Source organism: Dipodomys merriami, unplaced genomic scaffold (genome assembly GCF_024711535.1).
Source record: "Dipodomys merriami isolate MVZ:Mamm:240054 unplaced genomic scaffold, mDipMer1.0.p SCAF_6, whole genome shotgun sequence".
Taxonomy (NCBI): Eukaryota; Metazoa; Chordata; class Mammalia; order Rodentia; family Heteromyidae; genus Dipodomys; species Dipodomys merriami.
This window is the reverse complement of record NW_027206179.1, coordinates 3,807,070-3,872,831: the sequence shown is the minus strand read 5'-3', so window position 1 is coordinate 3,872,831 and position 65,762 is coordinate 3,807,070. Positions and strand designations below refer to the sequence as shown.

General features: G+C 40.7%; 1 protein-coding gene, 1 non-coding gene and 1 pseudogene across 2 annotated transcripts; all 3 read right to left on the bottom strand.

Annotated features, from left to right (window-relative positions):
- Positions 1–13,173: 13,173 nt before the first annotated feature.
- Positions 13,174–13,250, bottom strand: LOC138814346 (small nucleolar RNA SNORD35; annotated as a pseudogene).
- Positions 13,251–17,391: 4,141 nt separating this feature from the next.
- On the bottom strand, positions 17,392–55,067 carry LOC138813656 (vomeronasal type-2 receptor 116-like). The gene is made up of 7 exons (XM_070002053.1): positions 55,062–55,067; positions 29,148–29,311; positions 24,165–24,453; positions 22,968–23,777; positions 21,763–21,990; positions 20,670–20,793; positions 17,392–18,311 (listed from the first exon to the last, which is right to left on the bottom strand). Exons 1-7 carry the CDS (start codon positions 55,065–55,067, stop codon positions 17,392–17,394), a joined length of 2,541 nt encoding a protein of 846 aa, XP_069858154.1.
- Positions 33,307–33,392, bottom strand: LOC138814351 (small nucleolar RNA SNORD35). Its single transcript, XR_011367939.1, has one exon. It is a non-coding gene; the product is annotated as a small nucleolar RNA SNORD35 (small nucleolar RNA).
- Positions 55,068–65,762: the final 10,695 nt, after the last annotated feature.

The following is a 65,762-nucleotide window of genomic DNA, read 5'->3' as shown; positions in this document are numbered from 1 at the left end:
CTGGACAGGAGTGGAGCCTGGCATAGACTCAAGCCCCAGGCATCCCCCAGGAGTTGGTGGAGAACTGGATTCCCTAAAAAAGACAATCTGGTCAGACTTAACCCATTGTTCTCTGAGAAAGAGACATTCCAGTGGACTGCTGCTCACCACAGTGACCCAGGGCCAAGGGGCAGGATGCCTGCCCTGTGCCCTGACAAGTCCCACCTGGGAGAGCATCTGTCCTGCCTCCAGGCCAGTTCAGGCCTGCCATTGTATACAACAACTCTTGTTTCCTCCTCTAACAAGCAGCTCAGTATCCAACCACCATGGGAACCCAGTCCGAGAGGCACAATGGAGAGGAAGCTGCCGAAGCAAGCGTTTGGAAAGGAGCAGAGATCACAGCAGGCAAAGCAGCCATGAAGATGTGTCTGCAAGGAGTCCTTAGCTGGGTTCAGCAAAGAGAAGCCAGCGCAGGTGGGTGGAGCACTTCCATAAAGCTGCCTGTGGTGGATAGATGGCTTCTAATTTGACATGGACAACAAAATAAGGGACTGCAAGTTCAATGAATAGTCTCTGGCCAGAGAAACAAGGTCAAACACTTAAGTTTCTTCACTTCCAGTGGTTCCTGGTATTTCCAGCTGAGTGGACATCTTTCTGTGGCCAGTGGGTGCCACGCCACCTTCTGCGGAGTCTGCGTGAGAGATCGCGGTGGACAAAGAGCTTCAAGGAAGCATGCCCCCAGGAAGGGGGTGTTGGTTCAAGGCTTCCCATACACTTGACTGCACCTTTATAGCCTCTACCTTTATTCTTACTATATTCTTCTTGTCTGTACATTCGTTGCCTTTATTCTCGTTTTGGCTATTTTTCTATTGATCCGTGAACAGAGCATGTTGTATTTTTCCAGTCCAATAGAGATGGCTTCTCTAAGTAATAAAGACTAAGGCCAAAGATTAAATGTGGGCAATCCCCCAATCAATCTATCATCTGATGTGACGTTGCCTCCAGATACTCCTACAACTTCACAAGCGGTTTTGCAGCTCATGTATAGTAAATATAGAGACTTAAAATTTCTAGATATGTCTAACAGACAAAATCAATGAACTAAACTAAGTTAGAAAGAGTTATCCCAGTAGTTTAGAGAGTTCTAAAAAGAAGGGACCTCTGATTATAAAAGAAAAAGAAAAATTCTCCCAACAGTTATGATTAAGTTTAGTCCAACTTACATTATAGGGAATAGATGGTGTTTTCACACAAAATATAAAGTTAATGACATATTTCCTGAACCAACCAAGAACCATTTCCTTATACAGGAGCTTATAAAGATGAAATTAGTTGGATAAAATTAAAAAGAGTATAATGTAAGTACAGCCCTGTCTTAGGTTTGTTAATTATTAAACATAAAAAAGGCTGAATAGATGACGTATTCTATTAAACAATATGCTAGACTTGTTTTGCACCACTTAGCTTAAACAGTTGGTGGGATAGTCATTAATTTTCATGTAATTCATCAATGCTTTGCCTTTAAAAAATTGATTACGTGCTTAAATAAACAAAGAATCTATGTCACAATCACACACTGTATAAAAATGTTAATTCTCCTCAATAAAGATACACTCAGATGCAACTCTTTTGAGTCTGTGTCTGTTTGTCACTTCGCCGATTCCTTTGCCCACCTATCCCGAGATCCCTGTCCCGTCGGTCCCAGTGCTCCGGCCAAGCTGGTCCGTCGCAGAAGTGACACAAGGTCACAGCGTAGGTTCCTGGTCCCCACAGAGCTCAACCTGGTGGCTGGTTCTGTGATCTGGATCCATATTTTTATCAGGAAGGGATTGGCAAAAGTAAGTTGGAGTGAGGTGGTATCTCAATGTTGTTATGATTTGCATTTCTTTTATGATTAGGGAAGATGAGCATTTCTTCATGTGTCTATTGACCATCCTTTTTAGAATGGCTATAATCAAGAACTGTAATAACAACGGATGCTGGAGGGGATGTGGACAGAAGGGAACCTTACTGCATTGTTGGTGGGAGTGTAAACTTGTTCAACCACTTTGGAAAGTAGTATGGAGGTTCCTCAAAAGACTCCACATAGAGCTCCCTTATGACCCAGCAATCCCACTTTTGGGCATTTACCCAAAGAATCACCAACAAGACCACACTAAAGCTACCAGCCCAACTATGTTTATTGCAGCATTTGTAGAGCATATGGTAGCAAAGATGGCGCTGAGAGGGAATTGAGTGGGCAGAGACCGATTTGCTTTATGTTTAGTTTGTAACCAACCCATGGAAGCTTAGGTGCATGATAGAGTTTGACCTTTAAAGCGATTGGTTCCTTTTCCTCTCATGCCATGCCACCCACTCTTTTTTGCTTTAAAAAAGGCTTGCTGTGTGCTAATAAATGAGTTTTCCTGCTTGATTTGACTCCCTGTTGCGTCTGATTATCTCCCAGGCTAAGGTAAGCTGGGGAAGGGGCAAGCAGCCACACTTACCTTTCCTCTGACCCTGTTCACCTTTCGTGGGATGGATGAAGACCCGACATCTGGTGCCCAATCTGGGGCACGAAAGGAAAAGATACTGGCTGAGGCTAAGTGATCTCTCAGGGTAAGTGAAATCCTTTTATGGGTAATGCTATCTCATAGAAGAAAGAGGAGGCAACATTAGGCCTAGAGGGAGTAAAGGAGGATTTGGGAAGTGAGAAGAAAAAGGAATGGGTCAAATTTGACCAATAATGCACTGAAACATGCACACTGAAAGTCAAAACGAGGGTGAAAGTTACCCCCTCTGACTCAGGTGCCCCTGACCATCCTAGGCCCCCTCCCTATTCCCCCAATTGGGGGAGAGGTATGGCATCCTACGTGACCTGCGAGAGGGACCTGAAAGACCTGGACCCCTACCGACCCTCCATGGAGGGTCAAAGGCTGGAGAATTAACTTACTCAGAGGCCTACCCTATAAAGGAAGGGTCACCAGGGAGCCCGAACCCTGGGCCACAGGATTGGCTTCCCCAAGCATATCCAGTCAATATGGCACCAAGAGCCAACATACCCTTGGAATGGAATCCGTGGGAAGCTAAGGATCACAAAGAGCTCCATAACACAGTGGCTGAGGATGGCCCAAACTCTCCTTGGGCCCAGACCCTATTACAGGACATTGCTTATCACCCATGTGTCCCTAAGAACTGGCTGGATGTGGCCAAAGCTGTCCTTACCAATTCTCAGTTTATTAAATGGTGTGCTTTCTTTAAGGAGGAATGCAGAGTGTGGGCAGAGAATAACTGTCAGGCTGAACCCAGGATACCTATTACTTATGCCATGATAACAGGGATGGGGGAAGGATAACTCCACTGGCATCCAACAGGCCGCAATACCTGGCCTGTACCATGACCAAGTGAGGCAGGCTAGATTTGCTGCATGGTACAAACTGGATGATGGGCCTACTGAGTATCCCATAGCAGGAGTGAGACAAAAATCGGGTGAGCCTCTAGCTGAGTTTGTAGACCGAGTCCAACAGAGTATTAACCATGAGCTGCCAGCAGGGAACCTCTGAGATCAGTTTGTAAAGCTGCTGGTCTGGAAAGGGATGAATGCAGACCACCGCATTGCCTGCACAAGATTGATAGAGAGTTCCCTGAGCAGATGGGTGGTGGCCTCCCAGGATGTGGGAACACAACAGCACCAGTCCCAATCATTAACTTTAGCTTTACAGGCGCAGACATCTCCAATGACTGAAGCTATTACCCAGGCGCTGGCAGCCCAGGGCCAAGGAACCCCAAGACCTGTTTTAAATGCAGGTAGGAGGGGCACTTTAAGAGGGACTATTTACAACAATCCCTCCCGAAAGGCGCTGGGAGGCCAAACCAGCCCCTACACCCTGCCCCAGGTGCAGGAAGGGATACCATTGGAAAAAGGATTGTCGATCCAAGTTTGATTTAAATGAGAAGCCTTTAAACTAGGGGAGGGGCATCCACCAGCCCCGTTAACTCAAGGAGAAACACCTCTGCTGTGAGGTCCAGACAGCCTCGTGGCAGAATGACCCAGGCCCATTGGACCATACCCCTGGTGGAAGGACTCTGCCCTAAAATGAGTATTCTCATAGGCAGAAAGAGGTTTCACTGCTTAATTGACACAGGGGCAGATCGAACCATACTCAGGAAGGAGGAAATGCCCTTGAACTGGAAGCTTGCACCTGGGCCCCAGATATTGGGGGTAGGGGGCAACTCCCAGTCCAAAGAGATGGTTGCCCTTATGAAATGGACTAGCCCAGATGGAGAGGAAGGAAAGATATGCCCTTTAGTGGCAAAACACCTCGCTGCCAATTTACTAGGGCAAGACATGCCGTGGTAACTACAGACGATCGATCATCCTGTGATGATATCCTGGATAGGGAAGGAGCACAAAGGCTTAAACAGGATGTAGAGTGAGTTAAGGAAAAGGATTGTTTTAACTTTCATAATTACAGAGAAGAACATAGGGGACCTGCTCAGGTGCACCCCCAATCCTAAAGGCCACTGCTGCCCGAGTACCTCTCATCTTGTGGAAGCCAGGAACCCCTATTTGGGTGGAGCAGTGACCATTGACCAAACCTAAACTTGTAGCCCTCCACCTTTTGGTGAAGGAACAGATAAACCTTGGGTACTTAGGTCCTTCTATGAGTCCTTGACACACACCCGTATTTGTTATTCAAAAAGTCTCTAGGTCTTGGTGTTTGCCTCAAAATCTAAGTAAGGTAAATGAAAGGATGGAGCTAGTAGGAACGCACCTAAGAGGCATGCCCTGACTCCTGCTATATCTTCAGAATATACCTTGGTTGTGATTGATATTAAAGATTTTTTTCTATCCCACTGCATCCAGATGACTGTGAGAAGTTTGCTTTCTCCATCCCTTCTCTTAATTTTTCCCAGCCTGATCGAAGGTTTGAGTGGATGGTGCTGCCACAGGGAATGGCAAATAGCCCAGCCTTTTGCCAACAATAGTTGGTCACACTTTTACGGCCTGTGCTGGGTTCAGATATCTCCCTTGCCTATGCCTACATGGATGATATAATTCTGGGGCACCAAGACCTGAGCCACCTGGAGGGCCTTCTGGCCCAAGTTCTCGCAATATTAAAAAAGGGGGGTTTTACCATAGCCCTCAATAAAATTCAAAAGGTACCTCCTTTTAAGGTGCTCAGGTCCCACCTTACATTGACTCAGGCCAGCCCCCTTAAGTCTTTGCTGGATATTCCAGCCTCTCTAACCTTAACCCAACTTCAGAGTCTTTTAGGGGAAATGAGTTGGCTGTTACCATGGGTTCCTGTCCCTAAAGATATTCTTGTGCCCTTATTTACCCTACTAAAAGACAGGATGCCCCAAGAAGTTATTACAATTACAGACAGCCATCGGGCAATATTTTTGCAGTTCCAAAAAGCCCTGGATGAAGTTTCCTTGAGGAGATATTCTATTTTTGAGCCCATTTCCCTTTGGTTGCTTGTAGGTGTCACATTAATTTCTGCAGTTTTAACTCAAAGTGGGGAGCCATTAGAGTGGGTTCGCACTCCCCTGGGGGGCACACCTTGGGTGTAGTCTCAGGCCGACCAACTTGCAGATGCTATTGTCAAGGGAAGGACCCAAGCCCAAAGGCATTATGGCCTTGATCCTCACTCCATTGTCTTTCTTTTTCAGATGGCAGACATTGAGGGGCTCACGCAAGCCAATGCTCGTCTTGCTCTCTCCTTGGAGGGGTTTCTAGGCCAAATTGCCTGCCATTATGAGCCATCCAAATGGACCGTCATGTTATGGTGACTTCCCCTCAAAATGCCATTTTTATTTTCTCGTACACCTACTCCTGGCGCCCTCTATGGTTTTACTGATGGAAGTAAAACAGGCTCTGCAAATGCAGCCTTTGAGGACCACCAAAAGACCCCGAGTAAACAAAGATTTCAACCTTGTCAAGGGTCAGCACAATATAAAGAAATGCTGGCCATAATTATGGCCCTTCAGGACATTCAAAAACCCTTTAATTTGTATTCTGATAGCCTATATATGATTAACTTGCTCCCTCTTTCCCCAGGCACATATTAAGCTGGATGAATACCCTATTTCCCTCTTTATGGTTACCCTTAAGGGCCTATGAGAAGGGCGGATAGCCCCTATTCATATTCAACATTTGAGAGGGCATTCAAAACTTCCTGAGTTTTTATGCCTAGGCAATAATTGGGCAGACCAGTTAGCTACTGTCCCAGAAGCAAGAGGCTAACTGTTTGCATGACTTAACCCACATTAATTGGAGAGGTCTTCAGCATAGATTTCCTGAGATTCCTGTAAAGGACCTCAAAAGAATAGTACATACCTGTAAAACATGCTAGCTCTTCTTAAAAGTACCCCTGTTACAACCCCAGGGGTAAATTCCAGAGGCCTTAAACCTAATGTCCTCTGGCAAATGGATGTTACTCATTTCTAGCTTTTGGTAAGTTTAAATATATCTTTGTCTCTATAGATACCTACTCAGGAGCATGCTGGGCCACAGCAAAAGAACTAAATATTCACAAGCACATTTTCTTCAATCCTTTGCCACCTTGGTTCTACCAGCACAAGTTAAAACTGATAATGGACACTGTTTTGTTAGTAAAGCAATGTCAGTGTTTTTTGACAAATGGCATATTAATCATACTACAGGAATTCCCTATTGCCACGCTGACCCCAGTAGAGTCTGCTTAGCATGGGAAACCATCTATCAGACCATGATAGGGGCTTCGAGACCTATCTCTGAGTTTTGGGACTTCACCGAAGTCTACCGCAGAGAATGGGGCTTTACAGAAACCTATCTCCAAGTTTTGGGACTTCACCGAAGTCTACCTCGGAGAATAGGGCTTCTAAGAGGCCTACTCCTGGGAAAAGGCTGGCAAAACCCCTGGAAAAGATGTGTTTCTGCCTATCTTTTCCTCATAAGAGTGCCTATTAATCTTTTACTGTTTCTACTGCTCATTGTACTTACTCATTGTCAACATTCCCTTATTCAAAGCTCTTTCTTAAGAGTGTTGATGACTCCAATATCTGATGAGTGTCTTAAAAATATGACTAACTCACCAGAGTTAAGTGCTACCCTGAAACCCCTCTTATGGAGGCTAGTAGACAAGCCATAAGCAAATATAAAAGTATTGGGGGTTTCACAAAGTCACTCCAGCAGAAGGAATTGTAAGAAATTTACAAGAAGCTGTAGGCTCAGCTAGAACAGAAAGAATGTATGGCAATTGCTGAGATAACTACTTAGGAGAAAGAACTTCCTGTTACTCTCTTTCATTTACTAAGAGACTTGCTAGATCTAGGCCTCCCTGACCTTACTATTAAAGAAGAAACAGGAAAGATCTTAATGGGACAGTTAAGGCCTCTATAGAAAAAAGTAGTGTTAATTGGTGACAATCATTGAAACCAATTGTATTTCTTAAAAATAGAGGTAAAGCCGGAAACAAGTGCCTATCAGGCGACCAGCTGGTGACCGCCCTGCAGCAAGATTATGTAACCTTTTGCCCTTTCTTATGGAGACTTTTTGCTATAAAAGTTTGTTATCCTCTGCATTAAATCGCACTCAGCACTCAGCACTCAGCATCCACTCCTAATGTGTGTGAGTTGTCTGTTTGCCATCTCCCCATCCTATTCCAGGTTCCTCCCTAGGTATCCTCCGTCGTCCCGACAGAACCCGGTCCGCGGCACCCTATAATCCCCAAGGCCAAGCAATTATAGAAAGAAATCACCAATGTCTTAAGGAGCAATTATTAAAACAAAAAAGGGGAGTTCACCCCCACATACAGTTACAGATAGCTTTGTGTACCATTAACATTTTAAATTTTTCAAAAGGGGCAACTGAATCCAGATTTCAGAAGCACTGGAGACCACTAAACCCTAAGCTCCAAGTGAAAGTCAGGTAGAAGGATCCCCTGACACAACAATGGAGAGGACCTGATCCCGTAGTTACTATGGGCCGGGGATTTGGATGTGTTTTTTCCCATAGGGGAGACAGTACCCATTTGGATTCCTGCGAGGAACCTTAAGTTTTTACCCATTTCTTCCATACAGGAGGATGCCCAAGGATAAACTAAGGAACCAGGAAAGAAAAATGGCAATGGTGGCTGAGGCTTGTGTTTAAAAGAGGAAAAACCAGAAAGATGACTATTAACCATCCCCAAGGGCAACAGGACTTGAGAAGCTCTTGTGTTCTCTAACAATTGCAGATGGTGATAATCCAGCTGTTGGCTGTCCTGATCCTCCCAGTCCCGGCAATAGCCTTACAGAATCAGCATCAACCTCAACAGGTGACCTGGGCAGTGATCAGTGCTGGCAATGCAGAAATTATCAAATAACTTGTCTTTAGATCTTTTCAACCCCACAGGCAAATAGCCTGATTAGAACAAGCCCCACCTCTGGACTCTGAAGTGGCAAAGACTGCTATCCCATCCCTGACTAATGTTAAAGGACTGCTAATGACATTTCTTGGCCTGGTAATGCTTTTGCTGATGGTTTTTCTATGCCTTCTTGCATTTTACATGCACTGCAAAACTCTTATGAGCTTAGCCAGCCAGTTCCATAAGATCAAGTGCCAAGTGAATGAATTTTCCCCCAGAGGAATTGCAGCCAGAGATTGGTAAGAAGTTGTCAGTCTGACTAACCTAAGACAGGGCCTTCAACTTAGCTCTGAAGAAGTTCCCAAGGATGGGGAAGGCAGACAAGGTGATCCACCCAACCTAAGACAGGTGGGTTTGCTTCTTTAAACAAAGATAGGGGAGATGTTCAGAGCCATTGGGAACTGACAGTAAAGCTCAAACATCATCTTGACCGCTGTGCTTGCTTAAAGGCATGTACAAGAAACTGGCTTACTTAAAATACACCAGGTGCCTGGGATTGCTTTGCTATGTTTGCAGAGTTTGTTTTAAATTTTCCTTGTTTTTCTGGACTATAGTAGAATGGCATGAGTGTGGGGGCCCACGAGGATGCACGGTGCTGCGTGTGTGGAACTCCCAATACCCAGGCTTCTCCCATGTTCTGAAGAGGACAATCTTACGATATACTGACTTTTATATATGCCCAGGAATTAATCAAACCGCTTCAGACATTTCTAACTGTGGTGGGACTGATGTTTATTACTGTGCTAGGTGGGGATATGAGGTAACTGGAACAGGTTCTTGGATCATGCACAAGGGCCCTCCCTATCCTTTTCTGGTGAATCTTGTCCCCCAGACTTGCCTCAAACCCCCTGCATGGCCAATGCTATTCTTACCAATGTAATCCTGTTAAAATAATCTTTACGGAGGAGGGGAAAAGGATAACTAACTTTGAGGTGAGTCTGCCATTAAAACAAAAAAGGGGGAATCTGTAGGGCACATATGCAGCAAAGATGGCACTGAGAGGGACTTAAGTGGACAGAGCCCGATTTGCTTTACATTCAGTGTGTAACCAGCCCATGGAAGCTTGGTGCATGATAGGGTGTGACCTTTATAGTGATTGGTTCCTTTTTCTCCCCTGCCATGCCACCCACTCTTTTTCTCTTTAAAAAGGGCTTGCTCTGTGTTAAGAAATGAGTTTTCCTGCTTGATTTGACTCCCGGCTTCGTCTGATTGCCTCCCCAGCTAAGTGAGGCTGGGGAATGGGGAAGTGGTTGCACTTACCTTTCCTAGGACCCAGTCCATCTTTTGTGGGACGGACGAAGACCCAACAAGCATTATTTACCATAGTTAAAATATGGAACCAACCCAGATGCCCCTCAGTAGATGAATAGATAATGAAAATGTAGTATATATACACAATGGAATTCTATGCCTACATCAGAAAGAATGGCATTACCCCATTTGTTAGGAAATAGAAAGACTTGGAAAAAATTATATTAAATGAAGTAAACAAGGCCCAAAGAAACATAGGTACCACAGTTTCCCTTGTTTGCAATAACTAGAAAATGTCTGAGACAAGCAGAAGAGGTTGGATAAGTTAATGTTAGGTGAAATGAACCCCAAGATAAATATTCAAATGTTTTTTCTTTCATGTGATTGTTTCTAACATATTTATAAGATGATTTTTCTTTGTTGCTTTGTATGTCATTCCCCCACAGTATAACCCCAGCATTCACTGGATATTGGTATAATTTGGGGGGGGAAGGGAAAAAACAAATCATTTTAATAGGGATATTGTTGGACCCCTTTCAACAATGAGATGTACAACTCATTATGTCAAAACACGAACTTTACAACTTTGGTGGGGGAGGGGGGCGGGTTGGTAGGGGGGATGATGGGAAGGAATAGGAAGGGGAAACAAAGAGGAGGTAACAATGCTTGATAAGAAATGTACTCATTATCTTGCCCATGTAATTGTAATCCCTCTGTACAGTATTTTCACAATATAAATAAATAAATAAATAAATAAATAAATAAATAAATAAATAAATAAATAAATAAATAAATAAATAAGTTGGAAAAGTAAGGATGCAAATGCTACTTGGTGTTGGTAGTCAGAAAGATCTTGCAAGAGGGTCAGTGCTGGGGCCAAGCCTAACATGGCTTTTATCCTGTTCCTTGCCTCTATTACACTATTTCTATTAAGTTTGCCCAGAACAGCCCCTCCTCACTTCCTCTTCACCTGCTTTAAACCAGTAGTCACCTGTCAATCACTTGACTGTGAGTCAGCAAAGGAACCCACATCTGAGGTCACTTCCTCATCCATAGAGGTAACTTCCTGAACTGCCCTTGTCACACATCCCTAGTACAGAGAGAGGTTCCCAGGCTCTGAGGTCACTTCCACATCCACGTGGTCCTCCCTCAATGAAAGTTCCCTTCTCTCTTTCTCTTTTTCTTTCTCCTCTATCTTTTCAATATGCCTCCATTTCCTGTGGGTGGGTAGTTTGCTTTATATTTCCTGAACCTTGGGTCATGTTTCTTTTCTGGAGAACCTTACAATTTCTACTTTATTGTCATTGATATCTACTCTATTACTCTAAGCCTTTTTCTCTCTATATTTCAAAAATGAGAGAAGGGATTGGGAAGGTGACTCAGTGGTATAGTGCTGACCTTACATGCATGAGGACCTGGGTTCCATCCCTCCGCACCACATAAGCAGAAAAAAAGCTGGAAGAGGTGATGTGGCTCAAGGGTTAGAGTGCTACCGTAAATTGAAGAGCTGAGGGACAGTGCCCAGGCCAAAATTCAGGCCCCACAACCGACCAAGAAATGAGAGAAATAATGGGGATCTGTGTTGGGTGATAATACATCTATCTATCTGGCTGCCTGGCTGTATTGTAAATACGATGTACAGATGAGTTACCACAGTAATCATATGTAAACATAGACATAACAAAAACCCATACTAATATGTGTGTGTAATGTGCATGTAATATTATATCTTTTGTCATATTATGTTACCAATAGTGTTATAATATTCCTTTTGACCACATCCTCACAGCATCTGTAAGGATTTATTTGATAACTTCACTCTTCCTTTACATTTTTTTATTTCCTTACTGAGATTTTTTTTTGTCAGTTATGGGGCTGTAATATCTCAGTTGCTATTAAGAAAGGGCAAAATCTCTTGGTAAAGAAAACCCTCAGATGAAGACTGACTACTGGTCAGTCTTTGCTTCTCCATCCATTCTACAAAGCAAAAGAATATCTCTCCCTCATTAAAGATGGCAGCTTTGAAGAAGTCGGCCTACAATTTTGAGGCTTATCACCAGCTGCACTGGGATGTTATATTAGCCAGGAGTTTATAATAAAAATAATTTTTAATTGTGTCAATTGCATTAATAGTGTTAATCATGGTGGCCAAGTCAAAATTATGCTTTGCCTGTGCTCCTGTGACTCAAGGCTATATTTTTGCTATGTTTTGCTTCTGTAACCTTGCTTGCATGCCTCAGTAACAGAGCCTTAAGACCACCAATTAAAGACCACCACTAAGTGGTCCCACAATGGGCAGCCAATTGCAAGTTATTACATATGATATTTACCATAAAGAACAAATGAATTTAAAGGACCTTTACTGTCTTTCTCCCATACTATTTTTTTAGCTCCATTGTCAAATATTAGGTGGATATGTGTCTGTAGGTTCTGGTCCTCAGTTCTATTCCATTGGTCCTGTTCTTGTGCCAGTACCAAGCTGTTTTGACTACTATGGCTTTGTAATAGAGTTTGAAATTTGGTATTGATATTCCTCCAGTGCTAACCTTTCTGCTAAGGATTGTTTTTCCTATTTGGGTTCTTTTATTGTTCCATTTGAATTTTGGCATTGCTTCTTCTATTTCATTGAAGAATGAGATTGGGATATTGATAGGTATTACATTGAATTTGGAGATAGCCTTTGGAAATATTGCCATTTTCATGATATTAATCCTCCCATTTCAGGAGCAGGGGAGGTTTTTCCACTTGCTTAGTTCTGCTTTAATTTCCTTTTTCAGGTTTTTAAAGTGATCCTTATAGAGGTCCTTCACTTCTTCAGTTAACTCCTAAGTATTTTATTATTTGTGTTGCTATTACAAATGGAGTTTCTTTTCACATTGGAAAGCAGTAGGTTGCCAGATCCTACTGGGAAGGTACACAGAGATATCCCAGTCTGGTTGGTCTATGAGCCCACTCACCACCTGTTAGAGTAAGAGTGGGGCTTCTGCCTCTGGGAGCTTACCCCTACCAGGCCAACCAAACTAGGGCACAGTCCTCATGGTGTGCATCAGAATGTTCCCCAGACATGACAACCAGTGTGTCCCAGCTGCTCAGCTCCTGGGCATGCTTTGGCCCCTCTGGGGGAAGATGAGTTTCAGGGTCCTGCTCTGGAAGGGGAAGGATACTACCAGCAGCCCTTGAGGCATGGGACAATGAGCATCATCAAGAAGGAGATCAGGACCTTGAGCAAGAGGGGCTACGCGTGGCTCTGGAACACAGCAAGGCCTTGCCCTTGACTGGGCCGAGGTTCAACAGCACCAATATAGGACAGATCCTGACCAGCAGACCCAGGGATCACAGGTGGGATCCAGAGCCTATTCCTGCTATTCCAGGCCCTCTCTGGGTTGGGGTGTCACACCTGCCACGTGTGGGCAACTCTTTTCTTCTGCTCACACATATTGGGTTGTTTTTCATTTAATGATTATGTGACTTTAAAATATTGGGCGTTTCTCTGTCTCTCTGTCTCTGTCTCTCTGTCTCTGTCTCTGTCTCTGTCTCTGTCTCTCTCTCTCTCTTTGTCTTCCCCTTTTATCTCCTGGTATCTGATGAGCCTTTGGCACTGCCCACAGAGGCATCCAAAGATCATCATGAGAAAAGACATCACTTGCATATTTAAAAATGAATTTAAATACAGGATTGATATTTTCAGAGTCGGGTGGTAGGAAGAAAAGGGAATTAAAAAATCAACTTATGTTTTCAATTTAGAAAAAACATGTGTGTGTGTGTGTGAGAGTGTGTGTGAGAGTGTGTGTGTGTGTGTGCGTGTGTGTGTGTGTGTGTGTGTGTACACCAGCCCTGGAAATCAGGGCCCCAAGCTTCCTTTCTTGGCTTTCTTATTCACAAATGGCATTTTACCATTTGAGAAATACCTCCAGTCCCATATTTTTACTTGTATGTTAGAGATGGAGTCTCATAGACTTTTCTGTCCAGGCTAGTTTTGAACTATGATCCTCAGATCTCAGCCTTCTAAAAGAGCCTCTGCTGTCTGACTTGAAAAAGAAATTATGTGTACAATATTGAAACTAAGAGTGAATTTACTAATGGATTTCCACAAGAATGTGAAACTTTGATACATATTACTCAATGTTTTAGTCAGTATTTTAAAACAGTAACACTTTTTTCATTATTGAGATTAAGTAATTACATAAATTTCACAGTATTGTGGCATAGTGATACTTGGCTAAATTCACTAACACATTTTAATCTTCACAATGCATCTTGTCATTTTCTTGATCTACAAAGCTTATGAACTCTACAGATTTTCACAAAAAACTGCTTCTTCCAAATTGAGTGATATGAACATTTCTTTCCTTTTGCTTATTATCAGCTGTTTCCTCTTTCTCTCTTATTTCCTCCCTCTCATCACCACTCTTGAGTTGCTTAGTTCCCTTTCATCAATGATCAGTGCTGGTGACGGGCCCTCTGCCTATTATTCACCCATTTTCCTATAGTTCTTTGCCCTCCTCCTAGCTTCTCTCAGATGTGCATGTGTACACACCATATATGGGGTCCAGAATATAGAGTCATCTAGAAATTATATGACAAGAAGAGGTTCTTTGTTTCTTGGGTCTTGTTTACGTTGTCATATCTCATTGTACAACACTAACACTTTTTTGATATGTAATTTAGTTCAATCAAGAATAAACACCACTGGATCTTATAACAAAAGCAGAAAATAAAGCAGTGGAAGAAAGGACACATTATATTTTTCCAGCATAGCCAAAGAGGTCCCCCCAAAATCTAGTGTGGCTATTATTATCTTTTCTCTTCTTCTTGCATTTCTATTTGGGAGTCATTAGAGATTTGGTACAATATGATGCACAAATTGACTAATTGTGAGCTCTGGGCATATGGAAGTCAATGATGAGTCCATCCTTTCCCCCCTTCACTTGAGCATCTCCAGGACAAGTGTGGGTTCCATGCTTGTATCTTCAGGGACAGAGGCCAGCTCCTGGTCTGTCAGTCCTGAGGATGGAGGCTCAGGGTTTTGGGACACTAAGCTTGAAAAGGTCTTTGGTTCTTGACCCCTTGGTTGTGTCTAAAGACAGAAGCAGCTCTACCCAGTAAGTACTAATGTATTTGATAAGTGAAGAGTCTTGGAAATATCACCTCTTAATCATAAATACCAACATCATTGTTTTGGGTAGCCAGATGTTATGACAGAGCACTAAAACTTATTTTACCACTTGTGTGACCATCACAGTTCACCAAGATTTATACATTCTTAGCTGTGTTTGGTTATAAGAATGGGTAATCATTTTTTTTCTTTCTACTTATAAAATACTGGCTCAGTTTTCTCTTGAGGTCTTCCCCAACTAAAATACTTGCATTACTCTAAACTCTTTCTGAGTACTGAAAAGACACTATCACAATGATAGTAAAGGTCTGGACCTCAGTTATCAAAAAAAGCATTAATGATACTATGTGAAGATTTCTATTTTGCCCAGCTATGACCTGTGTTGCTCTTTTTATTCCATATGCTTCATCTTTCTCTCCTTCACAGGGAATATACATTTTTGCCACCTAAAGAAATGAATGTGGGCTGGGATGTTGCCTCAGTAGTAGAAGACTTGCCCTGCATGCCTGAGGCCCTGGGTTAGATTAATCAGCACCACATAAGCAAAAAGAAAAAAGCTGGAAGTTGTGCTGTGGCTCTAGTGGTAGAGCGCTAGCCTTGAGCTGAAGAGCTGAGGGACAGAGCCCTGGCCCAGAGTTCAGGCCCCACAACAGGATCCCCCCCCCCCCCCCGCAAAAAAAAGAAATGAACGTAAGATTGTGTTCTTATGGGGGGGTTGGTGCTGGTTCTGATAGTTAAACTCAAGGTCTGAGTGTTGTTTCTGAGCATTGTTTTTGTGTAAAGCTAGTGCTCTACCACTTGAACCACAGATACACTTCTGGCTTTGTTGGTTCCTGGCATATAAAACACTCAGGAACTTTACTGCTCCAGGCTGACTTGGAACCATGCTCCTCACATCTCAGCTTTCTAAGGAACTAAGTTTACATGCCTGAGGCACTGGTGCTCAGCTAAGTGTGAGTGATTTTAATGTAACTTGTAAGTGTTTAGACATAAACTGTTACCAGTGTGTTTGCACTGGGCTTGCTGCTTATGGACAAAAGACATGAGATCAGAATAATTCTGGTAAGTTGTCCTCTTTGACAAGGTAAACATGCATTTTATTTCACTGAGAGCCCAGGAACAAGTCCCTTGTACCTTAGCCTCTTTCCTTAGAAATTACTCAATAGTTATTTTTTTTACTATTAGAGTATGATGAATGTATAAGGGCAACTATCTATTTATTATTAGCACAAAGTGGTAAGTTTACACTTCATACAGGACAAAAGTGATTGGATCTGAAGTTTCCTTGTTCTTATTTCTCTAGTGGACAACAGATATGTCTTCATAATGCTTGATGTAGACATTTCACATAGTAGTGTAACACTCGTTTCTCTTGTGTAGTTAGGCTGTTGTGGTTCTCGTTAAAGCTTATGGTAGTAAAATTCATCAGTACCCCTGTGTTGTATACATACTAATCCAGCAATGGCATTCAATACAAAAGCAGATGCTTACAGAACAGTGAGCACTCTCTTCTTTGAGTCACTGTAAATGGAATGATCTGTTTGGATTTCACTGGCTGTCTCTGGGCAGATGCTTTTATGTTTTCCAGCAATGGCCCAGCAGAATTACAGACACTGCTGTGTGTGTCTCTGTGATGCACGCGTCCGTGACATCACTCCATAGACCCACAGTTACAGCATTAAATGACATCAAGATCTCTGGACTCAGCAAAATGAGTTTGCTTGTCCTTTGGAGTCCTGACTATATAATGCAGTGGTGGCCTGACAATATTCCCAATTCAAGCTCCTTAACCCTTCTCATTTCTTAAGGGACTCTTCTGAATCATTCCTGTTCTCATAGAATTTTAAAGAACATTGAGAGATATGGAGTCTGAGCATATCTAATGGTTTTGTCCTCTCTTTGAGGAGCTTTTTCTCTTCTTATATATGATTCAGTTTCTCCACCCATTAACATTGAGGATTCTTAGAGACTGGGATGACAAGGCGCTGCTTGGCACCTGTACTTTGGCTTTCAATAAGAAATAATGACCAATAAGCAAACTATTGCTCCAGGTGCTCACTTGGACAGCTCTAGTTTGTTGATGCACTCACATTTCTTCTCTTAAAAATACATTTAAAGACTCCTCAGGGAAACTGAAACATATTAACATCCTGCTCTAAAATTCTTAATGAAGGAAGAGAGAGAAGGAGAGATTTTCTGAAGAAATGCATGCAGTAATATAGCAAAATAGAAAATATGTGAACAGAAATACACAGCTAGGCCAGAGAATAGACTCGAGGTACCATAATGAAAGCATGGAAACATTTCACAGCAGAATGTTCAGATACTAGTAGCCTTATGAATATAGTGATATGCAAGCAGCAATATAGCATAGGTATGAAGAATAATTGAGACAGGAAAGAGAAAGGAAGAAGCATAGTAGATAATGTACTCATTCAGAAGTATAATAGCATAAAGGACACATTACACTGGAGGAAACATAAAATATCCAAATTAGAATGAAAATTTAGGAAGTCTTGTAGGGAATTTAACATGACTCTAATATAACCAGAGGAATGAATAAGAGTAACTATTGTGCAAAGAAATCCTCAAATTAAACTAAGATGTGACTGTCAAATTGGTACAGATTGCTCTCAGAGCTTCTAAACATTGTAGGCAACAGTTATGTTCATCTTAATGTTTGTTTCTTCCAGACTGTGATCTCGCCCTGAACCTGGACAGAGAATTTCTCTCAGGTCTTATCAAGATGATGTAGCACTTGGGGGCAAAAATGCAGCCCAGGAGACCTCCACTGGAGGCCAAGATGGAGAAGACCTCCACAGCAACCATGACCTTCCCCTTGGTGCTGTGGTAGACAGGCAGGAAGGTGAGCCACACACTGAAGAACACCAGCATGCTGAAGGTCAGGAATTTGGCCTCATTGAAGGTGTCAGGCAGATTTCTGGCCAGAAAAGACACTATGAAGCTGGCCAGGGCTATGGAGCCCAGGTATCCCAGGACACAGTAGAAGGCAGTGATGGAGCCCATGTTGCACAGGATGATGACATGGCCATGTTCAGAATGTACATCTCTGTCCACAAATGGAGGAGAGATTCCCAGCCAGAAGCCACAGAGAGTCACCTGGATGAGGGTGCAGATGGGGATGATGAGTTTAGGAGCCCTGGACACCAACCACTGCCTCATGCTTCTCCCTGGGGCCGTAAGCGTGAAGGCCAGAACCACAGTGATTGTCTTGGCCAAGACCGTAGAGACAGCCATGGTGAAGACCACTGCAAATGTGGTATGCTGGAGGATGCAGGTGGCTGTGTGGGGACGGCCAAGGAAAAGCAAGGAGCAGAGGAAACAGCAGGTTAGGGAGATGAGCAGGATGTAACTGAGGGCGCGGTTATTGGCCTTGACAATGGGGGTGTCTTGGTGCTTGATAAACACCCCAAGAACAGCAGCTGTGAGTGCAGAGCAGCAGAGAGCTGTGCAGGCCAGAGTCTTGCCCAAGGGGTCTTCATAAGCCAGGAAATTCTCAGTTTTCAAGAGGCAGGTGTTTCTCTCGGTGTTGGCCAACTGATAATCTGGACACCTCACACACTGCTCCATGTCTGGTGAGGAGTGAGAATCGCTGTAAATCTGGGTTCCATATTTCTCTTTCCTCTCATCCCCCTTCATTCAAATAGCAAATTTCCCCTGATTCACGAGGTGACCTGTATTGAGTTCAATACCAAGTAGAGTAACTCTCTATATTAAAAAACTTTCAGGTGAATTCTCTTTCTCACATTTTGTTCTTTCCTTCCTCCATTTCTCTTTTTTTCTGTTTATCTCCTTCCTTCCTCTGTTCCTTCCTTCTTGCCTTATATCCTTTTTTTCTCTCTCTCTTGCCTTTCCTCCCTGCCTCCTTCCTTTCTTTCTTTCTTCCTTCCTTCTTTGCTTCTGTTTTTTCTTCCTTCTTTCCTTCCTTCCTTCCTTTCTGTCTTTCCTCCAGTGCTTGAACTTTGGCCCTGGGAATTTTTTTAGAGTTTTCATGCCAAAACTACCACTCTACGACTTGAATTACAGCTTGAATTACAGTTTTTTTGGTGCTTAATTGTGGAAAAACATTTTATTAAGTTTCCTGTCCATCATTGCATCTAAGCCCCATCCTAAAATCTCAACTGCCTGAGTCACTTGGATTATAGGGTAATATATAATTACCTAGCCTTATGTGCTGCATTCTTGACAGGTCATATCACTCTGGCTCTCTGCTATTCATTCAAGAAATAATGGAGAATATAGAATTACCCTAATCATTTCAGTTTTACTAAGAGGTTCTAATCAAAACTTCAATCTAATTCTTATACCAAGCACAAATTTCCTGAGTATTTATCTATGTCAAGAACAATTTTCCTCCACTGATATGATAGGGTCTGGAAAAGATCAGCTGGATGAGGGAGAAAAGAAATGAAATAGACATGGTAAACTACTTCTAAATCTTTTATATTTAAAGAATTGCTAGTCAATCTAGTGCCAGTGTCAGACATAGAGTTATCATAACTAAGTCCCTTGTATTATTAGTGTTTGCTAAATAGAAAATCAAATTTAGTTAGAAAAGAGCAGCAATGGGCACTCAGAAATGAAAGGCTGTGTTAGATCCAAAATTCCATGATGATTTGCACATCATTTCAAAGATCAACAACTGGTCCTTGATATTTTCTATTTTTTTGTTTCTTTTTGCAGTATTTTACTTTTATTTTCTCCTTTTCTCCTTTTTTTTTTTAATAAATATGTATTTTTATTGGAAGATACTGTACAGAGGGGTTACATTTACATGAGCAAGTTAATGAGTACATTTCTTTTTTTTTTTTTTTTTTTTTTTTTTTTTTGTCGGTCGTGGGGCTTGAACTCTGGGCCTGGGCGCTGTCCCTCAGCTCTTCAGCTCAAGGCGAGCGCTCTACCACTTGAGCTACAGCGCCACTTCCGGTTTTCTGGTGGTTTATTGGAGATAGGAGTCTCACGGTCTCTCCTGCCCGGGCTGGCTTTGAACCGCGATCCTCAGATCTCAGCCTCCTGAGTAGCTAGGATTACAGGCGTGAGCCACCAGCGCCCGGCAATGAGTACATTTCTTATGGAGCATTATTACCCGCTCCTTTTCTCTTTATATGTTTTTCATTGAAAAAATACTGTACAGAGGAGTTACTGTAAAGTAATGAGTAAGATAATGAGTACATATCCTATCAACATTGTTTCCTCCTCTTTTGTTTTTTTCCTAACATCCCTTCTTTCCCCACCTCCCCAAGTACTCCCTAACCCCAACCCTCTACCCCAAGTCAAAGTTGTAAAGTTCATTTTCAACATAGTGTCTTGTACATCTCATTTTTACAATGGGTCAACCTATATCCCTATTTAAGTAGTTTGTTTTTTCCTTCCCCTCCCCAAACTAGAAAAATGTGTATACAAGATGCAGGGAACCAGAATCCAATACTGTGAAAACATGGGTTATACCATGGGGGAGGAACAAACCACAGAAATAAAAATATCATATAGAACATTATAAATACATTAATAAAAGAAAGAAAAAATCACTTGTGTCCCTATCTTGGGGTTCATTTGACTTAACATCTTATATGTTCATATGTACATAGCTTTTTCCTTTTCTGCTTTTCCTGGACATGTACTAGTTCTTTCAAATAAGGGAAACCATTAGTGTATATTTTCTTTAAATACAAAAAATGTGACTGAGGAGAAGGGTATAGGGGTATTCTCAACATGAATCCTGTAATAGACGAGAACATACAATCATATATATAATGGAGGGGCAGTGGGTTGTTTCTTCTAAGGAGAAATATGGTTAACAGTAGACATGGAATTCTGCGTGAAGGGGAATATGTGTTCCTGGCATGCTACTATAGATCACTTTACTGGCTTGCATGGACTGAAGGTTAGAAAGGATGGATGGGGAATTTCTCTATAACTCACAGACTCACCTATCCCCTTAGAAATCTCATTCTCTGAGCAAGGAGTGCAGTCAAAGCAACAGGTAGCATTTCCCTCCAGAGAGGTCTTCCTGAATCCAGGACCACAGCTCTCAGTGCAGACAGACTGAGGAGTCTGAGAACATTCAGATGAAGGTTAGGGGCTCTTCATCCTTTTATATGACATCCCAGACATTCAGGAAAAGATCTTCAAAACACATAATCTTTATATACATAAAGCCAATGAATTGATTGAGCCTTCTTACAGTTTTATCTAACTGAACCAGGAGAACCTGTGGGTCTTTAACACCCAGCCCCTCAAGCCATCAGGAAGTCATGGAGCCTTTAAGAGGTGGATGTTAATTCTAGAAAATTAGGAAATGGGAGTTCAATCCTGCATCCCATTCTTGAATTCAGGTGATGATGTGTTTTCTCTCTTATTCATCTGTGAAAATCACTCAGGGAAACCTCAAACCCACACTCTAAAGTGTAGCTAATTTCTCAGAAGGTGCTGCTTTACCCAGTGCCATTCACATCTCTCTTGGTTTCCCAGTTACAATGAGGTGGCTGAACTTCGCTGGCAGATGCTTCTTTCATTACATCCTGTCTCAACACAGACTTAAAAGCTATAATATACCCAACCATGGTCTGAAATCTCCAGGCAGAAGCAAAACAAGCCCTTTTGCCTTCTCATTTGATTCCCTCAGATATTTGGTCACAGTGCTGGAATGATGATTCACAGGTATAATTCACCTTTTATGATATAAAATATGCAAACATAGAACATCACAATGGTAATGAAATGTTCCTCTATTCCCTCCATGAATCTGTTAGTAAGAAACTTCCAGAAAGAGGAAGTTGTGAAATGTACAACACTGAGACATAGTTTTGATAAACAAGGTTAAATGCAGGATAACCTTATGGCATATTTATATCTAGATCATGATATTATAGCTAGAAATGACCAACTCTGGTGTAGAAATAAGGATGTCGTGACATTATCTACAAGCATTGTGCATATAACCTGACTTAGGGAATTACAACAACTTCATAATAAACATATATTTTTTTAAAAGGATAGAGACAAAAATGCAAAATAACCCACCTTTGTTATTCCTATGGGCCACTCTATCAGATTTTCAAACAAAATCAGTTGTTGATCATGTGATCTAGATGGAGAAAACTTGCCAACTTTCACCCTTTGTCCCAGACCTTCTGGAAAATTCCAAAAGCTCATAATGTCATACTCTGCCTCTGATTTCCTTTCCTCATTCAAAACCACTTGGTCTCCAACAGGATTGGTAAATTTGATCTTCTTCAAAAAGTGATGCAGCTAAAAGGGACATATTACAGTAGCGTGAAGTGCTTCCCAGAGTTCTCACAAAATCTGAGCACAATGGATGCACACATATTAGCCTTAATACTCACCACATGATTCATACACACCACAGGAATCCAACCAAATGAAGCAACTGCAGGCCCACAGTGGACTAAAGTGTTACAAAGGTCTAAAACCTGGGTATCCAGGATGGGATGTAGAAACTCAATTTCAAGGCAATCAAACTCCAACCACATCCAACCAAATAATGAATTATCATATGACAGACCTCAACTGCTTCAATAAAGTGCATTACAATCCCTTAATTTATGATTGATATCAGTGAACCAGTCTAAAAATAGGTAAATAATAAACTAAGTAGAATCATAGAATATTTATGACAACTCTGAAAGATTAACTTAAGCAAGACTTAGTTCATTTTGTGTGTGTGTGTGTGTGTGTGTGTGTGTGTGTGTGTGTGTGTGTGTGTGTGTGTGTGTGTATCCTGTCCTGTGGCTCCATCTCAGGCCCTACGCACTCAATTTGAGGTGTTTTTTTTCAAAGAAATCATTCTATCCCTTGAGCTACAGCTCCACCTCTGGCTTTTTGGGGGTTAACTGTAGTCAGGAGTGAGCCATAGGTGTGAGCCACTTGTGTCCAGACAATCTTAGGTTTCAAGAACTAGTCACCCTTGACCTGTTATTTTAAAATGTTACAAGGAAAATTTGGATATATGCTATCGAAAAGAGGACAGCTTTTTTCCACACATAATGAGGATGGGGATAGAAGACACAGCACTATCTTATCACAGATGCAGCATTATTCAAGAATATTGTCTTCACAGCTCTACAGTCATTTCATAGAGAGCATACAGGTCCAGTGTCTCTTGTATTTTCCAAAATGGAGCCAGGCGACCTAGTTCCATCTGCTATGAAATCTTCTATAGAAAGTCTGCATGCCTACAGAAGGTCACCCAAAAGCAAAGCCATTACCTGTGAAGAGAGAAATGCCCTTGGTTGGGCATTGTGCACTGGTGGCTCTTCCATGAGATAAAGAATCATCTGGTGAAGGGCATGGGCCACAGCATACACAGCGTTGTAGATGTTGTAACTCTCGTCTGACATGGTCATATCAAAAATGTGCCTCAGCAACCAATCCAGTGTGGCATTGTATGAACAGTGCCCCAAGTCTCTGCAGTCAGACTTAATCAGTAGGCAATAAACAGATTGAATCCATGACCTGGGAAGGGAATTATCTCCTGAGTTCTTCGACAATGTCTCTGTTAGAATAAAATTGGTGAACCCAGCAGTATTTCTATGATGATGAGAGAAAATGAGTGGTGCATGGAAGGAGTCGATCAGAAAATATCTTTTACCAATGGTCACGTCATCATACGGTGAGTTCATGATCCAGACTTTCCCTGTAATTAAAAAGTCCCTTAATTTAAGCATAAAGCATAGTAGAAATTTACTGTCCCCATAAATGATAATCACATTGGTTGATGATTCCAGTAGCTGGCGATGCATCCATAGATCATTTGTGAAATCTGAAAAGGCATTGTAAGTGATCATGTTCTCAAAGGCCAAACAGACTCCATTCTTGTCCATCTCTTCTCTCAATTCTGAGAGGAACCACACACCATAGTCCTCTTCGGTGATGAACAGTCCCACCCACGTCCAGCTGAAATGAAGCATCAAGGAGACTATGGCCAGGGCTAGAGCTGAGTCCTTGGCAGCCATCTGATAGACAGTACCGAACTTTCCATGGTCACTCAGAATTGGATCAAAAGATCCATAGGTGAACTACAGGGAAACAATGAACACAACACCAGGAAGAGGATGGTCATAGGCAAATCTCAGTCCTGATGTGAACCAAACAAAAACTGGCAGAGGTGGGTGCAAAAGTTTGTTTATCCCATTTGCAAAGTCATCTCCCATGTTCCAAGCTCATTGTAGACCTGTAAGGATAAGGCTCAGAACTTTGGATCATCCTTTGGACTCTTACAACCTCTCCTTTTACTTATTTATTTTTGTAGCAAAGAAAATGTTTATGTCTCACCCTCTTCTGGAGTCTTTTCTCTGTGAGATCATGCATTTGGAAGGGTTTGTGATAACTCCTCTTCTTCAGACTGTCGAGGACAGAGTCAAAATGGACATGGCTTCACATCTGCCCATCCCTCCCAGCCTCACCTGTGGAAGTTTGTAGAGGTCCAGCAGTGTCCCAATTGGGACAGATGTGCTTGAGGTTCCTGTGAGTACTGCTAAAGCTTTGCTGTCTCTTCTGCAGGTGTAATTAGGGCTGTTTCTATTCTTCCCAGACAGCCATATGAGTGCATCCTCTAATAGATCAGTATCTTTGTAATGTGCACTATAGATCTCAAACCCCATAGTCATGTTGGGTAGCAGATGAGCATTCTTGTTGATCTCCTCCACTGCAAGCACCAGGTTGAAAAGCAATTGGTATTTCTTTATGTTGATTCTGAAAAGAGGCCAGATATATTTGGGTAGGTATACAAGTATTAAAAATGATTAACTGCAAACCTTCTGACTTTCTTGAATCTAATGCCTATCTAATCAAATACACACAGTAGTATGTGTAGATCCTATCTTCCAACAGGATGGCATTTGAATTTGGATTCTTAGATAAGTTCTCAGTATTAGGAGAGCTCCTGAACAGGACTTGATCAGCATACAGGAGATTACTATTCTTTTGAGATTACAAAGGGGGGGGGGTTGATGAGCAAGCTGGCTTTTCCACTCTGCCATATATGGATATATGAAAAACACTGTTGTTTGCTGGGACATAGGAGCATGCCCAGCTCACATCCCAAATCTTTGAGTACCTTGAATTACCTGTGCATATGAAGAACACTTAAGAAATAGAATTCAAATTGTGAGCATATTGTCCACCTGAGTTTAGCCAATACAAGCAGAGAGACAGGGCCTGCTGTGTTAGGAATAAATACAAAAGCAGGCTGCCTTGTGTCTATGCTCACTTGCTAAACTTTTGCTAATGGTGCACAATTCTGCAAAGAAGTACATCTTGCCTTGTGAGGAAATTAAAGAAGACAAAGAAATTAAATTCATGTTATGTGGTAGAGGACCACTAAGCTGACTCAGAGAATGTCATTATTCAAGGGGATTCCCCAGAAACAAAGCAACATGGCAGCTGAGGAAGCTAGAGCATGAAGATTGCTTCATCCAACAAAGAACAGATGAGAGTCACGAGCTTAAACCAGAGGATACTTGTCTAGTAGGACAAAACAACAGAAAAGAATATATGAGAAATGGTGGAAGACACTGTCACCATTTTCTCCACATCATCAGTGTTAATACCTCAGTATGGACAGAAACCCCCTGACATTGAAGGGAGGGAGAGAGTTCAAGTTAAATCTCAGCATCATCCCCATATACTGAGACCAGTGCTGGGGAAGTGCTTATAGGCTCTACTCTTGGGTCCAGACCTTTAGATTTTGCCTCTGGAACTGATTTATGACAGAGAAGAAAGACATTGCCATAACTTCCCTCCTCCAATCTTGTGAACAACAGAAGGTAGGGAAAAACCTCCTAGTGAACAGGGCATAAGAGTGGGTCAGGGTTTTTTCTTAGAACCCTGTGTCAAGCATGTCATGGTTGGACCAATAATCCAGAATAAACTAGAGGCACTGTTTGAACCCCAATCCTCAGATCTCAGCCTCCTAAGTATCTAGGATTTCAGGCATTAGCCACCAGTGCCCAGCTTGTGGCCCCCATTACAAAGCATTCAATGCTTCTCTGGCACAGCACAATTCTCCATCCCACTAGTTGGTAGGACCGGGAAGGAAGATGGTGACATTGTCCTAGAGCTTAGTGTGGCCCAAGTGATAGCACTAGAACTGTGCCATGACCCCATAGCCAGGCCAGCCTCTGGCAGAGCTCTGTAATCACCTCAGTACCTGGGAAAGTCATCTACCACCAGACAATCTGAATTCTATTCTAGCTATCACTAATTGGGTATGGTTGTGGCCATCTTGGCCCATGAACCCATCTCTACCACACACAAACTGGGTGAATCTTAGTGCTCACCCAGCACTGCTCTGGTCTTGATTGCAATGGACTGAGGATGTGGTAATGAGGCAGAGTAGACTAGGGAAAATGAGGCCTGGTTAATTCATGACAGGAATTCAAAAACTCAAGCTTAAAGCTTGTCCATCTATTTCTCTTAATATTAAGGGAATGAAATCATTTAGAGGAAAATGTATTAGCATAGATTGAGAAAAAATGAGGTATGGTAAGCTCACAGCAAATAGAGAGCTATTAATTCATCTACATCCCTTAAGATTTAGTGACTAAAATCATTGAGCAGAAAATGAAGCCAGATAAATTGCAGAAAATGAGTCCTGGTGAAGGCAATTCAGAAACATGATTTGGAAAAACAGAGGCACAATCTTTGCTTCAAAGAGAGACAACAAGATGTATTTCTTCCTAAGAATGCATTTCTCCTCATAGGAATTAACAGTCGTCTGGCAGCATGTATGCCTTCCCCAAAAAATGCTCCCCCAAAACATAAGCACCGTCCTACTCAAGATATAGACAACAGCATGCCTTCCTCACTGCAAGGGTAATCATTTGTTTTATGGAAGGATGCCTTCTTATCTGAAAAGAATGTCCAAAATGTACAGAAACTCAGAAAGTGTAACACCAGGAGTGATTAGAGCAAAGATGAGACACCTGTGTTTACATAACTTTGAAGTCAGTCCTCCCACCTTTACCATAAGAATACCCCTGGCAGCCTAAGAGCTGTTTATCTCTCCTCTGTTAGAGTGTGTCTTTGAATTTCTGTTTCCTGTTTGTTTACTTGATTGCTTGTTTGCTTCATTACTCAGTAAAACTCTGCCACATTTTCTTACCACTGTGACTTGCCTAGAATTTCTTATTTTGAGATAAAATTCAAGTAGCCAAGTGAAGAGTGCATACTTTTAGAGGGAAATTTCATTAATCTTCACCTGTTTTGGTGACCCTGCTGGTTGGTATTCCAGGTGTAATAGAGTTCTGGTGGCCAGAGCTATGACTAAGGCCTGTTCCAGAACAAAGATCTTGCCACTACTACACAGAAACATCTCACAAGGCCATTTCCTGTGCATGAGCATTATGGGCCCCCACATGACCCAAGAGGAGGCATGCTGGGACCCTCGACTCCGTGGGGTTCTCCTTGAGTTTTTTAGAACCACAGAGTATTTGTCACCCAACTTGCCTTTGTTTTTCTCTGCTACTGAAGAGGTTTATCACTTCACCAGCTCACTTCCCTCAAGGCCTTTGCTCCCTCTAGTGGTAACATTGTGGAAGTCACTATAGACTCAGGAACACTAAAGCCTGTCTGGAATTTCTTGAAAGACAGGCCCAAAGCCAGACCAGGCAGACTTGTCTAATTCTGAGACATTTCAAAGGCCATATGTTATCACGGGTCCAATATGAATCAAGAATGTTCCAGAATGATGAGTTCTCCTAGCATTCAATATAATCAGTTTGGGGAAATTCTCATAGAGACAATCTCAATTCTCATGTTTATTTTTGATATGCTATTTTACAACATAACTGTGAAGCTTGACAGCTAGAATGTCAGTAATACTAAATATTAATTGGGAACTGGTGGCTCAGGCCTTTAATTATGGCTTCTGAGGAGGCTGAGATCAGAGAATTATGTTTTGTAGTCACATTGGGCAAGAATGTCTGTGAGACTCTTATGTACAATTAAACACACAGAAACTGGTAACAGGGCTGTTGGTCAAGTGGTAGACTGCCAGCCATGAGAGAAAAAATGCTAAGGGACAGCCATCTGGACTTGAGTTCACAACTGTGTACATGAGCTTGTGTGAACATTCACACACACACACACACACACACACACACACACACACAGAGCTCAATTAGAGAATGGACAGAGCAGAAGACAACTCTGACATCTCCTGTCTCCCATGGGGGTACATTTTTAATGCTGGGTTTACACATGAGCCCCATCTGGCTCACTCACTTCCACACCACATTCAGTTTGCTTCAATATCCCTCACAAATCTCTCATGGAATAAAGTATTCCTCTCCTGAATAAAGCCCATACAGGGTGTTTCCACACAAGTTGTCTGAGAAGATTCATCTGTGACTTCCTAGTTTACAGAGAATTCTGTAGATCTGAAAGTAGTGAGCTCAACTGGGTCAAATGCATGAATCAAAGAGTGCATAAAACACATGAAAAAGCCAGGTGCCGGTGGCTCATGCTTGTAATTCTAGTTACTAAGGATGTTGTGATGAGGATGGCAGTTCAAAGGCAGCCAGGGAAGAAAGGTCGGTAAGACTCTTAACTCCAATAAACTAGAAAATTGGAAGTGGTACTATTCCTGAAGTGGTAGAACCCTAGCCTTTAGCTCTTCAGCTAAAGAGAGTGCCTAGTCTTACAGTTCAGGCCCCACAAACAACCAATAACAATATGGAAAAAAAAACATTCAAATATAGTTTAGGAATTTATGAGCAGGGAGAAAATAGATAAGCCTGGCTAGATGTCAGAGAACAAGGAACAGAAGTAGAGCTTCTGGGAATGACATAGTGGATAGTCTGAGACAAAGACAATAGGGAAGAGATTCACTTACGTTAGCTATGGGAAAAATCAAACATGTCTTGGATATCTTATTCCTGATCTGACCAGCAGCCCCCCATTCTCAGAGCTTTGCTGACATGAAATAACCCCAGAAGCAGAAACTGCATGTCTGTCCTAAGAAATGTTGCTCTGAAGGAGGTCCAAACATTAGTCATATTTTTAAAAGTATACGGACAGAATTGATTGAAGATTCCCTGGCCTTTAATCTATGGATGGGGACATTGTGCTTTAGTGTATTAGTAGGACTCTTGGTCACTCAAATGACCCTGAACCAGGACAGTTCAGGCTGGAGGAGTCACAATGATGGTGGCATGGTCTGGACAGTTCTGGGAAATGGGAGTGGAATGGAAGACAGACAGAGACCTCTCTACTCCTTGGAAGGAAGAAAATATTCATCAGGAAAATCGGAAATAAAGTCGAGCTGTTGTGGTGAGGACAATGTAGAAGATCAAGAGAACATTAGTGGATGCATCCAAATTTCCCCCAAACAGTCTGATAACCAAACAGAAAATGCAAATTTTAAGAAAACCCAAGAAATCACTTACTGATCGCTCTGTTGCTGCAGAGCAGGATCATTCATGTTGCGAACAAGTTCCCAAGAATAAAAGGGGAAAATCCCGGCAATGACCACATCTCCCCTGCAGTGTGCCACAGATTTCTCTGTGCAAATGTGTCGGCCATCTTCAGAATTACTGAACATGAGCAGTTGCTGGAGGAGAAGCAGTGTCAGAGTCACAGGGAGCATTGCTGTTGCTTTGGCCTGGAGCTGTGATTCTGGATGCAGACTGAGCCAGCAGCATCAGATGGGTGTCTAAATGGATCTTCAGTTTCTGTGGCTTATTGTTATCTGGATGGCCACTGGGATGCACCGCAAGCCTCCTCCCCTGTCCTAGAGGAATACAGAGACCTTTCTTCCCTCCAGCTATACATCTGGGGTCCGACTTCAAGATCAAAACAAAAGTTGGAAAACATGTGTAGCATCTTCTCCACACCCTCAGGAGTGTGATTTCATCCAAGACTAGATAATGAAGCTCCAGAGATGGATTCCTTTCTTGTTGAGTTGTTCACAAAATTGTGTGTAAGCAATAAGTTGAAAAGAAAATAAATGTACAACATAAAGTCCCATAGGAAAGCCACTAGGGATGATGGAAATGGATGACACCCGAAGATGCCAGGTGGAGGTCAAAAGGTCATAGATTACCATGCCCAGCAAAGGCCCAATAAGAGTTATTGGAAAACAAAGATGAAGATGGGTAGACTCACAAACCCAGGGCCAAGGGAGCCACAGAAGTTTGGTGAAATGACCCATTCAAGTTTCCATACCAACTCCACATGCAGAAGCATCCAAAAGAGGTCAATGAATTTACTGCTGCAGGAGTTACCAATAGTCAGTTAATTCAACCAATACAGTTCAATACTTCAAGGTCATGGCACACATCCAATTGGACTTTGTGCTCTAAAACTTGAACTTCTTCAATGCTTGCATGTCTTTGCCCAGCAGAATGCATCTATAAATACACTGTGGCTATCCACTGCTATACAGAGATTTTCTATAATCTATGACTTTCTGGGAACCTAGCAGGCCTATCCACTAAAGATCCTGGAAGTTGTGGGTGTATGGATGGGTCTTGTTCTGCTGTGCGTCTCTTTCATGTCTCCAGTACTGGGGAATTATTCCCACTTGGACAGGCATGTGGTCCCTGCTCTGTCCATGTCTCCATACCTGTCTCCTCTATTTGTTCCTCATAATCGAAGTGAAACCAAGGACACAGTGGAGGTTTCTGCTCTCCACATACTTCACCATGGTGGCTGGTTCTGTGATCTGGCTCCATATATTTATCAGGAAGGGCTTGACAAAGTAAGTTGGAAAAGTGAGGAGGTAAATGCTACTCGGTGTTGGTAGCCAGCAAGACCTAACAAGAGTGTTAGTGCTGGGGCCAAGCCAGATTTGGGTTCTGAGTAGAAATCTTTGTTGTTTCTATACTGAGGCTTATAGATATGAGCCTCCCATGCCTAGCTCAGAAGACAAAGTTTTATCCTGTTTTCCTCATCTGTTACTCTATTTCTGTTAAATCTGCCCAGGAGAACAGGCCCTCCTCACTTCCTCTTTGCCTGCCTGAAACCAGTAGTCACCTGTCAATCACCTGACTGTGAGCCATCAAAGGACCCCACACTCTGAGGTCACTTCCTCATCCGCTGAGATCATTTCCTGAACCACCCTGGTCACAACTCCTCTCACAGTGTGAGGTTCCCAGGCTCTGAGGTCACTTGTGCATCTGCTGTTGTCCATGCTCAGCATGGCCCCTTCTCTCTTTTTCTCTTTTCCTCTTTTTCTTTTTCCTCTGTCTTCTCCATGAGCTTCCATTTCCTATGTGTGGGCAGTTTGCTTTTACTGCCTGAACCATGTGTCAGGTTTCCTTTCTGTTGAACCTTACAATTTCTACTTCATTGTCATTGATATCTACTCTATTCCTCTAAGCCTTTTTCCTACATTTCCAAACTCAGAGAAATATAGGGTATCTGTGTTGGGTGATAATACATCTATCTATCCGTCTCTCTGTCTGTCTGTCTGTCTGTATTGTAAAGGTGATGCACAGAGTAGTTACCATTATGTAAGTCAGGTAATGAGAACATTTCTGGTTTATAATACCCAAATTTTCCCTCCCTTCCCCATCCACAGGTTGTACACTTCATTTCCAGTATATACCAATGCTGCATTTGTCAGGGTGTTTTACTGAACACGATGATCTCCACTTCTTCCTGTATTCCTGACCCAAATATCTAATTGCATTCTCAAGACTCCATTGTGTCTGTGTGTCTCAATTTACTTTTTTCATTCATGTGTTGATTGGAACTGATCTGGTTCTTCAACTCAGCTTCTAAGTAGTGTCATGATAAATATGTGTCATATGTCAACATAGACATAACAAACACCCAAACTAGTGTTTGTATGTGTAATGTGCATGTAATATTATATCTTTTGTAATACCATGCTACCAATAGTGTTATAACATTTCTTTGGCCACATCCCCACAAGTGTCTATGATTATTAATTTTCTTGACCATCAACCAAATTATTTAATACCAATTATTTTATAATAAGCTCTATTTTATGAAACTCATCCTACTCATACCATCTGGTAATATTTGAAGGAAAACAACTTTTAGGTAGAAACAGTCATACATCGGCCTTTTAGGGTGTAAAAAATTGAGCAATATCCAGAAGCTGGTGGCTCATGCCTGTAATCCTAACTATTCAGGAGGCTCAGATCTGAGGATTGAGGTTCAAAGCCAGCCTGGAAAAGAAACTACAGAGAATCTTATTTCTAATAAACCATTCAGAAAACTGGAAGTGGTGCTGTGGCTCAAGTGGTAGAGTACTTGCCTTGAGCTGTAGAGCTGTGGGACAGCACTTAGGCTCAGAGTTCAAGCCCAGGACTGACACACAAAAACGTATTGAGCAATTTAATTACATTTTACATTGAATCAAATATCTAATCAATGCCAGAAATATTTAAACATAGGTGCGATTTTTTTCTTTGTCCCTTAAAGGAAACCACAGTGGGAAAAATATGTACATAGAGCAATTTGCACATTATCTATCTGAACCATATCTATAATAAAATAGAAAATCGGAACACACACTCCACGATTGTTTTACCAAAGGAATCCTGGGAAACAAAAAGAAGGCAAATATGAGTGGATGGGTTAGTATTGGCAAGAAGTGGCAAAATAGGCGAAGAAAAATAAGACAACTGAAAAACTCAAGCCAATATTGTTACCTTTGGATGGTCTCAAAGCCAGTTAGAGAATTTCTACCTCCTATCCCTTTGACTGGTGGAAGCTACCAGTACATTGCCAGATCCTCCTGGGAACGTACAAAGAGACATCCGGATTGCAGTACCCAGTCTGGTTGGTCCAAGAGCCTATTCACCAACCTGTTAGAGTAGGAGTGACGCTTATGCCTCTGGGAACTTCCAGATCCACCCCTACCAGACCAACCAACCTAGGGCTCAGACCTCACTCCAAGCACCAGGCCGTCCCCAGACATGACAACCAGTGTGTCCAAGCTTCCCAGCTCCTGTGCATGGTTTGGCCACTCTCCAGGAAGATAGGGCTCAGGGTCCTGCTCTGGAAGGGGAAGGATACTCCCAGCATCCCTGGGACATGGGACAGTGAACATCATCAGGAAGTAAACCTGGGCCTTTACCATGGGGGACTGCACATGGCTCTGGAATACCACAGGGCCTTGCCCTTGTCTGGGCACGGGTTCAGCAGCACTAACACGGGTCAGATCCTGAGCAGCAAGCCAATGGGGCACGGGCACGATCCATAGTCTATTCTTGCTATTCCAGGCCCTCTCCAGGTTGGGGTGTCTTACCTGCCATACCTGGGCTTCTCTTTTCTTTTCTTCTCCTGCTCATCCAGATTGGGTTGGTTTCATTTAATGATTGTGTGGCTTTAATATATTGGGTGTTTCTCTCTGTCTCTCTCTCTCTCTCTGTCTCTCTGTCTCTGTCTCTCTGTCTCTCTCTGTCTCTGTCTCTCTGTCTCTCTGTTTCTCTTTCTCTGTTTGTCTCTGTCTCTGTCTCTGTCCCTGTCTCTGTCTCTGTCTGTCTCTCTGTCTCTCTCTCTGTCTCTCTCTGTCTCTCTGTCTCTCTGTCTCTCTGTCTCTCTCTCTTTCTCTCTCTCCCCCCCTTTTTCCCCCTGGTATCTGCTGAGCATTTGACATCATTGGTACTGCCCACAGTTGCATCCACAGACCATCAAGAGAAAAGACATTATTTGCTGTGTGTGTGTGGGGGGGGTGTTTTATTTACATACAAGACTGACTGATGTCATTGTTGGGCGGTGGGAAGAAAAGGGAATTAAAAAATCAATTTATGTTTTCAATATGGAAAATAACCTGAGGGTGCACGAATGTGTGTGTGTGTGTGTGTGTGTGTGTGTGTGTGTGTGTGTGTGTGTGTGTGTGTTTGTGTGTGTACCAATCCTGGAAGACAGGGCCCCAACTCTCCCTTTTGGCTTTCTTATTAACAAGTGGCATTTTAACATTTGAGAAATACCTCCAGTCCCATATTTTTCACTTGTAAGTTAGAGTCTCATATACTTTTCTGTCCAGGCTAGTTTTGAACTGTGATCCTCAAATCCCAGTCTTCTAAGGGAGCCACTGCTGTCTGACTTGAAAAAGAAATATTACTTGTATAATATTGAAATACATAATTAATTTAATAATAGATTTACACAAGAATGTGAAACTTTAGTACACATTACTCAAGGTTTTAGTATTTCAAAACAGTAACACTTTCTTCTTTGTTGTGATTAAGTTATTAAATAAATTTCACAGTATTGTGGTATAGTGATACTTAGCTAAAGTCACTAACACATTTTAACCTTTACGACACATCTTGTAATTGTTGATCTACAAAGCTTATGAACTATACAGACTGTAAAATAAACCTGTTTCTTCCAAATCGGGTGATATGTACATTTGCTCACTATCAGCTGTTTCCTCTTTCTCTCTCATTCCTTCCCTCCCATCATCACCCTTGAGTTGCTTAGTTCACTTTCATCAATGACCAGAGCCACTGATGGGCTCCTCTGCTGTATTTTTTCACCCATTTTCCTACAGTTCTTTGCCCTCCTCCTAGCTTCCCTCAGATGTGCACACTTATACACCATATATAGGGTCCATAATATAGAGTCATCTAGAAACTGTATCTCACATTAATAAGAGGTACTTTGTTTCTTTGGTCTCGTTTAATTTATAAAACAGTAACACTTTTATGATGGGCAATACATGTCCAATACATGTAGAGATTGAACATCACTGGATTTTAAAGAAATAAGCAGAAAATAAAGCAGTGGAAGAAAAGACACACTATTATTTGCCATAGCAGCTTAAGGACCACTACCACAAATATTGTGGGTTGTTCTTGTATCTTCTCTTCTTCTTCCATTTATGTTTTTAGGTCCTTAGAGATTTGGTCCAATTAAATGCAAAAATTGACTAATTGTGAGCTCTAGCCATTGATTTTCCCAAGGTCAGATGGAAGTCAATGATGAGCCCATCCTTTCCCTCTTCACTTGAGTGTGTCCAGGACAAGTGTGGGTTCCATGCTTGTATCCTCTGAGACAGAGGCTGGCACTGGCCAGCTCCTGGTCTGTCAGTCCTGAGGATGGACACCGAGCTTTCCTTGAGCAACAGGCTTGAAAAGATCTTTAGTTCTTTACCCCTTGTTTATGTCTAAAGGCAGACGCAGCTCTACCCAATAAGTACAGATGTATTTGATGCAAGAATAGTCTTGGAAATATCCCGTCTTATTCATAAATACCAACATAATTGTTTTGGATAGCCAGATGGTAGAACAGCTCAATAAAAATTATTTCACTATTTGTGTGAATGCCACAATTCAGCAAGTTTTATATGTTCTTAGTTGTGTTTGGTTACCAGAATGGGTAACCAATTTTTTTTTCTTTTTTTTTTTCTGTATTGGCTCTGTTTCCTGTTAAGGTCTTCCCCAAACTACAATACATGTATTATTCTTTCTGAGTACTGCAGAGGGACTATCACAATCATATTGAAGGTCTGGACTTCAGTTATGAAAACAGCATCAATGGCCAGGTGCTGGTGCCTCATGCCTGTGACGCTAGCTACTCAGGAGGCTGAGATCAGAGTATTGCAGTTGAAAGCCAGCCTGATCAGGAAAGATGATGAAACTTTTACCTCCAATTAACCAGCAGAAAACCAGAAGTGGTGCTGTGGCTGAGGTGGTAGCGTGATTGCCTTGAGCTGAAGAGGTTAGAAGTTCAGGCCAAGAGTTCAGGTCCCAAGAGAGTAAAACAAAAAACACAGCATAAATGATGTTATCCAGAATTCCTATTTTTGCCCAGCTATGACCTCTGGGTTCTGTGTTGCTCTTTTTATTACATATGCTTCATCTTTCTGTACTTCACAGGGAATTTACATCATTGCCACCTAAAGAAATGAAAGTGAGCTTGTGTTCTTGTGGCTTTTTTTGGTACTGGTTCTGATAGTTGAAGTCATTGTAAGGGTGTTGTTTGTGAGCATTGTTTTTTAGAAACCTAGTGCTCTATCACTTGAACCACAGATATACTTCTGGATTTGTTGGTTCATTGGAGATAAAAGACTCATGAATTTACTTGCTCCAGGCTGGCTTGGAACCCAGGATCTCACATTTCAGCTCCCTGAATACTTAAGTTTACAGGCCTGAGGCTGGGGCTCAGATAAGGGTGAGCAACATTAGTGTATCTTGTAAGTGTTTAGACATAAACGGTTAAAACTGTGTTCGCATTGGGCTTGCTGCTTATGGGCAAAAGATGTGATATCACAATAATTCTGTTAAGTGTCCCCTTGGACAAGGTAAACATCCATTTTTTTCACTGAAAGCCTAGGAACAGGTCCCCTGTACCTTAATCTCTTTCCTTAGAAATTACTAAATGCCCATACAGAAGATTGAATCTCGGGGGTTGAAGACAGCCTAGATATTATAGAGAAAGAACATACAACCATCCAAGACAAGTCCGAAAAATATGATAGATCTATTCAAAACTTGGAAGACACCATCAGAAGGCCTAATCTGAGGATAATGGGTGTACAGGAGCACCTAGAAACAGAAGTTAATGGTCTAAGAAATTTCTTTAAGAGGATCCTAGTAGAGAACTTCCCAAACATGCAAAAAGATAGGACTATTCAGATACAAACAGCTTTTAGAACTCCAAATAGACCAGACCAGAATAGGACATAACACCAACACATTATAATACATACAGGATCAATTCAGAACAAGGAAAAGATCCTTAAAGCTGTCAAGGAGAAAAGATCAATCACCTATAAAGGGAAACCGATTAGAATCACCTGAGATTTCTCAGCAGAGACAATTAAAGCAAGAAGAGCCTGGAATGATGTAAGACATGCCCGAAAGACAAACAACTATCAACCAAGAATACTGTACCAAACTAAGCTCTCCATAACTGAAGGCCAAATAAAAACCTTCCATAGCAAAGAAAAATTGAAACAATATATCTCCACCAAACCAGCCTACAAAACATTCTTAAAGATGTCCTACACATGGAAAACCAACAAAACCACAATAAAGGCCAAGAAACCACACCCAAACTGAGAATCCAAGAACCATAGGAAGAACACAGTTTTCACAGCCTCCAAGAAGTTGGATTAAATGGCAGGAACTCCCAAATACCTCTCAGTCCTATCACTCAATATCAATGGGCTTAACTCTCCAATTAAGCGACATAGATTGTCTAGTTGGATTAAAAAACAAGATCCTTCTATGTGCTGCCTTCAGGAGTCACATCTTGCACATAAAAACAAACACATTTTGAAAGGTAAAGGCTGGAACAAAATCTACCAAGCAAACAGCCCCCATAAACAGGAGGGAGTTGCAATCCTAATATCAGAGAAAATAGACTTCAAATTAAAATTGTGAGAAGAGATAAAGAAGGTTACTACATAATAATTAAGGGATTTCTCCTTCAGGAGGATATTACAATTCTAAATATCTATTCACCAAACAATGGAGCACGCAAATTTATCCAAGAAACACTACTTTCCCTCAAATCCCACATAGATCCTAACACATTAATTCTTGGGGATTTTAACACACCACTCTCCCCACTAGATAGATCAACTCGGCAAAAACTCAACAGAGCAACCGCAGATCTAAACAGCTGCATAGATCAACTAGATTTAACAGACATCTACCAAATATTTCACCCAGCAGCATCAGACTACACGTTTTTCTCAGCAGCAAATGGAACATTTTCTAAAATAGACCACATTTTAAGCCACAAAGCAAACTTGTCCAAATTCAGAAACATTGAAGTTACACCTTGCATTCTCTCTGACCACAAGAGAATAAAATTAGAACTCAACACCAAAAGCCATCAAAGAAAGACCGGTAACACATGGAGGCTGAACAACACATTGCTGAATCACCAGTGGGTCATGGAAGAGATTAGAAAGGAAATTCAAATGCTCATGTTATTCAACAAAAATGAGCACACAAATTACCAGCTCCTCTGGGACACAGCAAAGGAAGTGCTCAGGGGCAAGTTTATAGCTCTGAGTTCCTACATCAACAAATTGGAGAGATATGAAACCAACAATTTAATGAGACATCTGAACCTCCTTGAAAAAGAGAAGCAAGAAAAACCCTAATCCAGTAGATGGAAAGAAATAATTAAAATTAAATCAGAATTAGATGAATTAGAATCCAAAAAAACTATAGAAAGAATCAACAAAACAAAGAATTGGTTCTTCGAAAAAATTAACAAAATTGACAGACCCTTATCAAATCTTATCAGAAAAAGAAGAGAACACATCCAAATAAATAAACTCAGAGGAGAATGGAAACCGCAGAAACAACAAAGATTCAGAACATTATAAGGGAATACTTCTCAAAACTTTATGCTACTAAGTGTGAGAACTTGGCAGAAATGGACTTTTTCCTAGCAAATATTGACATGCCAAAACTAAACCAAGATGAGTTAAACCATCTTAACTGGCCCATATCAAGCCTTGAAATATAAAGAACAATGAGAGACCTCCCATCTAAGAAAAAGTCCAGGACCTCTTGGTTTTACAGCTAAATTCTACAAGGCTTTCAAAGCAGAGCTCAGACCAATACTCCTCAAACTCGTCAATGAAATTGAAAGAGAAAGTTCACTACCGAACACATTCTATGAAGCCATCATAACCCTCATCCCAAAACTAGGCAGAGAACTATAGACCCATTTCTTTCATGAACATTGATGCAAAACTTCTCAACAAAATTTTGGCCAATCGACTTCAACAATCCATCCAAAAAATCATACACCATGATCAAACAGGATTCATTTCAGGGATGCAATCCTGGTTCTATATATGCAAATCAATTAATGTAATTCAGCACATCAACAGGAGCAAGGATAAGAACCACAGGGTTGTCTAAATATACGCAGAAAAAGCATTTGACAAGATCCACCACCCACTTATTATGAAGGTCTTGGAAAAATTAGGACTCTATGGAACATTCCTCAATACAATAAAGGCTGTATATGACAAAGCTACAGCCAGCATTATACTTAATGTTAAAAACTAAAGCCTTTTCCTCTTAACTCAAGAACAAGACAAGGATGTCCACTCTCTCCACTTCTCTTCAATCTAGTATTAGAATGCCTAGCTACAGCAATAAGACAAGATGCAAACATAAAGGGGATCCAAAGAGGGAAAGAAGAAGACAAACTGTCCCTCTTTGCAGATGACATGATCTGGTATTTAAAGAATCCCACGGACGTCACTCCCAAATTACTCAAGCTGATTCAAAATTTTGGCAATGTAGCAGGGTATAAAATTAACCCTCAAAAATCAATGGCTTTTCTGTATACCAACAATGAGAAAAGTGTGGGTGAAATTAGGAAAGCAACTCCATTCGTAACAGCCCCACAAAAAATAAAATGTCTAGGAATTAACTTAACCAAAGAAGTGAAGGACCTCTATGATGAAAACTTTAAAAACTTGAAAAAGGAAATCAAAACAGAACTTAGAAACTGGTAAAAACTCCCATGCTCCTGGATTGCAAAGATCAACATCGTGAAAATAGCAATACTTCCCAAGGCTGTCAACAAATTCAATGCAATACCTATCAGAATTTCAACCTCATTCTTCAAGGAAATAGAAGAGCCAATCCAAAAATTCATATGGAACAATAAAAGACCCAGAATAGCAAAAACGATCCTCAACAGAAAGAACACTGCTGGAAGAATATCAATACCAAATTTCAAACTCTACTTAAAGCCATAGTAATCAAAACAGCTTCGTACTGGCACAAGAACAGACCTCAGGACCAATGAAATAGAATTGAAAACCCAGAAATGAACCTATAGACCTATAGCCATCTAATCTTCGATAAGGGAGCTATAAAAATAGAATGGAAGAAAGATAGCCTCTTCAGTAAATGGTGCTGGCAAAATTGGTTAACTACTTGTAGACAACTAAAGCTAGATCCTTATATATCACCCTGCACCAGAATCAACTCCAAATGGATCAAAGACCTCAGAGTCAAAGCAGACACTCTGAAAATATTAGAGGATGGAATAGAAGAAACCCTAGGTCTCCTTGGCACAGGCCAAATTTTTCTTAATAGAGACCCGGAAACACAACAAATCCAAGAAAGGTTGGACAAATGGGATTGCATGAAGTTTCAGAGCTTCTGCATGGCAAAGGACATACCTAGCAAGATCAATAGAAAGCCCACGGATTGGGAGAAGTTCTTCACTACCCATACAAGTGACAAGGGTCTCATATCTAAAATATACCTTGAACTCAAAAAATTAAATCCCCCAACAACAAATTCTCAAAGAAACACCTGCCCAATAAATAAGTGGGCTAAAGACTTAAAGAGAAACTTCTCTGAAGAGGAAAGAAGGATGGCCAATAGACACATGAAGAAATGTTCAACCTCCCTAGCCATAAAAGAAATGCAAATAAAAACAACATTAAGATACCACCTCACTCCAGTTAGAATGGCTAAATTCAAGCACTCTAAAAACAACTGATGCTGGAGGGGATGTGGACAGAAGGGAACCTTACTACATTGCTGGTGGCATTGTGAACCTGTTTTACCACTTGGAAAGTAGTATGGAGGTTCTTCAAAAGACTCCACATAGAGCTCCCCTATGACCCAGCAATCCCACTTTTGGGCATTTACCCAAATGCTTACAAATATGACCACACTAAAGCTACCAGCACGACTATGTTTATTACAGCACTATTTACTATAGCTAAGTTATGGAACCAACCCAGATGCCCCTTAGTAGATGAATGGATCAAGAAAATGTAGTATATATACACAATGGAATTCTATGCCTCCATCACAAAGAATGGCATTGCCCCATTTGTTAGGAAATGGAAAGGCTTGGAAAAAATTATATTAAGTGAAGTAAGCCAGGCCCAAAGAAACATAGGTCCCATGGTTTCCCTTATTTGCAATATCTAGTATATGTCTGAGTCAAGCAGGAAAGGTCAGATAAGGTCATGTTAGGGAAATGAACCCTAAGATATGTATTCAAATGTTTTTTTTGTTTCAGACGATTGTTTCTAACTCATTTATAACATTATTTCTTTATTGCTTTGTATGTCCTTCCCCCACAGTATAACCCCTTCTTTCACTGTATTTGATGTCGGTATAGTTTGTGGAGGGGAAGGGTAGAAACAAATCCTTTAAATAGGGATACAGATGGACCCATGGCAACAATGAGATGTACAAGTTGCTATGTTAAAAGCAAACTTTACCACTTTGGTCTGGGGAGGTGGGCAGGGGTAGCGAGGAGGATTGGTTTAGGGACGCAAGGGGAGGATGGGAAGGGATGAGAAAGGGAAACAAAGGAGGAGGCTACAATGCTTGATAAGAAATGTACTCATTGTCTTGCCCCTGTAATTGTAACCCCTCTGTACAGTATTTTCACAATTAAAAAAGAAATTACTAAATGCTTACTTCCTTTACTATTGGAGTATTATGAATGGATAATATAAGCAAAACTACTAATTTATTATTCCCATAAGATGATAAGTTTACTCTTAATAAAGGGCTAAAAGTTATTGGATTTGAAGTTTCCTTGTTCCTGTTTCTCTAGTGGGCAACTGATCAGAGTCCTCATAATGTTTGAGGCAGATATGTGACATGGTAGTCTAACACTCATTCATTTTGTGTAGTTAGGCTGTTTTGGTTCTCATTAAAGCTTTATGGTAGTAAAATCCATCAGTACCCCTATGTTGTATACATACTTGTCTGGAAATGGCAGTCAATACATAAGCAGGTATTTACAAAACAGTGAGCACTCTCTTCCTTAAATCATTGTAACTGGAATGATCTGTTTGGCTTCCAGACGTTTCTGACTTGTGTAGATGCTCTTCTGCCCTCTAACAATGGCCCAGCAGAATTAGAGACAGCATTGTGTGTGTCTCTGTCATGCATGTGTGAGTGATGTCACTCCACTGACCCACAGCTACAGCATTGAATGATGTCAAGACCTCTGGACTCAGAGACATGATCTTGCCTGTCCTTTGGACTCCTTCTGGCTGTCCAATGCAGTGGTGGCCTGACAATATTCCCACTTCAAGTTCCTCAACATTTCTTATTCCTTAAGGGACTCTTTTGAATCATTCTTTTTCCCAGAATCTTAAGAAAATGTTGAGAGATATGGAGTCTGAGCCTATCTTGGCAAGGACAGTGGAGACAGCCAAGGTGAAGAACACTGTGAATGTGGTGTGCTGGAGGATGCAGGTGGCTGTGTGGGGATGGTCAAAGAAGAGCAAGGAGTAGAGGAAGCAGCAGTGAGGGAGATTAGTAGGATGTAGCTGAGGGCCCGGTTATTGGCCTTGACAATAGGGATGTCTTGGTGCTTGATAAACACCCCAAGAAAAGCAGCTGTGAGTGTGGACTAGAAGAGAGCCGTGCAGGCGAGAGCCATGCCCAAAGGGTCTTCATAAGCCAGGAAGCTCTCAGTTTTCAAGAGGCAGTGGTTTCTCTCAGTGTTGGCCAACTTATGATCTGCACACCTCACACCCTGCTCCATGTCTGGTGGTGTGAGAATCATTATTAGTCTGGGTTCAGTATTCCTCTTTCCTTTCATCCCTCTTCATTCAAATAATTCATTTTCCCTGATTCACCAGTTGACCTGTATTGCTTTCAATACCAATAAGTTAACTCTATATATCAAAATAATTTCAGTTCAATTTTCTTTCTCACATTTCTTCTTCTTTCCTTTCTCCCTTTCTCTTTTTTCCTGTTTATCTCGTTCCTTCCTCTTTTGCTTCCTTCGTTGCTTTCTTCTTTCCCTCCCTCCTTCCCTCCCTTCCTCCTTCTTTCCTTCTTTCCTTCCTTGTTTCCTCCCTCCTTTCCATCCTCCTTCCTTCCTTCTTTCCTTCCTTCCTCACTCCTTCCTTCCTTTCTTGCTTCCTTTCTTTCTTTCCTTCTTTCTTTCTTCCCTTCAGTGCTTGAACCATGGCCCAAAGAATTTTTCCACAGTATTCATGCTCAAAACTACCACTCTACCACATGAGCCACAGCTAGAATTTCAGCTTTTTTTGTGCTTAATTGTGGAAAAGAATTTTATTGAATATCCTGCCCTTCAATGCATCAAAGTTCCATCCTCAAATCCCAACTGCCTGAGTAGCTTGGATTACAGTTGTAATATATAACTACCTAGGATTATGTGCTGCATTCTTGGCAGGTCTTACCACTCTGGATCTGTACTACTCATTCAATAAGTAATGGAGTATAGAGAATCACCCAATCACTTCAGTTTTAACCAGAGGCTGTAATCCAAATTCAACCTACTCCTTTCACCAAACACAAACTTCCTGAGCACTTGATCTTTGTCAAGAACAATGCTCCTCCCCAAGATGGAAAAAAAACAAAACAAAACCAAAAACAAAAATAAAAAGAATGATCCTCCATTGATATGAGATGTTTTAGGAAAGATCAGCTGGAAGAGGGAGAAGAGAAATGAAATGGAGATGGTAAACTATTTCTGAAACCGTAATATTTGAGTAAATGTTAGTCAACCTCGTGCCAGTGTAGGAGATGGAGTTATGATGGCAAAGCCTCTTGTATTATTAGTGTATGCTAAATAGAAAATAATGTTCAATTAGAAAAAAACAGCAATGGGTACTCAGAAATGAAAGGCTGTGTTAGATCCACAATTCCGTGATGATTTGTACATCACTTCAAAGATCAAAAACTAGTCCTTGATATTTTCTTTTTTTTTCTGCTTTTAGACTTTCTTTAAATACAAAAAAAGACTGAGGAGAGGGGAACAGAAGTATTCTCAATATAAATCCTGTAAGAGATTAGAAAATATAATCAGATATGTAATGGAAGGGCAGTGTGTTGTTTCTTCTAAGGAGAAGTATGGTTAACGGAAAAGGTGCATGTGCGTCCCTACCATGCTACTGTAGATCACTCCACTGGCTTGGATGGACTGCAGGTTAGGAAGGAGAGATGGGGAAATTCTCTAAAAGTCACAGACACACCTGACACATTAGAAATCTCATTCTATGGGCAAGGAGTGCAGTCAAAGCAACAGGTAGTATTTCCCTCCAGAGAGGCTTTCCTGAATCGAGGACTGCAGCTCTCAGTACAGAAAGACTAAGGAGTCTGAGAACATTTAGATGAAGGTTACTGACCATCTCATACACTCCAGTGATTTAGGGGAAAAGATCATCAAAAGACATAATTTTTATATACATACAGCTAATGAATTAATTGAGCCTTTTACCATTTCATCTAACATGACCTGAAGAAAATGTGGAGCCTTGACACCCAGTCCCTCATGCTATCGGGAAGTCATGGAGATTTTAAGAGGTAGATGTTAATTCTAGGAAATTAGGAAATGGGAGTTAAATCCTGCATCCCATTCTTGAATTCAGGTGATGATGTGCTTTCTCTCTTATTCATCTGTGAACAGAAGAATAAGAGCATGAGAGGAAAATCACTAATGAAAACTTCAAACCCACACTCTAAAGCATGGCTAAATGCTTTGTAGGTGCTGCTGTACCCAGGGCCATTCACATCTCTCTCTTGGCATCCCAGTTGCCATGAGGTGGGTGAACTTCACTGGCAGATGCTCCTTTCATTACATCCTGTCTCACCACAGACTCAAAAGCAGCAGTCTACATAACCAAGTCTGAAATCTGCAGTCAGAAGCAAAGCAAGCCCTTCTGACTTCACATTTGATTTCCTCAGATATTTGGTCACAGTGCTGGAAAGATGATTCACAGGTGTCATTTAGCTTTTATGATGTTCAATATGCAAATATAGAACAACATAATGGTAATGAAAAGTTCTCCTATTCCCTCCATGAATCTGTTAGTAAGAAAATTCCAGAAACAGAAAGAGGTGAAGTATACACTACTAAGTGTTTTTTGTTTTTTGTGTCTTTTTTTATTTTTTATGGTGAACATACTGTACAGAGGGGTTACAATTACATGGGTAAGATAATGAGTACATTTCTTATGAAGCATTGCAGCCTCCTCCTTTGTTTACCCTTCACATCCCTTCCCAGCTTTCCCCAGCCCCCCAACCCAATTCTCTCCCCCCCCCCGCACGAAAGTTGTAAAGTTCATTTTCGACATGACAACTTGTACTTCTCATTGTTCCAACAGGTCCACCTGCATCCTTATTTAAACGACTTGTTTTTCCACTTCCCCTCCACAAATTGTACCAACATCAAATATAGTGAAAAGAGGGGTTATACTGTGGGGGAAGGACATACAAAGCAACAAAGAAATAATTTTATAAATGCGTTAGAAACAAATGCATGAAAGAAAAATAACATTTAAATACATATCTAAGGGTTCATTTTCCTAACATCACATTATCTGACTTTTTCTGCTTGACTCAGACATATAATAGATATTGCAAATAAGGTAAACCATGGGACCTATGTTTCTTTAGGCTTGGCTTACTTCACTTGATATAATTTTTTCCAAGTCTTTCCATTTCCTAGCAAATGGGGCAATGTCATTCTTTCTGATGGAGGCATAGAATTCCATTGTGTATATATACCACATTTTCCTGATCCATTCATCTACTGAGGGGCATCAGGGTTGGTTCCATATCTTAGCTATGGTAAATAATGCTGCAATAAACATAGTTGTGCTGGTAGCTTTAGTGTGGTCTTGTTTGTAAGAATTTGGGTAAATGCCCAAAAGTGGGATTGCTGGGTCACAGGGGAGCTCTATATGAAGTCTTTTCAGGAACCTCCATACTGCTTTCCAAAGTGGTTGAAAATTTACACTCCCACCAACAATGAAGTAAGTTTCCCTTCTGTCCACATCGCCTCCAGCATCAGTTGTTTTTAGAGTTCTTGATTTTTGCCATTATAACTGGGGTGAAGTGGTATCTCAATGTTGTTTTGATTTGCATTCCTTTTATGGCTAGGGAGGTTGAACATTTCTTCATGTGTCTATTGGCCATCCTTCTTTCTTCTTCAGAGAAGTTTCTCTTTAAGTCTTTAGCCCACTTATTTATTGGGCAGGTGTTTCTTTGAGGATTTGTTGTTGGGGGATTTAATTTTTTGAGTTCAAGGTATATTTTAGATATGAGACCCTTGTCCGTTGTATGGCTAGTGAAGATCTTCTCCCAATCCGTGGGCTTTCTATTGATCTTGCTAGGTATGTCCTTTGCCATGCAGAAGCTCTGAAACTTCATGCAATCCCATTTGTCCAACCTTTCTTGGATTTGTTGTGTTTCCGGGTCTCTATTAAGAAAAATTTGGCCTGTGCCAAGGAGAACTAGGGTTTCACCTATTCCATCCTCTAATATTTTCAGAGTGTCTGCTTTGACTCTGAGGTCTTTGATCAATTTGGAGTTGATTCTGGTGCAGGGTGATATATATGGATCTTTCTTCCATTCTATTTTTATAGCTCCCTTATCGAAGATTAGATGGCTATAGGTCTATAGGTTCATTTCTGGGTTTTCAATTCTATTCCATTGGTTCTGAGGTTCTTGTGCCAGTACAAAGCTGTTTTGATTACTATGGCTTTAAATACAGTTTGAAAATTAATTATTGGTATTCCTCCAGCAGTGTTCTTTCTGTTGAGGATCGTTTTTGCTATTCTGGGTCTTTTATTGTTCCATATGAATTTTTGGATTGGCTCTTCTATTTCCTTGAAGAATGAGGTTGAAATTCTGATAGGTATTGCATTGAATTTGTTGACAGCCTTGGGAAGTATTGCTATTTTCACGATGTTGATCTTTGCAATCCAGGAGCACGGGAGTTTTTGCCAGTTCTGTTTTGATTTCCTTTTTCAAGTTTTTAAAGTTTTCATCATAGAGGTCCTTCACTTCTTTGGTTAAGTTAATTCCTAGACATTTTATTTTTTGTGGGGCTGTTACGAATGGAGTTGCTTTCCTAATTTCACCCACACTTTTCTCATTGTTGGTATACAGAAAAGCCATTGATTTTTGAGGGTTAATTTTATACCCTGCTACATTGCCAAAATTTTGAATCAGCTTGAGTAATTTGGGAGTGACGTCCGTGGGATTCTTTAAATACCAGATCATGTCATCTGCAAAGAGGGACAGTTTGTCTTCTTCTTTCCCTCTTTGGATCCCCTTTATGTTTGCATCTTGTCTTATTGCTGTAGCTAGGCATTCTAATACTAGATTGAAGAGAAGTGGAGAGAGTGGACATCCTTGTCTTGTTCTTGAGTTAAGAGGAAAAGGCTTTAGCTTTTCACCATTAAGTATAATGCTGGCTGTAGGTTTGTCATATACAGCCTTTATTGTATTGAAGAATGTTCCATGGATTCCTAATTTTTCCAAAACCTTAATCATAACTGGGTTGGATCTTGTCGAATGCTTTTTCTGCATCTATTGAAATAACCCTGTGGTTCTTATCCTTGCTCCTGTTGATGTGCTGAATTGCATTAATTGATTTGCATATATAGAACCAGGATTGCATCCCTGAAATGAATCCTGTTTGATCATGGTGTATGATTTTTTGGATGGATTGTTGAAGTCGATTGGCCAAAATTTTGTTGAGAAGTTTTGCATCAATGTTCATCAAGGAAATGGGTCTATAGTTCTGTTTCTTTGATGAGTCCCTGCCTAGTTTTGGGATTAGAGTTATGATGGCTTCATAGAATGTGTTCGGTAGTGAACTTTCTCTTTCAATTTCATTGAAGAGTTGGAGGAGTATTGGTGTGAGCTCTGCTTTGAAGGCCTTGTAGAATTCTGCTGTAAACCATGTGGTCTTGGACTTTTTCTTAGATGGGAGGTCTCCTATTGCTATTTCTATTTCAATGCTTGATATGGACTTGTTAAGAGGGTGTAACTCATCTTGGTTTAGTTTTGGCATGTCAATATTTGCTAGGAAAAGGTCCATATCTGCCAAATTCTCAAACTTAGTAGCATATAGTTTTGTGAAGTATTCCCTTATAATGTTCTGAATCTTGGTTGTGTCTGTGGTGATGTGTCCATTCTCATCTCTGAGTTTATTTATATGGGTGTGTTCTCTTCTTTATTTGATAAGATTTGCTAAGGGTCTGTCAATTTTGTTAATATTTTTGAAGAACCAACTCTTTGTTTTGCTGATTCTTTCTATAGTTTTTTTGAATTCTAATTTATTTAATTTTAATTTAATTTTAATCATTTCTTTCCATCTACTGGTTTGGGGTTTTTCTTGCTTCTCTTTTTCAAGGAGGTTCAGATGTCTCATTAAATTGTTGGTTTCATATCTCTCCAATTTGTTGATGTAGGAACTCAGAGCTATAAACTTGCCCCTGAGCACTTCCTTTGCTGTGTCCCAGAGGAGCTGGTAATTTGTGTGCTCATTTTTGTTGAATAGCATGAGCATTTGAATTTCCTTTCTAATCTCTTCCATGATCCACTGGTGATTCAGCAATGAGTTGTTCAGCCTCCATGTGTTACCGGTCTTTCTTTGATGGCTTTTGGTGTTGAGTTCTAATTTTATTCCCTTGTGGTCAGAGAGAATGCAAGGTGTAACTTCAATGTTTCTGAATTTGGACAAGTTTGCTTTGTGGCTTAAAATGTGGTCTATTTTAGAAAATGTTCCATTTGCTGCTGAGAAAAACGTGTAGTCTGATGCTGCTGGGTGGAATATTTGGTAGATGTCTGTTAAATCTAGTTGATCTATGCAGCTGTTTAGATCTGCGGTTGTTCTGTTGAGTTTTTGCCGAGTTGATCTATCTAGTGGGGAGAGTGGTGTGTTAAAATCCCCAAGAATTAATGTGTTAGGATCTATGTGGGATTTGAGGGAAAGTAGTGTTTCTTGGATAAATTTGCGTGCTCCATTGTTTGGTGAATAGATATTTAGAATTGTAATATCCTCCTGAAGGAGAAATCCCTTAATTAGTATGTAGTGACCTTCTTTATCTCTTCTCACAATTTTAATTTGAAGTCTGTTTTCTCTGATATTAGGATTGCAACTCCCGCCTGTTTATGGGAGCTGTTTGCTTGGTAGATTTTGTTCCAGCCTTTACCTTTCAAAATGTGTTTGTTTTTATGTGCAAGATGTGACTCCTGAAGGCAGCACATAGAAGGATCTTGTTTTTTAATCCAACTAGACAATCTATGTCGCTTAATTGGAGAGTTAAGCCCATTAATATGGAGTGATAGGACTGAGAGGTATTTGGGAGTTCCTGCCATTTAATCCAACTTCTTGGAGGCTGTGAAAATTGTGTTCTTCCTATGGTTCTTGGATTCTCAGTTTGGGTGTGGTTTCTTGGCCTTTATTGTGGTTTTGTTGGTTTTCCATGTGTAGGACATCTTTAAGAATGTTTTGTAGGCTGGTTTGGTGGAGATATATTGTTTCAATTTTTCTTTGCTATGGAAGGTTTTTATTTGGCCTTCAGTTATGGAGAGCTTAGTTTGGTACAGTATTCTTGGTTGATAGTTGTTTGTCTTTCGGGCATGTCTTACATCATTCCAGGCTCTTCTTGCTTTAATTGTCTCTGCTGAGAAATCTGAGGTAATTCTAATTGGTTTCCCTTTATAGGTGATTGATCTTTTCTCCTTGACAGCTTTAAGGATCTTTTCCTTGTTCTGAATTGATCCTGTATGTATTATAATGTGATGGTGTTATGTTCTATTCTGGTCTCGTCTATTTGGAGTTCTAAAAGCTGTTTGTATCTGAATAGGCCTATCTTTTTGCATGTTTGGGAAGTTCTCTACTAGGATCCTGTTGAAGAAATTTCCTAGACCATTAACTTCTGTTTCTAGGTGCTACTCTACACCCATTATCCTTAGATTAGGCCTTCTGATGGTGTCTTCCAAGTTTTGGATAGATCTCTCATATTTCTTGGACTTGTCTTGGATGGTTGTATGTTCTTTCTCTATAATATCTAAGCTGTCTTCAATCCCCAAAATTTGATCTTCTGCGTGGTCTAACCTGCTGTCAAGACTTTTTCGTTTGTTTTTCATTTGTTTTCCTTCTAATTGGTCAGCTTTGATGTCTTTAAATTCTTTGTTGAAGCTTTGTTTTAGATCTTGTATGAACTTCTTTACTTCCTTAATTTGGTGTCCAGTGTTTATTCTCAAATCACTTAGTTGTTTGGTTATGGTTTCCTTGGACTCCCATTCCTTCTGTTGGGTTCCATTCAGCATTCCCTTTGTGGTCTCCCTGACTCCCTTCATCTCTTTGTTAATGGATTCCATGAATGCCTGTAATGATCTTTGTGTATTCTCATCCTGCTCTCTCAATTCCTGTGTTACTCTTTGCTTAGCTTCCTCATGTTCATGCCATTCCTGTCATTCTCTTTGAGTGTTCTCAGCCTGTTCATGCCATTCCTGCCTTTGTCTTTGAGTATTCTCAAGCTGCTTACACAAATCCTGTATTTGTTTTTGAGTAGCTTTCTCACGCTCATGATATTCCTGTATAAACCTTTGGATTGCCTCCTCTCTCTCCCTATCATGCTCATACAGTCTTTTGTATATTTTCAATCTTTTTATTTATCATGTTTGCCAGCAGAGCTATTTGTGAACTCTTCTCTGGATTATTCATTATCTGTTCTGTCCCCTGATTATCATGACTGGGAGTTGAGATACCTGGACTTGCCATTTTTCTTGTGTTTTTCAGGCTTACGCTGATAATTTGGGATGAAAATAACACCAGTTTTGTGCTAGAACTCTAACTGAAGGCAAGCATCAACCAAAGTCTACATTTGCACTGTCAATAGTCTGAAGATACAATCTAGTTCAACAGATACATCTATTAAACATTAAACAACTATGTATTAATGGGCTATGACCCACAAAGTAGAATTTTGGTAAACGTGGAATTATTAGGTTTAGGGAGAGATGTGGGTAAAAAATAGGAATAGAGTGATGTGGGAAGGCACAGAGAGAGTTAACTAAGTCCTAATCTCAAAGCAAGATAGGTTGGATAGGATGAAAGTAGAGAGAGAGCAAAAAAGAAGAAAGAGAAAGGGGAAAAATATGACCAGAAAAAATAGAAAAGTAATAATTAAACATATTATGCAGAATCGAAAATAAAATATTTAGAGAAGAACTTGGATATAGTGAGAGAAGGAGAGGGATATAGAGGAGATGTGAAAAACTTAAAAATAAAAATACTTAATATATTATATAGGTATAAAGAGGTAGTACTGCTATTATGGAATTTAAGTGTAAGAGGTTTTGAGTTGAGTAATAAATTTGTGGTTTAAGTGTGTACACGATGGGGGATAAGGCCTAATAATCGACTACAGGTTTATCTGAGGATGTGCAGAACAAGTCACATAAAGAAGAATGAAAGAGAAGAAAAGGTGAACAGGATAAGATAGGAAAAAAGATCAGAAGTTCAGTAGAGATAAACAAAAAACAAAAAAAAATTTAGAAAAAGGAAAAAGAAAAAAAGAAAGAAAAATGCACACACACATATACCCCTAAAACAAAAATTATAAGAGGAAAACAAAGTTACTAGAAAACAATTTTTTTTTTTTTTTTGTCGGTCGTGGGGCTTGAACTCTGGGCCTGGGCGCTGTCCCTCAGCTCTTCAACTCAAGGCGAGCACTCTACTACTTGAGCTACAGCGCCACTTCCGGTTTTCTGTTGGCTTATTGGAGATTGGATTCTCATGGTCTCTCCTGCCCGGGCTGGCTTTGAACCGCGATCATCAGATCTCAGCCTCCTGAGTAGCTAGGATTACAGGCGTGAGCCACCAGCACCCGGCTTAGAAAACAATTTTTTTCAAAAAACGTAAAAATTAAAAATTTAAAAAAGTTTTAGAAAAAAAATTTTTCATAAAAGGTGCAAAAAAGAAGGAAGATAAAGTTTTTTGATTTTTTTGGGAGAGGTGGGAAAAATCCTGTATCACCTTTGTGTCCGTAAACAGCCTCTTGTTGGAGTCTCTGGTCTGCTTGTGGTGTTTGATTTTCTTGTGGCTTGGTTGGTTTCTTAAGTCAGTTTGTTTGAACAGCCAGAAAAATGCTCTGCTTAACCCAGGATTTTGTGATCCTCTTCCCAGGCTAGTTCAATGGGAGGGAGATCTGCCTTGAGTATCACAAAAGAGGGAGATGGCTTTTTCCTCAAGTTTGGAGATGCTGTGATGAGGCTAGGTTCTGGGTAGAGTTGTGGCCTTGAGCAAACAGTAGCTTTTCCCGGGGGCTAGTTTGTGAGAAACTCACAGAGCCCAGCCTGGAGCCACTCTCAGGGTTTCTGTTTACTGAATTTCAATTGATTGTCAAGGCTGCTAAAGGGAGGGGCAGCCTCTGGCTCTGATTACCCAGTGAAGAAAGCCACTCCTGGGGCTGGCACCAGAGCTGGGTGACTTTCCCTGGGTGGAGTTTAGTCTGGAAGGTCAGGTTAGGTTCTTGTGACCTGCTAAATGACTCTAGTTTTCTTCCAAGGCCTGAGTTGGAGCTAGCAGCTCCGCTGAGCTTTGTCAGTATTCAAGATGGAGATCTTTGGTACTGGGGGGGGGGGATGGGTGGCCTTCCCTCCTCTGCTCCCTGAGAAGGAGTGAGGACATTAGGCTGCTACTCATGCAGAGTCTTCTTCCTGGATCATCTCTGGTCTGCGAACTGCAGGATGAAGATATCCGCTCCTTGTCAGTTCTTGCTGGTGTTGAGTAGAATCTGCTCACCCGCCGTGTCTGGCACCTTCATCCTGGACTCTGTTTTTCAGGTATGGCAGGTTCAGCTACCACTGCCCCTGATGCCCCTGGCTGCTGGCAAGTGCTCAGATCTGTCTCCTTCCCTGGATTTTCCCTCTCTGGCTTCTCTGTCCTGTGATGGCACACTTGGTGTGATTCTCTGGCTTAGGACTGTTCACTGGAACTCTAAAACTGCTTTCTATGAAAGAGCTTGTTTAGCCTCCAGCTTCTCCTCCGCCATCTTCCCAGAAGTATCCCACCACTAAGTGTTTTTGAACAGGCTGGAAAAGAAGATAAGCTTATTGCTAATTTATACATAGAGCATGATATGATTGTTAGAAACGAACAACTATGGGGGAGAAATAAGGATGTGGTAGCATTGTCTATAAGCATTGTACTCATAACCTGATTAGGAAGTTGTATGCTTTTTCTACATCTATTTCATAATAACAATACATATTTTTTAAAAAAGGAAAGACTGAAAAATGTATCAATATCTCCCCTTGATAATTCCTATGGGCCACTCTATCAGATTTTCAAACAAAACCAGTTGTTGAACATGTGGCCTGTATGGAGAAAACTTGCCAACTTTCACCCTTTGTCCCAGACCTTCAGGAAAATTCCAAAAGCTCATAATGTTATACTCTGCCTCTAGTTTCCTTTCCTCATTCAAAATTATTGGTCTCCAACAGGATTGGTAAATTGAATCTTCTTCAAAAAGTGATGCAGCTAAAAGGGACACATTACACATTAAGTGATTCCCAAAGTTATCACTGAACCCCAGAAAAATGGATGCACACAGAATAGCATTAATCTCCACCAAACCAGACCTACAAAAGATATTTGAAGATGTACTACACAGCAAAAACCAACAAGACCACAATAAAGGCTAAGAAACCGCATCCAAACTGAGCATCCAAGAATCATAGGAAGAACCCAGTTGTTTCAGCCTCCAAGAAGGTGGATAACATGGGAGGAACTACCACACATCTCTCAGTCTGAACTCTCAACTCTCAACTCTCTTAATGGACTTAACTCTCCAATTAAGTGATATAGACAGTCTGTTGGATTAAAAAGCAAGATCCTTCTGTCTGCTGCCTACAGGAGTCACATCTTGCCCATAAAAACAAACACATTTTGAAAGTGGAAGACTGGAACAAATCTACCAAGGAAATGGTCCCCATAAACAGGCAGGAGTTGCAATCCTAATATCAGATAAAATAGACTTCAAATTAAAATTAGTGACGAGATAAAGAAGGGAGCTACATACTAATTAAGGGATCTTTCCTTCAGGAGGATATTACATTTCTAAATATCTATTCACCAAACAATAGAGCACACAAATTCATCCAAGAAACACTACTTTCCCTCAAATCTCACATAGATCCAAAGACATTAATTGTTAGGGACTTTAACACACCACTATTCCCACTAGATAGATCAACTCGGCCAAAACAACGTAGAAACCACAGATCTACACAACTGCATAGATCAAATAGTTTTAACAGACATCTACCAAATATTTCACCCAGCAACATCAGGATACATGTTCTCAGAAGCACACAGAACATTTTCCAAAATACACCATGTTTTAGGTCATAAAGCACACTTGTCCAAATTCAGAAACATTAAAGTTATACTTGTGTTCTCTCAAACCACAATGAAATTCAATTGAAACTGAACACCAAAAGCCAACAAAGAAATACCTGTAACACATGGAGGCTGAACAACACACTGTTGAATCACCAGTGGGTCATGAAAGAGACTAGAAAGGAAATTCAAATGTTCATGATATTCAACAAAAATGAAAACACAAATTACCAGCTCCTCTGGGACATAACAAAAGCAGTACTCAGAGGCAGGTTTATAGCTCTAAATTCCTACATCAACAAATTGGAGAGATCTGAAACCCACAATTTAATGAGATATCTTAACGTCCTTGAAAAAGAGCAGCAAGCTAAACCCCAATCCAGTAGATGGAAACAAATAATTAAAATTAAATCAGAATTCAACAGATTAGAATTTTAGAAAATGAAAGCATCCACAAAACAAAGAGTTGGTTGTTTGAAAAAATTAACAAAATTGACAGACCCTTAGAAAATCTTATGAGAAAAAAAGAGAACACACCCAAATAAACAAATGTAGAGTTGAGAATGGAAATATCACTACAGAAACAGCCAAGATTCAGAATATAATAAGGGGATACTTATCAAACATTTACCCTAATAAGTTTGAGAATCAGGAAGCAATGGATGATTTCCTAGCAAATATCGACATGCTGAAACAAAACCAAGATGAGTTAAACTAATGTAACAGATGCATATCAAGCCTTGAAATAGAAAGAGCAATAAGAGACCTCCCATCTAAGAAAAGCCCAGAGAGTCTAAATCTCCCCAAAGAACCTGAAAAACCCATTCTTTAGTTTTTTATTCTTGTTTTTGTTTTGTTTTGTTAGTTTTTATGTCTGATCTTTTGTTGTTTGTATTTATTTCTATGTGTTACATATGTGTATTATGATTTAGGATTTGTTATTCCACATTAGGGCTTCTATTTCATTATTATTTCGTTTCTTCTTCCACTTTCCAATATCCTAATTTGTAAGGTATTTTTCTTCTTTCTTTTCCTCTCACTCTCCCTTTCTCTTTTCTCTCCTTATTATACTAGTACTCCATCAGAGCTACCCTGCCTAGTTCTATACACTAAGTAAGGTCTCCTTCTATGTGTACAAACAATAATTACAGGAGTGTGACTCTCCAATAATATCTGAATAATCTTTCTCTAATCTCAGAAAGTCTCCCAAATACACTTCTTTTTCTTACCTTCATCTCGATCTCTATGCTACTCCCTACATAACCTTTCTTTGAATTCTTTTCCACTTCTTACACTCGGTTACAAGGTCTTTATTCTCCTCCTCCTACATATACCCCTACCCTAAGCTGTTCTTACCCTTCTACTATCATTATACCCAAGTTCTATTCTGAACTTGAATTCATATCTCTCCAATCCCAACCCTTCACTTCTCCATCTGCTCAAGCCCATTTATCCCTAACAGTTTATATCTGACCCAGTTTACAATTGATTCTATATTTGACCACAAAATTGGTTCCTTTTGACTATTTTGACTACAAGGAGCCCATCTAGTTAACTCTAAGGAGAAGACTATATATCAGCCAAACACAGGTTGTCTCAAAAGTTACAACTATACATAATCTCCACCCCAAAGCCACAATATCCCTCTCCAAGCAAAGAAAAAGAGAGCTAAATAGGAAAACACCTACACATAACTTTGACACCCAAGATCTATACACCTACAAAACACCGGGTTAGCTCCAGTCAAAAAAAAAAAGACTGTCCTACTGTCGTACCAGTATGGTTCTTGTCTCCAATTGAAATACAAGGAACATGGCGAATCAACAAACACCAACACCATCTCACATAACAAGCTACAGAGCAGGCCCAGAATAACCTAGAGGATAATGCTCAAGATAGATTAAAAGTATGGATGGTAAACCTGCTGAATGAAAAATTGGACCCCTGCATAGGGTTATAAGAGAACACAATGAGGCCAACCAGAAGCTAATAGATGACTTCAATGGCCTCCACAAATAAAAAAGATAAAAGAACTCCAACAGAGGGAGAAAGAAGCTAATGAAAAGCTAAGAACCCAGATTAAGGAGTGGACAGGAAAATCTGACAACCAACTCCAGGAGGTAAGGCAATCTATTCAAGACTTAAAAGAAAACCTTAATAAGTAGCTGACCACCATTAAGAAAGACCATCAAGAAGCAAAGGTGATAGATATGGAAGTGAAAAGCTTTCAAAGTAGAATGGAGGAGGAAAGAAAGAATATCAGAGGCTGAAGACAGTTCAGACTCCATAGAAAAAGAGCACGCAATTGTTCATAACAAAACTAAGAAGCATGACAGATTACTGCAGGAAATACAGGATACCTTCAGAAAGCCTACTTTGAGAATAATAGGTATACAAGAGGGCCTGGAGAGGGAAGCCAATGGATTAGGAAGTAAATTCAGCAGAATCCTAGCAGAGAACTTCCCAAATGTACAAAAGGAGAGGCACATAGAGATACAAAAAGGTTTTAGAACCCCAAATACATCAGACCAGAACAGGTCATCCTACTGGCACATTTTAATTCATACCAGCACAATATCCACTAAAGAAAGAATTCTTAAACTGTCAGGGAGGAGAGAGCAATCACATATAAAGGTAACCCCATAAGAATCAACTCAGTCATCTCAGCAAACACCATAAAAGCAAAGGATGTCCTGGAAAGAGGTAGGCCATGCCCTGAAGTCAAATAACTACCAACCAAGAATAATCTACTCAGTCAAGCTCTCATTCATAGCAGAAGGACAACTAAAAACCTTCCATAGCAAAGAAAATCTGAAGCAATATATCTCTACAAAACCAGCTCTCCAAAAAATCCTCACAGACATTCTACATAAAGAAAACCAACAAGAACAGAATATAGGCAATGAAGCAATCCACAGAGAAATACGTAATCACAAGAACAGCCAAGGCAGTTCACCCCCCCAAAAAATATGGGTAAAAACATAGGAGCAGACAATCACCTCTCACTCCTAACCCTTAAATCTCCAATAAAGTGACATAAATTGTCCAGTTACATCAAAAAACAAGATCCTCTATCTTCTGTCTTCAAGAGACACACCTTGCCCTCAAAAATAAACATATTCTGAAAGTGAAAAGCTGGAATAAAATACATCAAGCAAATGGCCCCCATAAAGAGGTAAAATAGACTTCAAATTAAAATCACTAACTGATAAAGAAGGTCACTACATTACTAATTAAGGGATCTCTCCTTCAGGAAGATATTACCTTTCTAAACATCTACTTACCAAATAATGGAGCACTGAAAATTATCCAAGAAACACTACTTTCCCTCAAGTCTCACATAGATCCAAAAACATTAATTGTTGTGGACTTTAACACACCACTATCCTTGCAAGAACTCAAAAGGGAAACCTCTGATCTTAAAATCTGCATAGATTAACTAGACTTAAGGGATATCTACCAAATATTTCACCCAGCAGCATCAAAACAGCTTGATACTGGCACAAGAACAGACCTAAGGACCAATGGAATAGGACTGAAGACCCAGAAATAAACCCACAGACCTATAGCCACCTATCTTTTACAAGGGAGCTAAAGAAATAGAATGGAAGAAAGACAGCCTTTTCAGTAAATGATGCTGGCAAAATTGGTTAAACACTTGTAGAAAATTAAAACTAGATCTTTATGTATCACCCTGCCCCAGAATCAACTCCAAATGGATCAAAAGACCTCAAAATAAAAGTAGACAGTATGAAAATATAACAGGAAGGAATAGGAGAAACTCTAGGACACCTTGGCACAGGTGAAATTTTTTTAATACAGACCCAGAATCACTACAAATCAAAGAAAGGTTGGACAAATGGGACTGCATGAAACTGCAGAGCTTCTGCAAGGCAAAAGACATAACTAGCAATATCAACAGAAAGCCAAAGACTCACTAACCATACAATGGACAAGGGTCTCATATCTAAAATATACTTAGAACTCAAAAAAGTAAATACTCCAAGAACAAATCCTGAAAGAAACAAGTTCTCGATTAACAAATGGGCTAACGACTTAAAGAGAGACTTCTCTGAAGAGGATATAAGAATAGCCAATAGACATATGAAGAAATGCTGGACCTCTCTAGCCATAAAAGAGTTGCTAATCAAGACAAAGCTGAGATTCCATCTCACCCCAGCTAGAATGGCTATAATCAAGAAATCTAGTATCAACAGATGCTGGAGGGGATGTGGACAGAAAGAAACCCTACTGCATTTTTGGTGGGAGTGTAAACTTGTTTAACCACTCTGGAAAGCAGTATGGAGGTTCCTCAAAAGACTCCACATAGAGCTCGCTTATTGACCCAGAAATCCCACTTTTGGGCATTTACCCAAATGATCACAAACAAGACCATACTAAAGCTACCAGCACAACTGTGATTATTGCAGCATTATTTACCATAGATAAGGTATGGAACCAACCCAGATACCACTCAGTAGATGAATAGATGAAGAATATATATATATACACACACACACACCACACACACACACACACACACACACACACACACACACACACATATTATATATGAATTCTATGCCTCTGTCAGAAAGAATCACATTCCCTCTTTCATTAGGAAATGGAAACACTTGGAAAAAATATATTAAGTGAAGTAAGCCAGGCCCAAAGAAACGTAGGTCCCATGGTTTCCCTTGTCTGCAGTGACTAGTACATGTCTAGGACAAGCAGAGAAGCTCAAAGGCTATGTACATACGACCACATAAGCTAATGTTAAGCAAAATGTACCCCAAGATAGGGACACAAGGTTTTTTTTTTTGCTTGCTAGTGTTTTTAATGTACTTACAATGTACTATGTGATTATTTTGTTTCTATTGTACGTTCTTTCCCCATGGTATAAATCCTGTTTTCATTGGATTTGAGCTTGTGTTCTGCACCTTAGATACATTCTTGTAATTTAGGAAGGGGAAGGGATATTGCAGAACATTAAATGGGAATTCAGGCTGACCCGTTTGATGTACAGGACAATAAAAAAGAAAAAGAAAAATATTTTAAAAATGGATTGATTACCTTGTTCATGTAACTGTAACCCCTCTGTACAGTATTTTCACAATAGAAAACTTATTTAAAATATTAAGGGAACAAAATCATTTAGATTAGGAGAAAATGAGGTATGGTGAACTCACAGCATATAGAGAGATATTCATTCATCTAAATCCCTCAAGATTAAGGGACCAAAGTCATTGAGCAGAAAGTGAAACTGGATAAATTGAGGAAAATGAGTCCTGGTGAAAGCACCTCAGAAACATGTGATGTAGGAACACAGAAGCACAATCTTTGCTTCAAAGAGAGATGACAGGATGCGTTTCTCATCATATGAATTAACAGTTGTTTGGTAGCATGAATGCCTTCCCCAAAAACTGGTCCCCAAAACTTAAGCAAAGTCCTACCCAAAATATAGACAACAGCACATTTTCCTTACCTCAAGGGTAATCATCTGTTTTAGAGAAGGATGCCTTCTTATCTGGAAAGAATGCCCAAAACACACAGAAACTCAGAAAGTGTAGCAGGAGGAGTGATTAGAGCAAAGATGAGCCACCTATGTTTGCATAACTTTGAAGTCAGACCTCCTGCCTTTACCATATGAATACCCCTGGCAGCCCAAGAGCTGTGTGTCTCTCCTCTGTTAGTGTGTGTTTTTGCCTTTCTGTTTCCTGTTTCTCTACCTGCTTGCTTGTTTTGCTTCCTTACTCAAAGTTCTGCCAAGTTTTCTTACCATTGTGACTTGTCTAGAATTTCTTCTTCTGAGATCAAAATCAAGGATCCTCAGTCCCTACTTTTATAGGGAAACTTCATTTACCTCCACCTGTTTTGGTATCCCTACTGGTTGGTATTCCAGGTGTAATAGAGTTCTGGTGGCCACAGCTGTGATCAAGGCCTGTTCCAAGATATTGCCACTGCTAGACAGAATCTCCTCTTATGGCCATTCCCTGTGCTTGAGGCATATGGGCCCCGTGGTCCCAGGAGGAGGCATGATGGGACCTATCACTCACTGGAGTTCTCTTGAGGTTTTAGAACCACAGAGTATTTGTCACCCAACTTACCTTTGATTTTCTCTGCTACTGAAGTAGTTTATCACCTCACCAGCTGACTTCTCACAGGGCCTAGGGTCCCTCTAGTGGTGACATTGTGGAGGTCATTACAGACTCAGGATTCCTGAAGCTTGCCTGGAATTTCTGGAAAGACAGGCACAAAGCCAGACCAGGCCGACTGGTCTAATTCTGAGACATTTCAAAGGCCAGATGGTACCACTGAAAATATGAATCAAGAATGTTCCAGAACTATGAGTTCTTATAACATTCAGCATAATCAGTTTGGGGAAATTCTCATAGAATCTCAATCCTCATGGTTGCATGTTCATATCTTTTTGTACAAAATAAGGCTTGACAGCTAGAATGTCAGTAATACTAAATATTAATTGGGTCCTGGTGGTTCAAGGCTGTATTTATGGCTAAATAAGGAGGCTGAGATTGGAGAATTATGTTTTGCAGACACTTTGGGCACGAATGTCTGTAGGATTCTATGTGCAAGAAAGGACACACACACTGGTAGCAGAGCTGTGGATCAAGTGTTACAGCACCAGCCAGGAGAGAAAAAAATGCTAAGGGACAGCCTTCAGGATTGAGATCATGCCTGAGTACCAGAGCATGTGTGAACAAACACACACACACATACACACACACACACACACACACACACACACACACAGGCAGCTCAGTTAGAGAATGGACAGAGCAGAAGAGAGCTCTGACATCTCCTATCTCCTATGAGGGTACATTTCTAATGCTGGGTTTACACATGGTTCCCATCTGTCTCACTCCCTTCCACACTACATTCAGTTGGCTTCAATATCCCTCACAAATCTCTCATTGAATAAAGTATTCTTATCCTTAACAAAGCCCTTACAAGGTGTGTCCACACAATATATCTAAGAAGATTCATGTATGACTTCCTAGTTTACAGATAATTCTGTAAATTTGAAAGTAGTGAGATCACCTGGATTGAATGAATGAATCAAAGTATGTATGAAACACATGAAAAAGCCGAATGCCGGTGGCTCATGCCTGCAATCCTAATTACTCAGGAGGATCTGAGGATCATTGTCCAAAGCCAACCCAAGGAGAAATGTGGGTGAGACTCTTAACTCCAATAAACAAATAAAAAACTGAAGTGGCTCTGTGGATGAAAGGATAGAGCCCTAGCCTTGAGCTCTGGTGCTGAGATACCATGCCCAAGCCCATAGTTCCAGCCTCTCCAAAACCCAAAACAAATATAGAAAAAACATTCAAATGTAGTTTAGGAATTTATGAGCAGGGGGAAAATAGATAAGCCTGGAAAGATGTCAGAGAACAAGGAATAGAAGTAGAACTTTGGGGAATGACATAGACAGACTGACACATGGACTGAAGAGCAGAGGCTCACTTACATAGGATAAGGGGGAAAAATCAAACGTGTCATGGACCTCTTATTCCTGATTTGACCAGCATCTCCTCATTCCCAGAGCTTTGACATGAAATAAGCCCAGAAGCAGAAACTGCATGTCTATACTAAGAAACATTGCCCTGAACGAGGTCCAAACATTGGCCCTGTTTTTAAAAGTATAAGGACAGAATTGATTAAAGATTCCCTGGCCTTTGACCTATGGATGGGGACACTGTGCTTTAGTGTGTTAGTATGGACTCTTGGTCACCCCATTGACCATGAGCCAGGATAAGTCAGGCTGGAGGAGTCATAGTGATGGTGGGGTAGTCAGGACAGTCCTGGGAAAGGGGAATGGAATGGAACTGACAGAAACCTCTCTACCTCTTCTAAGGCAGAAAAATATTAATCAGTAAAACCTGAAATAAAGCAGAGCTGTTGTGGTGAGGGCACTGTAGAAGATACAGAGAATATTAATGGATGCATTCAAACTTCCCCCAACCGGTCTGATAACCAAACAGAAAAAAAAATTAAGAAAATCCATGAAATCACTTCCTGAAGGCTCAGTTGCTGCATGACAGGGTCATTCATGTTGCAAACAAATTACCAAGAATTAAAGGGGAAAAAGCTGGCAATGACCACATCTGCCCTGCTGCATGCACAGATTTCTCCATGTAAATATGTTGGTCATCTTCAGAGGAACTGCCCATGAGTGGATGCTGGATGAGAAGTAGTATCAGAGCCACAGGAAATATTGCTGCTGGTTTGGCCTGGAGCTGTGATTATGGCTGTAGACTGAGACAGCAGTGTCAGGCAGATGTCTAAGTGGATCTTCAGTTTCTGTGGCTTCTTGTTACCTGGATGGCAACTGAGATGCACCACCAGCCTTCTCCAGTCTCCTAGAGGAATACAGAGCCTGTTCTGCCCTCTTGCTCTGCATCTGGGGTCTGACTTCAAGGTCAAAACACCAGTTGGAAAACATGTGTAGCATCTTCTTCTACACACCCTCAGGACTGTGATTTCATCCAAGACTGTAGATAATGAAACTCCAGAGATGGATTCCTTTCTTGTTGAGTTGTTCACAAACTAGTGTGAAAGCAAAAAGTTGAAAAGAAAACAAGCACACAACATAAAGTTGCATAGGAAACCCACTAGGGATTATGGGAATGGATGAGATCAGAGGATGCAAAGTGAAGTCCCAATCAGTGTTATCAGAGCATCATCAAAGATGAGGATGGGCAGACTCACAAACCTGGGGGCAAGGGAGCCACAGAAGTGTGGTGAAATGACCCATTCAGGTTTCCATACCAACTCCACATGCAGAAGCATCAGAAGAGGTCAATTCAGATATTTACTGCTGCAGGAGTTACCACCAGTCAACCAATGCAGATCAATACTTCAAGGTCAGGGCACACATCCAATTTTACTTTGTGCTCTGAACCTGGAACTTCTTCAGTGCTTGCATGTCTTTGACCAGCAGAATGCATCTATCAAAACATTGTGGCTATCCACTGCTAGACAGAGATGTTCTATTATCTATAACTTTCTGGGAACCAAGCAGGCCTATACACTAAGGATCCTGGAAGATGTAGGTGTATAGATAAGTCTTTCTGGACGGTGTATCTCTTTCATGACCCAGGTACTGAGGTAATTATTGTTCCTACTTGGACAGGCATATGGTCCCTGCTGTGGGTGTATGGATGGGTCTTGTTCTGCTGTGTGTCTCTTTCATGTCTCCAGTGCCGGGGGAATTATTGTTCCCACTTGGACAGGCATGTGGTCTCTGCTCTGTCCACATCTCCAAACCTGTCTCCTCTATTATTTGCTCATAATAAAAATGAAACTAAGGGCACACTGGAGGTTCCTCCTCCTCACAGAGTTCACTATGGTGGCTGGTTCTGTGATCTGGCTCCATATGTTGATCAGGAAGGGCTTGGCAAGTGTAAGCTGGAAAAGTAAGGATGCAAATGCTATTTGATGTTGGTAGCCAGCAAGACCTTACAAGAGGGTCAGTGTGGGGGCCAAGCCTGACATGGCTTCTGAAGTAGACATCTTTGTTGCTTCCTATACCCAGGATTACAGGTATGAGCCTCCTGTGCCTGGCTCAGAAGACAAACTTTTACCCTGTTCTCCTCATCTATTACTCTATTTCTGTTAAGTCCGCTCAGGAGAACAGCTCCTCACATCTTCCTATTAACCTGCCTGAAACCAGTAGTCACCTGTCAATCTCGTGACTTTGAGTCAGCAAAGGACCCCACACTCTGAAGTCACTTCCTCATCTGCTGAGGTCACTTCCTCAATGGCCCAGGTCACAACTCCCTTTGCAAGTGAGAGGTTCCCCAGGCTCTGAGGTCACTTCTGCATCCACTATGGTCCTGGCTCAGCAGTAGTCCCCTTATCTCTCTTTCTTTTTTTCTCTTTTTTCCTTTTCCTTTGTCTTCCTCATGGGCTTCCATTTCCTGTATGTGGACAGGCTGATTTTTCTGCCTGAACCATGTGTCAGGTTTCCTTTCTGGCAATCCTTAAAATATCTTCTTCATTGTCATTGATAACTACTCTATTACTCTAAACCTGCTTTTCCCTATATTTCAAAAATGAGAGAAATCTAGGGTATCTGTGTTGGATAATAATACATCTATCTATCTCTCTATCTATTTATCTATCTGTCTGTCTGTCTGTCTGTACAGTAAAGGTGATGAACAGATGAGTTACCACTATGTAATCAGGGAATGAGTACATTTCTGCTTTTACAATGTTACCCAGTTTTTCCCTCCCTTCCCTATCCACTGGTTGTATGCTTAATTTTTCACAGTGTCCAGTATATTACACTGCTACATTTGTCAGGGTGATTTACTGAACACAATGATATCCACTTCCTCCCATATTCCTGACTCAAATATATAATTGCATGTTCAAGACTCCAATGTGTCTGTGTGACTCAATTTACTTTTTCAATTCATGAATTGATTGGAACTGACCCTGGTTCAGAAATTCAGCTTCTAAGTTGCATCATGATAAAAACTCGTCATATGTAAACAGACATAACAAAAACCCATACTAGTGTGTGGGAGTAGTGTGCATGTCATATTATATCTTTTGTCATATAACGTTATAAATGGTGTTATAATTTCTTATTGACCACATCCTTACCAGCATATGTTATTATTAATTTTATTGATAATCTATCAAATTGTTTCATACCAATTATTTTATAATGAGCTCTATTTTATGAAACTCAAGATCTACTCAGACCATGTGCTACTTGAACATTTTGTGGTTAGAAAGAGTGAAGACAATTTTTGTTTCTCAAATCATTTTTTATGCAAATGAAACCAATTTGTGTCCTCAATTCCCATTCTCAAGGCTTTTATTTACTAACTTCCCTCTTCCTTTACATTTCATCATTTTCTTACAGAATTTGTTTTGTTGGACATAGGGCTTGAAATCAGGTCTTGGGCAATGTCCCTCAGCTCTTCATTTCAAGGAGTGTGCCCTACCACTTGAGCCGCAGCACTACTTTTCCTTTTCTTGTGGTTTATTAGAAAGACAAGTCTCATGGACATTCCTGCCTGGGTTGGCTTTGAACCCTGATCCCCAGGTCTCAGCATCATGAATAGCTGGGATTACAGGCGGGAGTCAATGGCTCCTGGCTTCCTTACTAGATTTTTTAAAAATTGATTTTTAAATTAACTCTTTGAAACATTTGATCTCAAAATGACATTTTAAAAAATATAAAGTAATACTCTTAGACAAACTGGTTATAAATTGATCTTTCACAATTGATTTTAAAGTAGGGGGAACAGGAGAATCACATGTAGACTGACATTGCACTGAGTCCAAACTTAACAAACTTGAGGGATCTCAGACCATTTCTTTTGTTGGTTTCAAAATTCATCTAATTGTATCACTTTACATATCACTTCTAACTTTCATCAGGTAATATTTGATGGAAAACAACTTTTAGGTAGAAACAGTCAAACATCTGCCTTTTAGCATATAAATAATTGAGCAATAGCTTGGAACCAGTGGCTCCAGCAGTGGCTTAAGCCTTTCTTCCCAGCTGCTCAAGAGGCTGAGATCTGAGGCTGTAGGTTCAAAGCCAGCCTAGGCAAAAAACTCAGGAGAATCTTATCTCCAATAAACCACTCAGAAAACCGGAAGTGGCTCTGTGGCTTAAGTGGTAGAATGCTTGCCTTGAGCTGGACAGCTTAGGGACAGCACCTAGGCCCAGAATTCAAGCCCCATGAGAGAAAAAAAAAAGAACTGAGCAAAGTAAATTAGATTTTACAATGAAGAAAATATCTAATCAAAGGCAGAAATTTTTTTTGTTGGTCATGAGACCTGAACTCAGGGTCTGGGTGCTAGCTCAAGGTTAACACTCTGCCACTTCAGCCACAGCGCCACTTCTGGCTTTTTCTGCATATGTGGTGCTGAGGAATTGGACCCAG

Bases quoted from the DNA above. Each gene is read 5' to 3' on its own strand.
- LOC138813656 (XM_070002053.1), bottom strand. The intron at 24,454-29,147 runs GTAAGTGATTTC...GCCTCTTTTCAG, and splicing joins CTGCAGCAACAGAGCGATCA to AATCAACATAAAGAAATACC. The intron at 21,991-22,967 runs GTAATGGCTTTG...TGTCCCTTTTAG, and splicing joins GGGCATTTCTCTCTTCACAG to CTGCATCACTTTTTGAAGAA.